The sequence below is a fragment of the Condylura cristata genome, unplaced genomic scaffold, assembly GCF_000260355.1.
Source record: "Condylura cristata isolate star-nosed mole 26May11 unplaced genomic scaffold, ConCri1.0 scaffold00055, whole genome shotgun sequence".
Classification (NCBI taxonomy): Eukaryota; Metazoa; Chordata; class Mammalia; order Eulipotyphla; family Talpidae; genus Condylura; species Condylura cristata.
In genome coordinates this window covers 865743-920900 of record NW_004567156.1, presented here as the reverse complement: position 1 = coordinate 920900, position 55158 = coordinate 865743, and the positions used below count along the sequence as shown (strand labels likewise).

General features: G+C 49.3%; 4 protein-coding genes across 6 annotated transcripts; 2 read left to right on the top strand and 2 right to left on the bottom strand.

Moving 5' to 3' along the window:
- Positions 1–8297: 8297 nt before the first annotated feature.
- NFKBIL1 (nuclear factor of kappa light polypeptide gene enhancer in B-cells inhibitor-like 1) lies at positions 8298–17218 on the bottom strand. Its single transcript, XM_004695115.1, has 4 exons — positions 17041–17218; positions 16347–16623; positions 9235–9456; positions 8298–9099 (listed from the first exon to the last, which is right to left on the bottom strand). The coding sequence occupies exons 1-4, from the start codon at positions 17095–17097 to the stop codon at positions 8510–8512; spliced, it is 1146 nt and encodes a 381-aa protein (XP_004695172.1). The 5' UTR covers positions 17098–17218; the 3' UTR covers positions 8298–8509.
- A 100-nt stretch (positions 17219–17318) lies between these two features.
- ATP6V1G2 (ATPase, H+ transporting, lysosomal 13kDa, V1 subunit G2) lies at positions 17319–20138 on the top strand. 2 transcript variants are annotated; one of them, XM_012734435.1, is made up of 3 exons: positions 17319–17486; positions 18497–18597; positions 19059–20138. In XM_012734435.1, the coding sequence occupies exons 2-3, from the start codon at positions 18538–18540 to the stop codon at positions 19230–19232; spliced, it is 234 nt and encodes a 77-aa protein (XP_012589889.1). In that variant the 5' UTR covers positions 17319–17486; positions 18497–18537; the 3' UTR covers positions 19233–20138. The 2 variants fall into 2 exon arrangements, with proteins under 2 accessions (XP_012589889.1, XP_004695170.1); XM_004695113.2 differs by lacking the exon at positions 17319–17486 and adding an exon at positions 17502–18227.
- Positions 20139–21792: 1654 nt separating this feature from the next.
- DDX39B (DEAD (Asp-Glu-Ala-Asp) box polypeptide 39B) lies at positions 21793–33510 on the top strand. 2 transcript variants are annotated; one of them, XM_004695112.2, is made up of 11 exons: positions 21793–21890; positions 23186–23526; positions 24302–24429; positions 24952–25044; positions 27670–27853; positions 28801–28919; positions 30907–31038; positions 32374–32483; positions 32581–32725; positions 32861–33008; positions 33267–33510. In XM_004695112.2, exons 2-11 carry the CDS (start codon positions 23316–23318, stop codon positions 33281–33283), a joined length of 1287 nt encoding a protein of 428 aa, XP_004695169.1. In that variant the 5' UTR covers positions 21793–21890; positions 23186–23315; the 3' UTR covers positions 33284–33510. The 2 variants fall into 2 exon arrangements, with proteins under 2 accessions (XP_004695169.1, XP_012589881.1); XM_012734427.1 differs by lacking the exon at positions 21793–21890 and adding an exon at positions 22441–22535.
- Positions 33511–33786: 276 nt separating this feature from the next.
- Positions 33787–34578, bottom strand: MCCD1 (mitochondrial coiled-coil domain 1). The gene is made up of 2 exons (XM_004695097.1): positions 34411–34578; positions 33787–33975 (listed from the first exon to the last, which is right to left on the bottom strand). The coding sequence occupies exons 1-2, from the start codon at positions 34576–34578 to the stop codon at positions 33787–33789; spliced, it is 357 nt and encodes a 118-aa protein (XP_004695154.1).
- Positions 34579–55158: the final 20580 nt, after the last annotated feature.

Genomic DNA, 55158 nt, shown 5'->3' with positions numbered 1-55158 from the left:
TTGTCTTTTTTGGTTTCTCTCAGGTTTGGAGCTGGGGAAACTCAGCTATATCAAAATATAAAGTGATTTTGCAATTAATGGTGACAGTGAGAAAGGTAGCAGCTTAGATCAGAGAGGAAGACTGGGGCATTGAGGTGCAAGAAGAGGAGGATGAAAAAGAAAGGCAGGAGAGACCGAGGAAGGAAGGCTTGCTGTCATGAGCCTTACAGCACATTGAAGGACTCCATGAAATGAGCCAGTTGTGGTTTCAATCTCACTTTCAGAGGTTTTGTGAAATTTGGTTTCTTTCTTGGGGAGGTGAGCAGTTGGTTTGGGGCTTTCCCTGGGTGGGAGAAGTGATGACTGGAGTTTTGTGCCCTAAACACAGGGAAACATAGTCTCTATAGTGGTCTTTGTGGAGAAAACAGTGAAATCTCTGACACCTTCAAATGAGGCTGAAATGAGATTAAACTTAACCTGAACGCAACCTCAAAACCGAACTTGAGGCTCAAAGTCAGTTTTGACCCTAACCCAAATTTAACCTCAACCCAAAATCACACAACTTAAACTCAACCCAACCTCAAATCTCAACACATTCTAATATATGTAACCCCCCACCCCCCAAGGCTTATCCCCTAGACTAACCCAAATCTGTTTCTAGATCTTATCTTGACATCAACTCATCCCTATTCTAACCTAATATTCAGTATAGTTGAACTTCACATCAATATAAGTCCAATTTGAGCCATAAACCTAAACCTGAGATTTATGTTGTGTTACCTCTAAATCAGCCTTCCTTATATTTAATAAGTATTTACTGAGTGCCTGTCAGGTGCTAGGCACTATTCTAGGTGGAAGAGATACAGTGGCAAACAACTCAGACAAAGTACGGGCATTCAAGGACCTTGCATTCTAATGAGTCAGGGCAGAAAAGAAGTACACTGAAGAAGGCCTATTGCAGGGCTATGAGGAGATAAGAGGGCATCATGTGGTCAGAAACAGCCTCAGTGGCCAGGAATGGTCTAAGACAGTGGCATTTAAGCTGAGGTTCCAGGACAAATAAGAGTGAGAAGATGAAGCTTTGACAGAGAAGCAATCCAGGCAAAGGGAATAATGACTGCAAAGACCAGGGGTGCCAATGAGCTGGGGTGGTGTGAACAGAAAGGAGGTCAGTGTGGTTGGAGAAGAGGAATGGGACAGAGGTGGCCAGGAGGGCAGTGGCCAGATCACAAGTGCCCCACAGCAGGGGTAAGGCACCTGGATTTATTTAAACATGGGGCATCTTGGAGGGGTCGTGTGTTAGTGTGTGGAGGTGGGGGTGGGTAGAGGGGTGAGGCAGAGATCACGTGCTCCTGCATTTCCATGGCTCCTGGGACACAAGGGCAAGACTAGAGTGGGGGAACCTGTAGGAGGCAACTGCGGTCATCCTGCAGGTAAGATGGTGGCAACCGTGGGGATGGGGAGCAGCAGACATATTTCAGGGGTGGGACGGCCAGGACTAGGTGATGGGTTGAATGGATGGGGGTGATGGAAGATGGGACACTGGGAGAAAAGCAGGATTCTGATGGAGTGGGACAAGCTAATGTTCAATTTTGGATGTTGGTCTAAATCTATTAGATGTATATTCAAGTGAAGATGTCCCTTGGTGGTTGGATATGTGAGTCTGAGTTTTAGAAGTGAGCTTAGAACTTGAGAGACAACATGAAGTTATCAGCATGAAGGTGGTGTTTAAGGCATGGAACTGGAAGAGATACCTTACCTTGCGCATGCCACGAAGAACCCTTGTATTTGTTTCCCCTCGGAAAAAGTGCTGTGTATCTTTCATTGTAAATTCCAGAAGCTGCAACTTCTGCTTCCAAAAGCAAAACCTCTCAGACTGTCATCTTCTCAACTTTCACTGGGGTTCAACCTGCCTGGATGCCATATCCTCCCTCCAGGGACGCTCCCACCCATCCACTCCACAGTATCCTAAAGGACTCTTCATCCACTCAAATCCTCCAATTTACATTTGAAAGCACCTTTCTCTGGCACTCTGAAACTTGGCTTTCCTATAATGATGCTCCTCCTCTTTGGCGAAGTCTGCCCTTTCTTTCAGCCCCATCACGAGGGGCAGAGGACAGAGGACAGGCCACTGCCTGACACGAGCTATGCAACCTCTGTCGTCAGACACGGTCCGGATGGAGGGGAATTGCTCTGAAAAATCAGACTTTCCACGCTAACTTATGTTATGACCTCCCCCTTTTTTGTAAAACCGTAATATCAAAATATTCTGAGCAACTTTCAGCTTACAATTGGACTGCCTCAGCCGCACAAGGCCTGCCTGCCCTGACAAGCAAGTACTGCACCAGGGTGAAAAAATTCCCCTGAAGTCAAGTGACTTGACTACTGACTGATAAAATTAAAAGGGCTGTTTTTGCAAAGTCTCTCTCACTGCCGGATGGAGGATAACCCAAATCTTATCATTCTATTATCTCACCTAGCCTTCTATTCAGCTTTTTAAAGAATTACTCAAACTTCCTATTGTTTGGCCTTTAGATGTGGAAATTGATCCAGGTTGCCTGTTTTTTAAACTAGTCAAGTTTTCCACCTGATACACCTTAAAGGAATACACAAAAGTCTTCTGGCTAGTTTTTCAGGATTCTACTATGTAGTCTTTAGATAAAGAAAATTCACTTATGTCTCCTATTCAGAGATTTGATTAGCAAGGAATTTCCTCTTCTATCTCCCAGGATGATTCAGGCAGAAAAACAAAAACCCATTAAGTAGTAGATAAGGTTTAAGGGACTTCTATCTTAGTTGATCTCCACTATAGTAATATTAGTCATAAACTTTGTGCACCTATGTACCTGTTTTTAACCTTGATTGATTTTGGAATGTTATATCTCAGCTAAAGGGCAATACGACCCTAAACTGTTCTTAGGAAAAACAAAGATGATTGTAATCTCTCAGCCCAGTTCCTGTGCTGATATCATCCCACTACTTACTCCTAATGTATAAAAATAAACCTCTGCTGAAGGCAGAGCAGGAAGACTTGCACCCAACTCTGACTCCCGTGTCTTCCTCACTCCCCTTTCCCCTTTTTCCTCCCTTTCCCCCTTTTTTAGGAATCTCCACTCGCTGACGCCTTCCCACCTTAGGGTCCTGCCTGTCTTGCCTCCAGACACCTCAATAGTTGGAACTGGTCTCCAACAACTGCCCTCCCCTCTCCATCCGGGAGGGCCCGAAACCTCCTGCTCCTTCCCTGAAGTCCGTGCCTTTTGCAATCGCCACGCTCCTCCTGTATTCACAGCAGCCTCCGCCATCTCTGCCATGTAGATAGAGCTCAGTTTTTTTCTGAATCTCATTCCAGATGTGATCTTTGGTGATTTCCAAACCACATAGATCTTATACTATGGCCTCACTTTCTCAAGGTCAGTAGCATTACGGCCTCGCTCCCTGCCACATTAACTGCCAGGAGCAAGGTGTGGCTCCTGCCTTGGCATCACTTGGAAGAGCTACATCTTGCATTCTTGAACTTGGAATTTTCTCTCATCGCAGCCTCCTGTTTTCACTTGTCTCACTCTCGGCTTCCCATCTCATCCGTTCTTTATCCTCACCATGTCTTTCAATGTCTCTTTGATTTAACGTGGGTTATGTGGTAAAACACGCCAACTATTTTCATTAGCACTTGAGAATCACTCACCTATGTGATAGAAGACCTGGAAAAGCTTGATTTGGGGAAGTGCAAAGGCCTCATTTCCCGGGCTTGTAGCGGCCAGCACTGCAGGAGAGCCATGCATGGAAGAGGCCTGCTACCAACCCTGGCCGTCTAGCCTCAGAGAGCCTTTGGTGTTCCTCAACCCATCGTTGTGGAGCTCGCTTTTTAGCACTGGGGTACAGGCCACAAGTGCAGAGGCTTCACCAGAGGCAGAGTGGGGAGCAGAACAGGCAGATCAACTGAAACACAATGCTGAGGGGAGGCGGGTCAGGAGAGGTCTGTTGGCCATGTGGGTCAGCTCCCTGGCCGGGGATCGAACTCTGGCCACAGAGGTGATAGCAGTGATAGCACTGAGACTTAACTCATATGCCACCAGGGAGGACCCGATTCCTCTTATGCTTTTAGTAGTTTCATCATGTGCCTTCCCCTCACTTTACACACATATTCAGTTCTATTTTTTTGAATATGTTAAAAATTCTTCCCTGTGATGGCACATGAGTGATTTGGTGATGGGAAGCCCACAGGGATTAAAACTGAGATGGAAAAAGGCACAAAATGATGTAAAAACAAACTATTACATTAATTAAAAAAAAAAATTCTTCCCTGGGCACTTTCTCCCTCAAATGTGTCCGATTTATCACTTACCTTCTCTTTATGTGTAATCTCTTGAGACTAACTACCTTTTTGTGAACTGGTAACATTTTCCTCATCTATAAGATTAGTGGGTAGAACTAGATAGAGATGATTCTTAGTTATCTTCCATATTCTCCATTCTATGGGCTTGTACCCACCTCCTCCCTCTCCTCACCTCCTACTCATTCCTCAACTTATGTACTTTCTGCCTTCCCGTAAGTGGAAACTGATTTCTCAAAATCTGTAATCGTCTCGTTCCAGAACCCATAGGATCCTTTCAACTCTCACCTACTAGATCTCTTTGAAGTATCAGACATGGCTGCCCAGCCTCCACGTGGCACACCTCTCCTTTGCCCTGCTTCTGATTGCTGCCCCCGTCTCTCTTATATTCACGACAATTGAACCTAATGTCAATGTAAGTCCAATTTGAGCCATAAACCTAAAGTTGAGAGTTATCTTGTGTCACCCGATTCAGCCTTTCCCATATTTAATAAATATTAAATGCCTGTCCATCACTCCTGTCTTTGGTTAACCTCAGGATTCTTCTGGTCACTCTCGCTTGGGTTTCATGTTCACTGAAAGGCTCAGCTGCCACCGGGAGGGAATGATATCCAAAGCCATCTCTCCAGTCCAAACTTCTCTGTGGAGCTTGACATGATTGCTGGAAACCTCCACCTGAGTATGGAGCCAGCCTCTGGGGGCACCTTATAACTCTGTGCCAGCGCACCCCCACTACTATGTCGTGGGTTTCACTGACACAGTTGGTTTCACTAGACTGCATGATTAGGGAAGTTACTTTATTTCATTTATACCCACTGTCTAGCAGCGTGTCTGCTGGATGCTGAAAAAATGACTGGAGGCCTGAAATTGTACCCTTTTTTCCCCCTTCAGCCATGCACCTCCTTGACTTGGGGACATCATCTTTCCAATCCCTTAGGCTCAAAACTTGGAGTCATCTAAGTCTTCTCTTCTCCCACTCCCACTATCCCAGTAGTTGGGTTATCCTAATGATTTATCCTCTACTAATGATTTATAAAATCTTGTTCCTGACCCTCCCTGGTGGCACAGCAGGTTAAAGTGCAGCACTGAAAGCTAGCCAGCCACAGTTGCTTCAAAAGTGCAAGCTTGATCCCCCATCCTGGACCCACATGGCGTGGCAGACCTCTCCTGACCCTCCAGCTGCTCCCCTCAGCAGTGTACTTCGTCGATCTGCCTGTTCTACTCCCCACTCTGTCTCTGGTGAATCCTCTCACCGCCCCTGCACCTCTGGCCCATGCCCCAGTTCTGTATACACAAATAAAATCTTCAAAAAATATCTTGTTCCTCTCTGCAATGCCATTTGGAGTTATTGGGACCTGAGTAGAAAGTACACGAGTTTTGAAGCAAGATGAGTTTAATGCTAATTCCACTGCTTTTTAGCGTTGGGCCTTTGGCAAGTTACAATATGTTCATGAGCCTCCGTTACTTCATCTGATGATGGACATGAACACCCCCCCCCCCAATGGAAAGCTGTTGGCAGATGTTAGGAAAAGGGCTTGATACCATTAACACATTGTAGGTGTTCAGAAAACATGGAACGCTTTCTTTACTCCTTTTGTACACCCCTACAGAATTCTCCTGATCAACGTCTCCTCCACAACTGTCACTGGTGCCACTGGCCACAGGATAAAGTCTGGATCCCTTACCGTGGCATTCTTGAACACGGTATTTTCTTCAAACACACACTCATTCCTACCTGTGCTTCGTGGTCCATGAATCACTCAATACTCATATTTTTCAACTGCCCTCTGCTCCTGACAGTTCATTTATCTGTCCTCCCATTCATCAGTGTCAGCTCAAGTGTCCACTGGATTTCACTTGCCCGTATCTGTATCTACTGTGCCTCACTCCAACATTTACTCCGCAGGTCCTGAATCACAATTCGATAGGAGCCTGCCTCCCTCCCATCAGACCATAAACTCAAAGCAGAGTTTGAGCTTATCCTTGGGCTCAGCTGACCGGCACTGGAGTCTCTCCCAGGCCTTTCCTGACTTAAACACTCCCAGCCCTAGTCCCCCAAGTGACTCTCCCATCTCACTCATTTCTTTCCCAGTCTTGTATCTCTAGTGGACCCCAGCAGATCCCCAACTGAGAACCGATGCCTTCCTCTAGCTTGACAGCACACACGTGCTCACTTGCACCTCCCTGGTGTTCCACAGTAGGCACTGAGTCACCCCTTGGGGATCCCTGGCCCCTTTCCCTGCCCCTACCTTGGTGGACAGGATGCCTGTTGCCTGGCATCAAGGGGTCAGAGGAAGCCAGGGCCTCTAGGGCTCATTATTTTTATCAGCCTAGGAAATAAGAGACACAGAGCGGAAACTGTGTGGTCAGAGAAAGTGAACATCCTTCATCTCAGGGGAACCCCCCAACAGGGATGGGGGCCAGAGAGCAGGGAAAGGTGTTGAAGAGGGGGAGGTCTGGGGGCCAGGTATCAGGACTTATTCTGCTTTGGTTTTATGTAACCCTTGCAGTGGGGAAATCATGTGCTCTGAAACCAGAGAAAATCTCTTGGGTGAAAAAGCAAATGAACACATTTTCTGCTGCTTAACTCAACCCCAATTTAGAGACCCCCAATTCCCCCCAACACCTAACCAGGGCTTTTTGCATGCCACTTCCGAAACCTCTAGCCTGAGAGAGGAACCGGACGCCTGGGTTGCTCATAGCGCTTTTCTGAATCACAGCAGCTTCCTCTCACAGGATCTTTCTCACCAGCTCTTCTGCTCCTGCCCTCAACATCTGCAGGGCCCTCAGAGGCCTTGGGCCTCTTAGGTCTCAAGCTCCTCTGAGGGTGTCATTGCCCCCATGCTTTCAGAAGCTTACTATCCTATCTGTAACCTTCCACTCTGCCATGGGAATCTCCTAGGTAAACCAGGGCTCTAAACCTGAGAAGTAAGTTCCTGGTTCATGAGATTCTCTGGTGTAGACATGTGCCAGGTGGGCACACACCAGGACAGGCCTGAGTTCTATCAGTCCCGCCTTTTCTTGTCACCAAGGGCCCTGCTATGCACTAGGCATGAGGGTGAGGCTTGGCAACAGTTACAGCTTTCCATGCAATTCCAGGGAACTGAAGGGGGAGCTGAGTATGAACAGTGGGAGGTCGCTCTTCCTCCTTTGTGGGACCCTCTCCTGCTACCCCCTAAGACATTTTTTGTCAACCTCAGAAAATAAAGATGTTTACCTGGAAAGTTAGCCCTAGGGTATCCAGAGATAAAGGCCAGGTGTGGGATGGGGGTAGACACTGGATAAGGGGAAAGGGAGACTGGGACCTCCATAGGACTGATGTGTGTGTGTGTGTGTGTGTGTAATGAGACAAGGGAGGGAGGGAGAGAGAGAGAGGGAGACACTGAGACTCTTCGGGTGTGGATCCTTGGTTGCCCAAGAACAGACAACCCAGGTTACATAATTTTGCTCTTTCCACCTCCCTCCTCTGCTCCTAATTTTAGCAACTGAAATTCCACTCCCCCACAGGGCTCTTCCTCCGTCCATTCTTTCTATCTCTTGCTCTTCCACAACCTCCTCTCGGTCCCCCAGTTCCAGGTGCCCCCCACTCAGCTTTCAATGACTCAGCAAAGGGAAAGCCCTGTGTGGGGGGAAAGGGAGTGCTAAGTAGGGAGGAGGATGTGGTTCTGGCTGACATGGGGAGGGAAACTGGCTTGTTCCCTTTTTGCCCCTGTTCACATCTCTTTCTCCAGCTGATGATGGCAGAGTGGACAGGGGCCCAGCATAGAATGGGGTGGGACTGGAGGGCGCAGCAGTTTGAGGGCCAACCTTATGGGTGGGCAAGCAGAGGCTTCTTGTTTCCAGCTGAGGGCACGCACTACTGTGTGTGTGCGTGCGTGCGTGTCACAGGTGTACAGGAGCTGTGGCATTCGGCAGGCGGAGCGGGAAAGGAGGTGTCATGGGTGATGAAAACCACAGCAATGGAAAAAGGCAGAGGAGACACCGGGAGTGAGATGTGGAACCAGGTCTTATTAGGAAGTGGCAGCGCTGAGGAGCAGGGGAGTGCTCCTATCCCCTCCCTGCTCTTACAAGTTCTTTCCCCACCCCTACCCTGTCCCTCAGCATCAGCCTCTATCTCGCCATCTCCTTCCCTGACTTCATCCACCTATGGCCCTGCCCCTACGGCTGTGTCCCCTGCAGTTTCTTGCTCTTTCTTGGGGATCACTTGAGGGCCTCTGCATGGCGATTCAGGGCCTGAGAAAGAGCTGTCACAGCTCCCATCACGCGGCCCAGCTCCCACGTCTCAATCTGGCTTCGGAATCGCTGCAGGAAGCGGTCAGGATGCCAGCGGACCTGCTGGACCCTCAAGTACCTCCTCAGAGCCCCCTGCTCCTCCAAGGGGGGCCCCCTGGCCACCAGGGCTGCAGCCATAGCCTCTGGGTCCCCTCCCCCCGGGCAGGGCCAGGGTACATCGCCAAAGCGCCAGAGGCTGCCCCTCCCTGCAACTCTGGGTTGCTCTGCCCTGGGCCCAGCCCTGGTTGGCTCTGGCCCTCGGTCCCCACGAGCCTCCTGTGCTCTTCTGGCTCGGCTCTCACGCAGTTCTTCTTCCTTGGCTCGGGCTCTTTCTCGGAAGAGTCGCTGCTCCTCCTCCTGCTGCCGCCAGCTGTGGCCAGACCCCTCTGCCCGAGGTGGGCGGCAGGCTTCCTCTGCCTCTCGCTGCTGCTGCTGGCGCTTCTGAGCATGCTCCCGGGCCATGCGATCTGACCATGCTGAGAAGGACTCGGGTTCCTGGGTCTCACGGGAAGTATCATCTGTTTGGGAGGGTGGAAGAGGGATGGGAGAGTCTATGAGAAGGCGACAGGCCAGAACAGAGCAAGGGAGCACAGAAGGAGCACTCAAGTGGTGGGTTTAGGAAAAAAGACAGTGGACGGAAATGGGCCCCTCACCTTCGAACCTCCCAAGGACTTCCTGCCACTCATCTTCCAGCTCTCCCTGTAGCTTCTGCCTCCATTTCTGTTCTTTGGAGCTCTCATCTTCGTCCTCCTCTTCAGCAGAATCCCAGGGGGGCCCCCAGCCCAGAATCTGCCCAGGGGTCTCCCCATCCTTATTCTTTATTCCCATGGCGGAGGGACAGCGACTCAGCAGTGGCAGGAAGAAATCTGTGTAAGCTGTTGGAGGGAGGACACAGAGCAGTCATCGGTTGGGATGCCCGAGTCTTGGCAGAGCTGCCCTCTGGAAGCCCGCGCTCCCTCACTCCCTGGTCTGGGAGCAATGAAAGCACTGCCTCCTGGGTATCAGGAAGCCACTGTCACTGGCAGGACTCAAAGGACAGTTTGCCGCGTGCGTGAGCACAGCGGCTGCCAGTATTCTGACCTGTACCGGACAGGCTCATTTAGTGTCCTGGGAGTCCTCCGACATCAAAAGGCAGATTCTGGTCTGCCTCCTGTCAACGGTCATTTCTGACCTGAAAACACTGTCACTTTACACCTTCGACTGTGCTTCTCACCCACAGCTTTCACACCCACAACTATACTGCAGACTGGTAAAATACCTGCACGCTCTATTTTGTACCGTTACAGATACACAAATGTAGAATACTTATCTTTTTGCATTACTTTTTAATAATCTGAGTAAAATAAGTATTTTCACAGCAATGTCTCTTAGCCAGCCTTATGCAGGAGATGCTGGGAAGGGGGTGGGGTGGGAAGTAGAGGGCCCAGCAACGAGTTTGAGCCACAGAAATGTTCTCAGCATCAGAGCAGCAAAGTGCTGCTCTTTCCAAAGTGATTGATAATCTAGGATGGGGGTAAAGGGGTGAGGGGCTGGTTGATAGGAAGCTGGGTGAAAACAGGACAGGGACTGACAATCCTGAGCTCCCCTCTTCCCTGACCCCACGACATCCACTCCAGTGCCAGCTGATTGCTATGTTGCTTACATCAGTGCCACCCCAGTACCTGGCCAGTCACCTGCCATGGCCATTAAGTCCCTTTTCACTCCCGGGGCAGGAGAAGTGAGGCACCCTCCCTTCCAATGTACCTACTCTTAGCCCCCCACCCCTACACTCTGGGGCAGGAGGCTATGTGCTGGCAATCTTTAAATTTTAATCTTCCAGGCATTCCTGGTGGCCTAGGGGTTAAGTCTTAGCACTACCACTACGAAGCCTGAGTTAAATCCCCAGCCAGGGAGCTGACCCACATGGCCCAGCAGACCTTTCCTGTCTTACCCGCTGCTCCCCTCAGCAGTGTATTTCAGCAGATCCACCTGGCCTGCCCCCTGCTCTGTCTCTGGTGAATCCTCTGACCCCTCCACACCTCTTGGTGTTATATGCATATATAAATCAATCTTTAAAAAAAAATCTTTAGGCCCTCCCTGGTGGCACAGCGGGTTAAAGCACAGCACTATGAAGCCAAAGCCACTTAAGCATGAGTTCAATCCCCACCCCAGGAGGTGACCACATGGCGTGGCAGACCTCTCCTGACCCGCCCGCCCGCTGCTCCCCTCAGCAGCAGACTTCCTCAATCGGCCTGCTCTGCTCCCACTCTGTCTCTGGTGAAGCCTCTCACCGCCCCTGCACCTCTGGCCTGTACCCCACTTCTGTATGCATAAATAAATAAATCTTTAAAAAAAAAAACAACTTTATCCTGTACTGTCAGAAAGTACTGGCTACCTGGCAAAAGAATGGAATAGGGGATTGTCCTGTCATTGATGGGAAAACAGGGAGACAGGATGTGTCTAGCCTCAGCTGGTTAACACCCCTGTCCCCTCTCCAAACCTCCCCCCATCTCCTGGTACACTTGAGTGCCCCCAACAGAAACCACATGAAGAAAGGAAGGAGGCACTTCTCCTTAGCAGACAGGACGCATCACAGCCCTCCCAACTGGCCCCACAACAGCAAGTACCTGGTCTTCTCTTTCAACTGCTTATTCCCCACCAGCTTCACAGCAGGTGGCGCGTAAACTTGTTGGGGGCTTTGAGAAAGAAGGCTTCAAATTATAAAACACAGTAAGTAAAACACAATACAGAATATTAAACAGTGGCTAAAAAACGATATGCCTGTATGTGGAAAAAACTGGACTTGAAAATATTCAAAGAAAAGAGAGGTCAAATCTGATGGCTGAACAAAAGACTGGGAGGAAATATGTGAAAATTCTAGTCTCTGGGTGGAAAGACTGTAGCTTCTTTCAGTCTTATTTAGTTGACACTTTAATGTGAAACACAAAAAAATTAGCTGTGGCCTTTTCCACACTGTGGCCTACTGTACATAAATGTTTAAGTTTCATGCATTTTTTCAGATTACAAGGCTATATACTATATGACTATACTACATAGTTGCGTTGGCAACTTATTTTTCACTTAATATCTCAACGTCATCTGTGTCTTTCCATGGAGGCATGAAGTCTACCTCACTTTTTTAAAGTGTGGTGTTCCACTGGGTGTATGAAACAGACAAATCTCCCCAACAAACTGTTTCTAAAAATGATCGGCTTCACACATACGTCTTTGTGGACTCACTCCAAGACATTTCTGTGGGGTGCAGTCTCAGAGGTGGAATTTCTGAGTCAAAGAACGTGTGAGATTTTGCCAGCCGCTCTGAAAGAGTTTGTTCCAGCGTGTTTCCCAATAAGAAAATGAGAACTTGTGTTGTCCTTGAACAAAACTGAATATCCTGGCTCTCTCTGGTGGTGCATCGGTTTAAATCACAGCACCAAGAAGCTCACCACAGTGCTTCAGTGGGAATTCTATCCCCAGCTGGAATTCTATACCTGGACAGGAAGCTGACCCACAAGGCCTGGCAGACCTCTCCTGAGCCGCCCGCTGCTCCCCTCAGCAGTGTGTTTCAGTAGCTCTGACTGTTCTGCTCCCCACTCTGTCTCTGGTGAATCTTCTCATGGCTCCTGCACCTCTGGCCTGCACCTGTTCTGTATGCATAAATAAATAAATCTTAAAAAAAAAACAAAAACGAGTATCCAACCCCTTTTTATTCACTAGCCCTTTTAACTTAGCGATCTGACAGATGAAAAAACTTTACTGATTTTTTTTTCCATATGCTTTTTGGCTCTTTTGTGAATGAATGGCTTGTTTTTTGTCTGCTTCCCACTTGGAAGTTACACGTGTAGATAAGAGAGCACTTTATATAGTTTAAATCTCAACTCTTAGTGTCTGTTACATGTTATAGTACATATTGTCTTTCACCAGTCTTTTAACTATTTTATGTAGTTAAATCTAATTTGATATTTTCTTTTATAGCTTTTGCCTTAATTTTGTTCTTAGAAAGTTTTCTCCTAATCAAGATTATAAAAACATTCTGTGTTCTTTTGCTACTAGATTTTTCTTGATAGAAATAAAAAAATTCAACAGGAAATACTGATTAATGGTCATTTTTTGCAAATTATTTTAAAGGAATAAACCCATCATCCATAAAGGTAACCTTTGACACTGCCATGCCCCCAAGGGAAAACCCTTGACTTTAGTGAGTGAGTTTTCTGTCATTTTTAAGTGTTTAATCAGCTACAATTTACTTTTGAGTCAGGGCTCTATTTTTCAACAGATGACCCAAAGTTCATTAATCGTTTATTAAACAGTTCACACCCCAGACAGTGATCTGTAATGGCAATTTTATCACCCACTTGACAGGACAGATCAACTTTCCCAGTGTTCTCTCATGAACACATTTTACTTTCACATTGGGAAAGATAAATATGAAAAAAAGTTTTGTGTAGTAACAAAACCTTGCTGTAGTGATAGAAGCATGTACTTCCCTTCTCAAAATGAGGCAATTTCTACCCAAACAGCTGAATGTTCATATTTAACCAGGAAATGCATTAGAAAAAATATCAGACTCAGTAACAACTGACTGAGGCAAGAAGTGTAACAATGGGTGGGGAGGTTGGTGAGGGCTTCAAGGAGGAGACAGGGCTTATGTTGGGGTGGGACAGACGCTAACTTAGCAAAGTGGAAATCCAGCGAGTAGGAAGGCAACAGGCATAAGACAGGTTGGTGAAAAACATGTGTGGGGTCACTGGAGAACTACGTAGCTGGAGCTGCGGCTTTTGTGGGTGTGCCGTGGGAGGCCAGGCTGGAAAGGCAAATGGAACATACACCGGATGGTTCAGCCATTTGTAAAACAGGGCCCTGGCCTACTTCTGCCTTGCAGATCAAAGCGGGTAATGGACGGAAAATGTCGGGTGCTGGCACAGAGCAGAAATGCAGAGAATGTGATGTTAAAAACAACAACAAAAAACAGCAGGCTGCTTTGGATGTTATTCTTTTTGCAAAGGATGAAAAAAGTGACCTATTTCTCAACATTTATAAATTCTTGCTGTATGACTTAAAGTGTGTTTATGCAGGGGTCTCTGAGAGGTAAGACTATCTCTCTAGGTGATGAGTCCCCCAAAGGATTTTACCGAAAGCCACATAGGTAGGGGCCATCACAGGCATCCAGCCAATCCAGTACAAACTGGCTCATCCTTCAGACCTAATATTGGAGGCAAAGAGGAAGTCATTGGAAGATTCTGGTTCATTTCATGTGTTCAAATACATTTGCATTTTAAGGCATAGTGATTTTTAAAGCAGTTTCAAGCTGAAGGAGATGGGATCTTTTTAGCAAAGAAATAGAAGGCCCCCTGGTGGCAGTGTTGGGGTGGGGTGGGGGTGGGGGTGCAAGGAGGAAGGTAAGGGCTGGGAGGACACAAGGCTTGGGAGTAACCTGAGGCAGGACCCCCTCCTTGGAACCTCTTGGGCCCTGTTTTCCAGGTCTGGAAACAGTATAAATCAACTTCACAAGCTTCGTAGAATTCAACACAATGGAGAAAGTCTCCTAACATACTGAGAGGCTTTTTGTTTTTTAAAAAAAACAAACAGGCCCTCCCTGGTGGCACAGCGGGTTAAAGCACTGCACTGAGACGCTAAAGCCACTTCCACATGAGTTCGAATCCCGCCTGCCCCGGAGGTGACCACATGGTGAGGCAGACCTCTCCTGGCCCGCCCGCTGCTCCCCTCAGCAGAGTACTTCGTGGATCTGTCTGTTCTGCTTCCCACTCTATCTCTGGTGAAGCCTCTCACCGCCCCTGAGCCTCTGGCCTGTACCCCAGTTCTGTATGCACAAATAAATAAATCTTTAAAAACAAACAAACAAAAACCCCAAAAAACCTCTAACTATGGGAAAACAAAAGCCAAAAGAAAGCAAAAAGTCTTAACTGAATAAAACACGAGTCAGAATAACAATAGTTAGCATCTGTTGAGTGTTCCAACTGCCCCAGCTCTTTCCTGGTCTAGACTCACAACTTCCATTTTAGAGGCAAATCAAGCTCCCTGTCACATGGCGCCATGGATGAGGTGCGAGGTCACTTCAGGGTACTATGCTCTGGTGCTCCATCAGCTGTTCGGTGAGATGCCTACATTCTGGAAACCTCTTTTCTTTGTTTCTAAGTTAAAAAAAAAAACACCCCAAATATGCCAGCTTATTTCATGATGTTAAGGGGAACCGAAAAAAAAAGGAAAATTTTGACCATATGAGGAAGTTTTGGAGTGAGAGATGGTTCCTCAAATACTTGGGGAGTTGGAGGGATGATGACAGCCATCAAATTGACTTCATTTTGGTTCATTCTAAAACTAGAGGCTTTCTGATAATGACCTCACTCACTTTTTGTTGACTGAGGAGAGCCACACCTCTGCGGAGTGGCCTCCACTGCTGCCACGGGACCAACAGGTCCCCATCTGAAGCCCTCAGCAGCCATGGTTTTTCAGAGCTCAGATATTTTGGGCATTTGCTAGACCTGATCTGAAAGCATGTATGCTGGATTTTATGTACCCAGGACTAGGGACCCCAGGCACCAACATGTGAAATTTTCTGAGGCACAGTGAATATGGACAGCAGTAGGCTAAAAAATTTTTATCCAGGGCCCTCCCTGGTGGCGCAGCGGGTTAAAGCACAGCACTGAGAAGCTAAAGCCACTTCCGCATGAGTTCGATTCCCGCCTGCCCTGGAGGTGACCGCATGGCATGGCAGACGTCTCCTGACCCACCCGCTGCTCCCCTCAGCAATGTACTTCGCCCATCTGCCTGTTCTGCTCCCCACTCTGTCTCTGGTGAATCCTCTGACCGCCCCTGCACCTCTGGCCTGAACCCAGTTCTGTATGCATAAATAAATAAATCTTTAAAAAAAAAATTTTTTTTAATCCATACTTCAAAGCCTTACTCAGCTCAGGCTAGGTTTTGTCAGTAAGTGAGCATGGTGGCAGACTGATGAGAAAAATTTTAGTTTTTAGTGTTTTTGAGCTTCAGAATTAGGGGTAGGGGAGTCAGGGTTTGTTGATAGCAAAGGAGCAACGGTGGCTGGTATTTATCGTGTGCCAGGGGCTCTAATTACATGCTCTCTTGACAGTTGATTCTCAAAACATGTCTCAGCATGGGTGCTCTGAACCCAGGCTCTATTGTGGAACTTTGTAACATCACACAGGACAACGCTGTTGTTAAAGAGCATAGCCGCCCCTGGCTAGGGCTGAGGCTATTCTCCCTGTGTCTGGTAATTACTTCTTGTACTGTATTTGCATCTGGGAAATGGGGGCTAATAATAGTACTCTGAATTTCCCGGGGTTGTTGGGAGGATTAAATGAGTTATTTTGTGAGGAGTACCTGGCACACAGCAAAGGTTGTTACTTAATTTTGCAAATACGAAAACTGAGCCTCAGGGAAGTTGAGTAACTTGCCCAAGAATATACCACTATCATTAAGGGTGAAGTTGGGATCTGAACCCAGGGCAAATGAACTTCTGATGAGTCCATTGCTCTCTAGCAGACTGTGTTAATGACAAACCACAAGCAAAGAGACAAAGTAGCAATCTACAAAGATGTGGAACTTGAAGACCATTTTTCTTGGGAGTTTTAGGCTCTTCAGACCATGAGAGTTCAGCAGTGTAATGCCATAAACCGCAGCCACGTGCCCACGTGGTCCACTACCTCCATAGATCCTATCCCCAAATACTAGCTACTTTTGTAGGTTTTGAGGCCTCACCTCAGACCAGCTGCTCAAGGCTTTGTTCCCCACCGGGTAGACTCACCATCAGGGCCCTGGCGGGCAGCAGCATGCAGCGCAGTGTCCCCATGGCGGTCCTGGTGGGCAGGGTCAGCCCCCAGCCGAAGCAGCAGGCACAGGGCAGGGGCGTCATGGCGGGCGCAGGCCCGGTGCAGCGGTGGGGGCTGCCCGGCATCTACGTCAAGGCCTGGGTGTCGCTGAAGGAGGGCCTGGGCTCGGACCAGCCGTCCTGCAGACAGGTAACGACGGAAGCGACGCTCTCGGCGTTGTCGGCGGGAAGCAGAGGCCATGGAACTCTTGGGCTGAGGAAGGAAAAAAAAGGCAGCAGTCAGGACCCCGCCGCGGCCGGACCCTCACCCCTCCTCTGACAGCCCCTCTCGGGCCTTCCTCCAGCTCCCACATTTCTTCTTACTTCTTCAGCACAGAGGCCTGTCCTAGCCCTCCTCCCTTACAAGATGATAAGTTGGAAGAAAAAAAAAAAAATTGGGGGGGACTAGAGGGGCTGGAGTCACTGATTTAATTTTTGAATGTAAAATTTGCTAAAATGATCAATAATCGCTTTGAGGCTCCTTAGCCCAGGTACATTTTTAATTTTTACTAAAGGACTTTGGAAAAGACCCATAGAGACTGATGGGGGGAATGTTTATCAGCAGAAATTTTGAATTTTAAAAAGTCACAGATAATTTCAAAAAATGAACTAGAAATGGAATATAATGTACCCGGCAGACAGATGTAGAGGCTTCTCCCTCTGGGACCTGGGGGGAGGGGTTACTCATCAGACCAGCCCCCCGCCCCCCTAAGTACCCCCTAAGCTGTAGGCCCGAGGCCTGTGTTTAGGACGCTCAGAGGAAGGGAGGCGGGAAGGGCGGAGACACTCTAGGCTGGCGGAAATGGCGCAAGCGGAGACGCAGGGGAAGGGCGGAAATGCACCGGCGGCGCGTCCCCGGAAGTTGCTCTTCCCCGGGGGCGGGGCGCGCGCTCGCGGGCGCGTGCCTGTGCTTTTCCCGCGGCCGGAGGGGCCTGGGGAGGAAACTACGGGTCAGGCCTGGGGAGGAAACTACGAAGTTAAGGGGGGCGATCCGGAGGCTTTTCCCACCTACCACAACTGGGAGGGAAGACGAGATGGTTTAGTGATGCACTAGTGAAGCTGAGGAAACATTTGCAGGTGAAAACAGGGGAGGTAAAGACGGATAAAAATCAGTGACCATGGGAGACACATACAACAGCACAGGGAAGCAGCAACAGGGACAGATCTGAAACTAGAAGAACACTCAGTCATGAGACATAAGGAAAAAAACCGCAGGACAAGACAAGTGAGGCTGATGCAGAAATTTGGACCTGGGGGAAGATGTAGAGATAGGAAATGGAAACGGGAGAGCGAAAACAGAGAAGGGGAGCTGGAAGAATTCACAGTAGCCCGGTGTATTTGGGGAGGAATGATGACTTCCTTGCTTCTCAGCGCAGGCTCAACCCGGCCAGGCCTCCCTCTTTCCCCCATAAGCCTCCCCTCTGCCCTGCCTCAGAGCTGCTCCTGCAGAGCTTAGCGGTCAGTTTGACTGGTCTCTGCTGCCCCCATGCGGCCCTTCTGGGTATGGCCACAGTGAGAAGCGGGAGAGGAGGACCAGCCATCCATGGGAGGATCGGTTTGGGGGAGACACCCAGTGCGGGAGCTGAGCTAAAAGGGGAGCACTAAGACCCAGGGGTTGTGGAGGACGAAGCAACGGACTGGAAAAGGAGGGGGAGAAGTAGGCGGTGGGGGGTAGGGGTGGGAGCCATCTGGTACCTTGGTTGCATCGCCAAGCATCGGCCATAACAACGACAGAAATGGCCAGTCAGTCCCAGGGTATACAGCAGCTCCTGCAAGCTGAGAAGAGAGCGGCTGAGAAGGTGGCAGATGCTAGAAAGAGTGAGTCTCTTCTTCTCTCCTTTAGGAATCAGGAAAGGAAATTGAGGTGGGGAGACAGCATACATTGAGTCTTTAGGAAAAACCTACTAAGGTGGGTGGGTAGAGAGCTGGGGGCTGGGGTAGCGGATTAGGAAGGAAGGAATGGGTAGTTGTTAGAATATAGCAGTTGGTTGGCGGAGAGGAAGCAGAATACCATTGTGGAAATGACTGATCCCTACTGTTACATTTTTTGGGGATCCAACACCACTGCATTCTTCTTCTGCCTCCAGGGAAGGCCCGGCGCCTGAAGCAGGCAAAGGAGGAGGCACAGATGGAAGTGGAGCAATATCGCAGAGAGCGAGAGCAGGAATTCCAGAGCAAGCAGCAGGCGGTGAGTGGTGGGGAAGTTGGGATGGAACCCCCCGGGGTACAAGTTGGACACTGTATCAGGTGAGGCACAGGCTGATTCTACAAGAAAATAAGGTGGTAGATGGTGAAGGGTAGATGGTGGGGCACTCGTCAAGCTTTGTATTAGCTTGGGGTTTTGAAGGATTTGTAGAGCTTGTAGGGTAGTCGCTGCAGTCTAGGTGGAGTGTGAGGACAATGGCTAGGCAGAGTTTTATGGTCATGGGAGGTAGGTGACTTTGCATGTCTGGCCTCAGGGGGAAGGGGGTTGTGTTGCTCTCTTTGGTGTCTGTTCATTTACGTGGGAGGGGGGTAGTTTTGGAAAAGCCTTTTTTTTTTTTGGAGAGGCCTTTCTTTTTGGCCTTGCTCCTGGATCCTTCCCTCCATGTGTAACTTTCTGTTTCTGCTTTTTTCTTTCTCTCTTCTTCCCCTCCCCCCAACTTCCAGGCCATGGGCTCCCAGGGGAACCTGTCAGCTGAAGTGGAGCAGGCTACAAGGCGCCAGGTGCAGGGCATGCAGAGCTCCCAGCAGAGAAACCGTGAGCGCGTCCTGGCCCAGCTTCTTGGCATGGTCTGTGATGTCAGGCCCCAGGTCCACCCCAACTACCGGATTGCTGCCTAGAACTCATTGTAGGACCTGACTTCTGACAGTTTCCTCCCTCGAAGAAATCTCCAAAACAAAGTTACTTCCTACCATAATCCTCTCCTCCCAGTCCCTACACATTTTAGGAGGCAGGAGGATCCAGTAATTCTGTGAAAAATTTAAGTATCTTGTTCAGACATGAATCTATTTATTGTTCTTTAACCTTCACTGGAATCTTGTAAACTCCCAAGTTACCCCCACCCACGCTCTTTGTGAAATTTGTAGCATGCAGAAGTAGAGATATCAAAAACACCCTGACTTCAGGTGGTGACTTCCTCCCCCTCCTGCGACCTGGTGGCTGCATAACTGGGTCTACGTCATCTGTAGCTTCAGTGTCCTCCTCTGCAAGGCTGCAGTAATAATAATGAAATGATAATAATGATGATAGTGCCTAACTTACAGGTTGCTGCAATGGACTAGGAGTCATTCTGGAAAGAGCTTAGCATGGCTTCTGGCATGTAGGAGCTGTGCAATCCTGTGATTACCTTCCCCATTTGCCTGTCAAAACCTAAACCCAGCTGTTTCTTCACTTCCGTCTGTGGCTCTCTTTCTTCTTATTCTGTGACCCTAGTATTGAAATTGGTTCTTCCCACTTCTCTTTTCCCCAGAGACATTATAATCCCTGACAAGATGAAATGATGACCTCATTTAGGCTCTGTACTATGGTTCCAAGAAGATGATGCATTTTCTTGTGTCTCTTAGTCTCTTTACTGGGTTTCCCTCTTTTCCTATTTCCCCAAAGACCCATCAGATGCTCACTGCTTCCTGAGATTTAAATGAGGCTGTAGCCTTTGTGTGCACAGACTTCCTTTCTACATCTTCTACAGTCTACTTTTTCCTTGTAACAGTAAGATGTGTCAATAAAATAATTATGGGCAAACCAAATGGTGGATTGAGCAACCTCCTTTTGCTTCCTCTTTTCTCATTTTCAGTTGCTGTCTTGTTCCTTGTTAGGTATTCCCCAAACACCCAAAAGGGTCATCATTTGAACTAGTTGGAGAAACAAAAGCAAATGGTGCAGTATTATTTCTTTAAATGGAGAAGCACGTGGTTTCTTGTTTGGGAACCTGAGAAGTATAGATGGCAAGTGTAGAGAAAAACTGGGTGTAGAAACATCACTCTGGCCCTTGCTTTTTTTTTTTTTTCACCATGTTTCTTATCACTACTTGACATTTTTATATATTTATGTGTTGTCTCCCCATTATGTAAATTCTGTAACAAGAGGGCTAAAGGCTATTCACTGCAATTGCCTCAGATCCCACCATGGAGTAAGCAGTTGATACTGAATAAATCAATACTTAGGGCTGGGAAAAACGCCTCTATGACACCATCCTTGGATGACTTACTTCTCTTGGCTACAGAAAAGAAGCCTGCTACACCAGGGAGGTAATCCATAGCTTACTTATTAACTAGATTGTCCGGGAGGCAGGATACAATAGAGAACAAGGTATTTACATTGTAAAGTGACTCTATCACTTTACCAGCTGTTTTACTTTGGATACTTTGTTTTATTTCCCTGAATTTGTTTACTTGTCTATAGAATGGACAAGTATCATTTTATTAGCACATCTTCAATCAGAAAAAGATCCAGACTGAACTGTAGGGCTACTGGGGGTGGGGTAAAGAACAAACAGGGCCCTCCCTGGTGGCGCAACGGGTTTAGGACACAGCTCTGCAAGCTAGCCTCCGTCACTTCAGTGCGAGTTCAATCCCCAGCCCCAGAGGTGACCCACATGGCACAGCAGACCTCTCCTGACCCGCCCACTGCTCCCCTCATCAATGTACTTCGTCTATCTGCCTATTCTGCTCCCCACTCTCTCTGGTGAATCCTCTCACCGCCCCTGCCCCTCTGGCCAGTACCCAGTTCTGTATATATAAATAAATATAAATATAAAAAAAAGAACAAAACAATGCGGAACGTTGTGTAACCCTCAAGCCCTACGGTAATCTTTAGTATCTGGGATAGAATCTACACTGTCTCCCACTCAGTGGATTGGGAAATCTTCCTGATTTCGCTGCCCCAGTCCACTAGCTTCAAGGTCTCTGGGGTATCAGCTACATCGGCCAACTTTATTTTGGGCAAATGCCGCTTGCCATGCCCACGGCTGGAGGAAGATTAGAAGGTTTCGGAGCCCTGCTCACTCTCGCCTCGCAGCTGGGGTCAGACTTTTCCAAGCTACAGCGCCGACGCCCTCAGGTCACCTTGACTACTGGATCAAGGACCCCGTGGGAACTCGCAAGCTCCCGCCATCGATTTCCTCAAGCGCCCACTGAAGAGTGCCCAAAGAGAAGACCTACGTGGCGAGAACCTGAATGAAGAGATGAGGAACTTGGGAAAAGTAAGACGAGTGAAAAAAGATAACGGCAGGAGAGGATCCTTTATGCTTTTTTGTTATTGATAATAGCAGAGCAGTTGGGAGTGGCTTAAAAATATTTACCACAGGCATTCTCTAAGGGCAACCCCGCAGTGCGCGGAACTGAAAGAACAGTGGAAGGCCCCGCTTCCGGCCCTTTGCACCTGCGCACTGGAGGCCGAGAAGGCGGGAAGCCGGGTAGAAGGAAGCTGGGAACCGGAAGTGAAGGCAGATTCCCTCCTTCGTCCCCGTTCCCTCCGCCATACGCGCTCGCCTTGCTCAGGTAAGCTCAGGCCTGCAGTACCATCCGTCTCCATCTCCGTTACCCCGCGGCAATCCTGCCGCATGGGTTCCTAATATCTTTTCCGTAGGCCATGGATTGGCCGCTGGCGCCTAGTTGAGTCGTTCTTTCATTGCTTGCATCCCTTTCGAAAGCAAAGAATTCTTGGGGGGAGGAGGTAGGAAAGCTGGGGGGCCCAATCCAAGATGGTCGCTCCGACGCCATTGTGTTCCCTTTGCTCCCGACTCCCAGGTTGGGCCCCTAGTTTACCGGAGGCTGTAGCGGCCTTGAGAGGGGGCCTTAGGCGTTCTCTGTCCTTCGGCCTTTGCAGAGGGCGGGGCTCTTCTCGTCTTACCCGCTTTGGGTGCTCGCCCGCTGTGGGAATAGGAGCACCGGTTTGTAGGCCTAGTTGGGCTTAACTAATTTTGCGGTCACCCCTTTATGGAGTGTCTTCCAAATGTTCATGAGTGATGGCATTGTGTGTTTCTTGGAAAGGAGGCTCTCCCGAGGAGTAGCGCCAGAGACGTGTGGCCCCTTGGTAAAGGTTCTGTTAAGGCCGGAGCGAGGATACCAAGTCTTGTATCAATGATTAACTTCCTTGGTTGTGTGAAGTTAATACAACAGTGCATCATCTTGTAAGACGGAGAGGTGAATTATTCTCCCCCCCCCCCGACCGAGTTATTTTCTTTAAATTCTTCACTCTCGCCCCCTCCCCCGGTCTTACCGTTAATTACACAGGGCTTTCTTCAGCGCGTGGGAAAAGGGTACCGGGGGTGGGGGGTCTGCAGAGTTTGTGGCAGCCACATGATGTTTTCATTTGGAAAAGTGAGCGCTTTGCGCCATGATGACCTTTATCTATCACCCTGGACTGATGGCTGCTGTGTTACGGTGGGCACCCCGAGGGTACAGGGAAAGCTCAAGGCGCCCCTTGGGGGAATTGTCAGGACTTTGCTTTTTGTCATCTCCATCCTGTACACCTTGAGTCTTTTGTCATATTCTGCTTTTCGTGACTTAGTCTTTATCTTCTCTGTTGTTCTATTTGCAGATCAGCAATTTACAAGCTCCTCTTCCAAATTCCATCTTCTTGGTTTCTGCTACTTTTGTTGGGAACATGTGTTTTAATCACCTCCCCGGGGAAGGACCATTTTTAGGCTCCATTTTCTCTGTTTGCTTTTTCTGTTATATTTTCTCCAGATAAAGGTTTTGTAGTTTAGGGAAAGTGCTAAGGGTGTGGGAATGGAAAAAAGGTGCAGAAAGCTCTGCTAGGACTGATCAGTCTCCCATTTTTTTCCCCCCAGCTCTTCTGCCAGGAACTAGTGTGTCTCTCTGTTCCTCTACTGTTCCTCAAGCCTCTGATCTTCCCTGTTTCCACTTACTCTGAGTGACCCCACCCAGAGACCCTTTCCTTCTTTCCCTGCCGGCTCAGTGATGGCAGAGAACGACGTGGACAATGAGCTCTTGGACTATGAAGATGATGAGGTGGAGACAGCAGCAGGGGGTGATGGGGCTGAGGCCCCTGCCAAGAAGGATGTCAAGGGCTCCTATGTCTCCATTCACAGCTCTGGCTTCCGTGACTTTCTACTCAAGCCAGAGTTGCTCCGAGCCATTGTAGACTGTGGCTTTGAGCATCCGTCAGAAGGTAAATTTTCTGTTGGGCATAGACTACTCATTGGACTCTTTTAGGGTACAAGAAACAGATCTGTTTGTGGTTCCTCAGATTGCCAATACAGATTTATTTTTAGGCTAGACCAGGAAATAGGTACCACATATGAATTTAGCAGCAGGAGAGGTTTTTATAGGCTGGTCTTCAATTCATCATGGCACGGATGTGATCCAAGGGCAATTTAAAAGTCTGCCATTTGTTCTCTGGCTGGCTTTCTCCTCTGCTTACTTTTAATTTTGTTACTTTTAACACCCGGTTTTGAGTTTCCAGTGAGCTGGTTGGACTGTTAAGTCTTTCTGCCAACTCTGGTTTCTAGAAACCTTTATGGGGTGATTGACTTCTGGGTCAGGTACTAAGTCGTTCATTTTGTCCAGGGTTGCAGGGTTATGTGACCCAAAGCATGGCAACCTAAGTAGGAGAAGTGCCTGTGCCAGACATTCAATGTCATGGATTCTTACAGATTAAGGAAAATATAGGACAGCCAGGAGCACCAAAGGTGAGCTTCGTGGTAGGTCCAGGAGGGTATATTAGGACTCGGGAGGGGCTGGAGCAGAAGGTGGCGAAAGCTGACAAGAAATAGATCTGGTTTTGGAATAAATTGGATTGATAGAACAGATAGGTAGAAAAGTAAAAGTGGTTCTTGGAAGTTGGCAAGAACTTGAGAATAGAGTGGTGACAAATTGCTTTGGAATAGTGAAAAACATTGTGGGGTTACCTGGAGACTGAAGTCACATATTTTTTTCCCTTCTAGTTCAGCATGAGTGCATCCCTCAGGCCATTCTGGGAATGGATGTCCTGTGCCAGGCCAAGTCTGGCATGGGAAAGACAGCCGTGTTTGTGCTGGCCACATTGCAACAGCTGGAGCCAGTTACTGGACAGGTACACTTGGGAAGGCACTTTTTAAAAAAAGATTATTTATTTACGTATACAAGAGCTGGGTTGTAGGCCAGAGTATGGGGTGAGAGGATTCACCAGAGACAGCGTGGGGAGCAGAACAGGCAGATCTACTGAATTACTCTGCTGAGGGGAGCAGCAGTGACACAGGAGAGGTCTGCTGGGCCGTGTGGGTCCGTTCCCTGGCCAGGGATCAAACTCTTGGCTGCTGTGGCTGCTGATGGCTTGAAAGTGCTGAGACTTGCCCCCTATGCCACCAGGGAGGCCCCCAGCATTTTGGTTAGGAATGTTTGGGGGAAGAGTGATTGCTTTTTGAGTTACAGGGAACAATTAGAGGAATGGTCAGATGGCCTCTATACCCTTGATTGACAACTGCGGGAAATGTTTCATAGTAATCACAGCGTTAATGATTGCTATTTCAAAATTGAAATTATTTATTATCCGCCAGGTATGTTTTTGTGTTATTTCCCCAGAGTGTAAGTTTATCACATTCTCCATCTCCCACAGGTGTCTGTGCTGGTGATGTGCCACACTCGGGAACTGGCTTTTCAAATCAGCAAGGAGTATGAGCGCTTCTCTAAATACATGCCCAATGTCAAGGTAAGCCACAGTAAAGCACCCTGGGAGAGGGAGGGCCTGGGGAGTGGAGGCATTGTAGACCTGTGTGTAGATTTGCAGCCTTTACTCCCATGGATGTTAACTATCTGTACACATCCTCAGTGTGCACATAGCAGTAAGCTCCTCTAAGCCTTAACTACAAGAGATTTAATAAAATCTTGGGTTCATTTGGATATACTTTATAATTTGAGGTGCATGTTAGATCCTGTCTTTAAAGAAACTCGTTTTGTTTGTTTTCACGTCATGTGACTGGCCTGTGCAGCCTGACTGGGCTGTGGAGGGCGTGCCTCATGCCGCCTTTTTCTTGCAACTTCCACTGACTTTGAATTACTTCACTGCTTTTGGTTGACAGTCTGAGAATTTTGAGTTGTGTGCCGAGCAAAGCCTGGGAGCTGCAAAACATCTCCAGTATATTGTGAATGTTGGCGTGGCAGGACGTTGAAAGCTATCTGGGCACCACAAGAGTGTTGGCTTGAGTTGTTTTCCATTATGTAACCTTGATGTCCACCTAGTGGTTCCAGGCCAGTAGTTTCAGCATCATTTGGGAGCCTATTGGGAACATAAGATTATGTAGGTTCCACCCCACACCAATCAGGTGTAGACGTGCTTTCTAACCAGGCCTTCAAGGGAACGTGAGAACACTGATTTACAACTATTTTTTCAACATTTATTTATTTATGCAAGCAGAGCTGGGGTATAGGCCAGAGGTACAGGGGCAGTGAGAGGATTCACCAGAGACAGTGGGAACAGAGCAGGCAGACTGACAAGTACACTGCTGAGGGGAGCAGCGGGTGAGACAGGAGAGGTCTGCCGCGCCATGTGGGTCAGCTCTGGGGCGGGGATGGAACTTGCACCGAAGCTGGTGCACTGCTGTGCTTAAATAAACCACTGACACCAGGGAGGGCCCTGATGTATAACTTTTTGCCCATCTTTTTGGGTAGCAGTACTTTCTTGCAGATTGTTAGCATTCTCTTTTCTACTCATTGCTTTGTGTTTTAAAGGATCTAGGTGTGTTTAAGTCACACCCTTTAACTGAAAGTAATTTCTCAGAAACCAAAGTAAGCAGTGATGTACTTGTGTATGATAATCTGGAAGGCCTCATAATAATCCTAATCCTGTTTCATATAAAAGAATCATTTGTTAATCCTTTTTTTATGGTTCTGAGAAGCCATAAGTTTAAGAAATTAACTTTTGACTTGCTTTCATGAAGGATTGTTTAGCTTAATTGGTTTTCTTTCTCCCAGTACTAAAAAGTACTATAAACTGAAATTCCTTTAAAATTACTTGAATACATTGAATGTGTGTCTACATTGTGATATATCTGTATTAATTTTTGAGACTGTAGCAATTTTTTTGCCCGGCAGTTTTGTCTATAGGTTGCTTCTTGCTTCTAAAACTTGAAAACTAGGAAACAGTTTCTATTGTTGGATTATGGAAACATTTCTTGCAGAGCTTAGTATTGAGCTCAATATTGTGTACTTCCTCCAGGGTCTTAATTCATCACCCTTGTGCCACTCAGAAGAATGTTCCTGTGTTAAATGCATGTTGTCATGACATACTGTTAGGCTACAGTGATTTGTTCAAGAGGCTGAGCTAGTTCCACAGAATATTTTGTCTCTTCATTTTGTTTGGTTCCCTGTGGTGGTTGGCTTTCTCATTTCTCTCTCTTTTTTTTTTAAAGATGTGTTTATTTACCCATATAGATCTAGGGTACGCCAAAGGCGCAGATGCTGTAGTAGAGGATTCACTGCAGACAATGGGGAGCAGAATAGGCAGTGACAAAGTACATTGCTGAGGGGAGGAGTAGCGGTTGAGGCAGAATCTGTCACGCTATGTGGATCACCCCACATAGATAGAACTCATGTTGAAGGGGTTGTGGTTAGCATTCTAGTGCTTAGCATTATAGTGTTGCACCTCCAGGAAGGGCCCCTCCCTGTATTTCTTATAAACTAAAATTTACGCATGAAAGCTTAACGTTAAAAAACATTTTTTGGCCAAAATTTGTCATAGGTGATAATGTTTACTTTTGTTTTGTTCCAAATATGATTGTTCCACAGTTAGTGATTGTAAGTTTACTCTACATAGAATTAGAGTCATGACAGTGCAATTGATTGATCTTTTCCTACCGAGAAACTAGGAGTTTCTGGTGTTGTTTCTGTGGTAAGGCCCAGAGCCTCAGTGAGTTGAATAACAGGAAGTAGTACAGTTAGCCACAGTAATTCCATAGTGTTTATTTGGAAGCTATTCAAAATCTGGGTTTGCTGGGGAAATGTGAGGTTTTTGTGGTCCTTTACATTGATGATTTCTTGCTGGTGTCACTAAATTTTGCAGTGAGTCCTGGCCTTAGAGTCATGGGGAGAAAGATTGTTGCGTTAAATCAGAAGAAATAAGTGCTAGTTCTGACTGCTCAAATTAGCTGTGTTGCTTTGGGCAAGTGACTTTTCTTATCAGCTTTCAGTGGATACAATTGTAGATTGGGGACTCCAGTGTTCCTCTTACTGTTGCGTTATCCTAAGAATTGTTTTGTCCATATGAAATACTGGGAAGTGGGGAGATTGGGATCTTTCTTCCTTGTGATTATGAGACCCTTTTCTCCCCGGTTGGCAGGTCGCAGTGTTTTTTGGTGGTTTGTCTATCAAGAAGGATGAAGAGGTGCTGAAGAAGAACTGCCCGCATATCGTCGTGGGGACCCCTGGCCGCATCCTAGCCCTGGCTCGAAATAAGAGCCTCAATCTCAAACACATAAAACACTTTATCTTGGATGAGTGTGACAAGATGCTTGAACAGCTCGGTGAGTGGCGGTGCCGGGCCTGGGCTAGTGGTCTGGCTGTTGCCCTTTGGAGCCAAATGATGCTTATTTGCTACGTGAGCACTTCGGTGCTGGGACGACTCTTGATCTATCACCCATGACTGATGGCTCTGGCTTCCCTGCTTGGTTTTTGTTCTTTTTTGAACAGCTTTGGTGATAAGGGAAAGGGGGGTTATGTTCTTTTTACGATACGTTTTTCTTTATTTTTGAGAGTAGAGACTTTGCTGCTCTAGGACGTAGTCACTCCTACCCTTCCAGATTCTACGCTGGGTGTCAGGTGTCACCTAACCTGAAGGAGGAGGCAGTCCTGGCATCTTCAGTTCAGCGTGTATCAGAGCTCACAGTTGACTAGGTCTCTAGACTTCTGGGATTAGTCTAATGAGTGTGGTGTGGGGTTATAAAAATAGTTTTCTGTAAGGAATCTAATTTAGCGCAAGAGAGGAAGTGAACCTAATGCCGGTGACATGGGTTATGGGAGGTCCAGGTAGAGAGTATCACACTTGCCTGATGGGATAAGAAGGCCTGAGCCACAGGAAATGTGAACTCAGACAGCCAGCGTGTGATAGGTGCACGATGGGGGCCGGGGCTGGTGGGGAGGTGTGGGAAGAACGCTGGTCAGCTGCTGCAGCTCGCTGCATTCCCACTTCCTAGTTAACGGGCTTTGGGTTTCAAGCTTTTTCCTCGATAGTTAGCTCCAAGCGCTGTCTTCGTTATGTGTTACTCCTTCCTGGACGTTACTATTAAGGATTGTGGATCTGATTTTTATGGTGATGGGAGAAAACAGGATAGAGCCCTGAGAAGAATATTTGTCTAGAGTAGTTCTCTTGCTTACCCACTTCAGTAGTCCTCGCCTCCTTTGGGAGGCTTCTGGCCTTTTTCAGATATGCTTTTTTCTTACTGTACTTTTTTTCTTTCTCATTTTCCTGTAGACATGCGTCGGGATGTCCAGGAAATTTTTCGCATGACCCCCCATGAGAAGCAGGTCATGATGTTCAGTGCCACCTTGAGCAAAGAGATCCGTCCAGTCTGCCGCAAGTTCATGCAAGACGTAAATACCCTTCTACCTTCTCTCCCTCCACTCCCCGCCCGCTGCCTCCTCCCCTGCCGCGCCCTCTTCCTCCAGACTCCCTTGTCCTTCAAGCTCCAAGAAGGGGGCATGTGCCCATCAGAGAGCAATGACTCCTTGAAGAGACACCCAGAGGCAGAGACAGTTAGCGTCAGGGTCTGCGCGGGCGCCAGGGAAACTCCGGAAGACTTGGTCGGGTTAACGTGAGAGCGGGTAGTGTTCGACTTTTTTTTTTAAATCACGGCATTTTTGAACCTCTTCTCTTTGGGGGAGGGCAGGATTTTCTGCCCTACCACCCACCCATTGTCTCCTACATACCCCCTACAGTCACGCACCCTCAAGGTGGCATCAAGCATACAACTGGAGCCTTTGTGCCCCAAAACTCAGAACCTCCCGGTGGCAGGAGAGCAAGAGAGGGACAGACAGATGGCAGGGCATGTCCAAAAGAAGAGCAAGCAGCGCACGGGAATCCACTCCCTCCCCACCTCCAGGGGTGGGGGCCTCTGGCACCTCAGCCCCATCCCCTACTCCTTCCCATCGTACCTCCTCGCACCCACCTGGAAACCTCGGTTGATGAGAGCCGGCGGCAGAGAAGCACCGTGGCGCGGCGGGGGAATGCGGACGGCACCGGCGGTGGATGGCGGCAGCGGAGGCCGCGGGGAACCTGACCAGGAAGCTGAGGACCCAGCCAGCCTCTTTTTCCGTTCCCGGTTTTTTTCCTGAACCCAAGGCGTGCCGTGCTCCCTGTTTTCCCCTGATATGTGTTGGGGGGAGGGGTGTCCTGATTGGGGTGGTAGATTTTTTTCTTTTTTCAAGCATTTTTTTAATACTTAGAAGAGAGGGATATGGCATCGGTAAAGTGAGGCGCTCCACTTGGGATACCCAGGTGGCTCTTGGGGTTGGAGGCAGACGGGGCCCACAGAGAAACAGTGGGAGTGTGTTCTTTCCCTCCTCGCTCTGTTCTCTGGGGTGATGAGTCTTATCTTTGGCTGTAGTTGGGGCTGAGTTAGATGTGAAGGAGGCCGTGGAACTTCTCTTTGGAAAGCCTTTGCTAGCCCCCTTCTGGGGTTGAGCTGGTTTTCTTCCATCACACACAACACAGGCACAGTCCTGGACCTTGGAGCTCACGTTAACTATGTGCTCAAATTAGTGACGAGTGCTGGAAGTTTGGACTCTGGAGTTGAGTCTTAATGTTGATTTTTTTTTTTTTTTTAATGCTACCTTCCTCCCCTTCAAGGGTTTTGTGGGATTTTTTTTTGTTTGTTTTTAAGAGCTGAATACATGTTTGCTGCTGTGTTATTTGTTTCTTAGCACCACTTAATACTTTCTTTGTAACATTGTAGCTGGCTTGACTTAGGACAGAGACTGATCCAGAAATATTTCCTTGTGGTCTGAGGGCAAGTTATTACTCACTTGAGTAGTCTTTTGCTCTCCTTTAAGGTCCATTGCATTCTGACCTTAATGACATGAACCTTCCTAACATGAATCTGATTCTCCTAGTCCCGAGAACCATTGTGGAGCAGTCCTTGTCCTCTCCCCCATATTATAATCATTTCTGGTGGAGTTCCTCTGATCTCGAGTTACCATTTTTCAAATGTTGGCTCATGTGCTCCCTCTGAGAAAAGTCACCTGTTATTTTGGTCCTGCACCACCTCCATTTGCAGTAAAGACATCTTGCTGTTGGGTGGTTTCACTGCTCCTCATCCTGTCTGCAAACATCCTTTTCCATGACAGTTTTCAGTTGGGCAGTCTTTAAAGCGCAACTGATAGGAAGGATTAGATCTGAGGTGGAAGAGACCACATTAAATTGTGGGTGTTTTTGGGGGATGGGGTGGGGTTTTCAAATTTCTCTTCTCCCCATCCCCCCATGGGGTGTATTGGAGATCAACTTCCTCCACCCCCCCAGGTTTAACCCCCCCACTCTGCCCTCCTCCCGTTCCCCACCCCCTTCCTCCCCCCTCCCCCCCAGCCAATGGAGATCTTCGTGGATGATGAGACGAAGCTGACGCTGCACGGGTTGCAGCAGTACTACGTGAAACTGAAGGACAACGAGAAGAACCGGAAGCTCTTTGACCTTCTGGATGTCCTTGAGTTCAACCAGGTCAGTTCAAGGTCCAAAACAGGAGTGAGTGTGTCTTCAACTGTAGCAGAAACCTACATAGACATTCCCTTTTTTAAGTGAAACCACATAATGTGATGTGAGAGGAGTGAAGAAATCCTTTAAGTGAAATAATTTCAAACCAAGGATGTCAGATCAGTCTCTTGGGGGAGCATGAACAGGCTGGGAACTGCGTTACCTGGCTGACACAGGTAATTAAAAATGAGTTCAAATCCTTGAAGGTTCTTAAATTCAAAACTCATGTATCTTAGATCTGTTAGGTTCTTTTTTCCCCTTGCCCTTTCATTTTTAATGATGATTTCATTAAAGATTAAATTTGCAGACATACAAATCAACCATTTAAAGTGTGAAATTCTGTGGTTCTAGTATACTGTGCAGCTGTCAACAATAATCACTTAGGACACTCACACCTCCCAAAGAGACTGCCCAGTAGCAGTCACCCTTCAGCTTTTCCAGCCCTGGGCAACCACCATAAGATTTGTCTCTGGATTTGCCTGGACATTCCATATAAATGAAATGAAATCCTGGAATATGTGGGCTTTGTGACTGGCTGGTTTCACTTGACATAATGTTTTCAAGGTTTGTTGACCAATTATGTGTATTTAGTAAATCAGTTTTCAAAGCCAATCAATGTTTTGTTGTATGGATAAATGCCAGATTTACTTACTTACTCAGTTCATTAGTTTGTAGATAGTTTCTACTTAACCTGCTGTTGTGAAGTGCTCTGAACATTTGTATACGTTTTTCTGTGGTCACACGTTTTTATTTCTGTTGGGTCTATCTGTTAGAATGGAATTAATCTTTTGAGGAACTGTGAGACTTTTTCAAAGCAGCTACACAATTTTATATTTCCATCAGCTAAGGAATAGGTTCTGGAAATTCTTTTTTCTTTGACACCAAGAAGCAGCATTTGATCACTTTGACTTTTGAATGGTTTATTTGCACTAAAACCTGTTTTCTAGAATATGTTGTTTATATGTGATGTTTTGATGTTTGGGAATACTGTAAAATTGACTACTGTTTGCTATTTTTTCATGAGGTAGATTAATTTTTGTCTCCTAATGTATTTGATAATTCTTTTGGTTACTGTTTTGGTTATACCTGTGCATCATAACTGCTTGGGAAACTGTCAGTGAGAGAGAAAGGTTGTATTAATTTTTAAAGAGGAGAAGAAATACATAATCGAGGTTAAGAGAGATTTCTTTAGAGAGTGTGATTATTGAAAACTCCCTTCTCCTAATTTTTCTCATACACTTTCGTGGACCCACATTCCGGCCACTGTTGCACACATGCACACACACACACACACACACACAGGTGGTGATCTTTGTGAAGTCTGTGCAGCGCTGCATTGCCCTGGCCCAGCTCCTGGTGGAGCAGAACTTCCCAGCCATTGCCATCCACCGCGGGATGCCCCAGGAGGAGAGGTGAGTCAGGGAGGGTAGGTATCTGTGTCCTTGGCGGGGAAACACCATTGAGAGAAGGGGGATCGCTTACATTTGTCTAATTTCCTTTACCATAAAGGCTTTCTCGGTATCAGCAGTTTAAAGATTTTCAGCGACGAATTCTTGTGGCCACCAACTTGTTCGGCCGAGGCATGGACATCGAGCGGGTGAACATTGCTTTCAATTATGACATGCCTGAGGATTCCGACACCTACCTGCATCGGGTGAGTCCCATGCCCAGGCAGACGCTGTAGGCGTCCTCCCACCCTCTCCTGTGTAAATGCTCATGCTTAGTTTTCCTCCCTGTGCCTTTGGGACGCTTCCCTTTGGCGTCTTCATCCCCACCCTGTCTCCTGCAGGTGGCCAGAGCTGGCCGGTTTGGCACCAAAGGCTTGGCCATTACCTTCGTGTCAGATGAAAATGATGCCAAGATCCTCAATGATGTGCAGGATCGCTTTGAGGTCAATATTAGTGAGCTGCCTGATGAGATAGACATCTCCTCCTACAGTAAGTATCGGGGCGTGAGGCTAGGGCCCCCCCCCCAATTCTGCTTGTCCCTTGGCGTGTTCGTCTCCATCTTGTATACATAACAGACACCTGGGCTCGCCAGCCTCCCCCTCTTTGTGGGGTCTCTTACTCTTGCCACATGATTTCTTTCCCCACCCCCAAATCTTGAACATTGCACACACACCTGCAGGTGTGGGCAAGTGTTTCTGCAGCCTCCTTTCCCGTGTCTCACCTAACCCTGCCGTGTTTTCTCTTCAGTTGAACAGACGCGGTAGAGGACTCGCCCACCCATTCTGGAGTGTGACCGTCCGTCCCTCTTCATAGAGGACACCAGGCATGGGGATGAAGGAGACACTACTGCCACCTATCCCTGAAGGCCCCCAACCCCCACTGCCCCACCTTTGGCTTCCCTCTTTTGCATCACCACCACTCCCAAGCCCTCATTTCCTGATTTGTCAAAACTTTTTTTTAACAAAACTAAAAAACACATGTGTCTGTGGTATCTGTAAGCGCCTCGTCCCTTTATTGGCTTTGGGGTGAGGTGATTAAGGGCGTGATCAGGGTATATTCCTGTAGGGGTGGTACGCCCCACTTGGGAGCCGTGGTTGCAGGATCAGGGGCGGGGGGGGTGGTGTGTGGCTGAAAAGACTGGAGGCCATGGCTCCTGACTACCCAGGCCTTTGCCCTCTGGAGGTGTCTTCTGTTGTCCTTAGTGGCTTGGGGGATGCCCAGATGCATAATACTTCATGTTGGAGGGTGAAATGGAAACTTGAGAAGATCAGGCATCATCTCGCAGGCTCTCACGGTGTCTCCTCATCTGTTGCTTCAGCTTCTGGATTTTGAGCACCAGGGCCTGGGCTTCCCAGGCCCCTTCTTGCCCCTCCAGCATGGCCTGGTACAGCTCCAGCTGCTGCTCCAGCAGCTCCTCAGCCTGGGCCAGCTCAGCTGTGGGGTGGGGCTGGGGACCCTGGATGGGCATAGGGAGGGTGCATCAGCCAGGTGGGGCCAGGGCCAGAGGCTCTGAAGGTCGGAATTGCCTCTCCCCAGTTTTCTGCCTGTTTTAAGGTCATCTGTGCTGCTTGGACATAGGAGGCAGTTAAGTATCTGGCCTGGGGGCTGTAAAGCTAGTACAGGAATCTGGGTCATAGGAAGGGGAGGACAGGGTGTACCTCCCCCTGGGAAATAATTAACTGAGGGAAATTCCTTTTCAAGGACTCTCTGGACTTGGGGAAGGGAGGGGGGAGTCCTGGGTCTAAAATGGAGTGGGGGAGGTGCTGAAGAATTGAGTTGGAGCAAGCTCAGGCATGGGGGTGACTTACCTGCAGGCTGTGGTACAGGGAGGAATTAAAAGTGTGCTCCCCATACACCCTCCAGCCCCCCACCCCCATGTCGTGCCACTTACCCCTGGGGGTGACCGTATCTTCCCGCTCCCTGTGGAGTCAGGTGGCTCTCTTGTGGTTGCGTTGGGGCTCTGCGACCAGCACCTCCAGGATCCCTGGAGTGCCAGGGGCCAGGAAGGCTGGAGGAGGTGAGGGCGCCATCGGGACAGCCAGCGCAGAGGAAGGACCATGGCAGGCAAGGCAGGTCTGTCTGAGCTGCCCAGCAGTCAGCAGGAACTGGTTCCCTCCAGGCCTGGGCGTCGCTTCAGTGCCTGGCCCGGCCCCTGCTCTGCTCTGCTGCCCCCACCGCCCTCCCAGCCTGAATGCTGGAACTCCTGTGCCCCAAGTGTCCTGGCTGTTCAGGCAGGGCTCGCTTTAGAGCACTGGCGCTGCCTGCCCACCAGGGGTCTAGCGCTGTATCTGGCTCCCTTTAGTTCTGCAAGGTGGGAATTCCGTTGTGGGGTTGTAGGTGAGGAATTCTGTTCAGCAGTGGTGGTCAGCAAGTGGGGGTGGGGTGCGTGGGGTGTGTGTGGCTTTGCTGGGCCAGTTTATTCAAGGCTGCATGGCTGGTTGGAAAAGCCTGGGGTATGCAAAGGCTGGTGTGCCTGACTGGGAATCTTTACCACTGACGTGGCTCAAGTACCAATTTCTGCCATTTCTCCTTTGCTTGCTGGCCCACAGTGGCCTTGTGGTTGTTGCTTGTTGTGGTGTTTGCCTTCTCTGGTCCCTAGGCGGCATCTTGTCACTTGTATCCTGGCTCCTGACAGCATGTGACGCTGGCACAGGTTTCCAGCTTTGCAGAAGCAGGGTTTGTCCCTTCGGACTCTGGCCTGCAACAAAAACCCTGTCTGCACCCTGCATGTATAAGCCTGTATGTACAGGGTGGGCTGCTGCAGCGTCTGGAGAGCTTAGTCACTGCTGTGGGCAGAAGTGGCGCGGAAGGGAGTTGAGGGTTCCAGTTTGGGTGGTCAGGGAAAAGGGAGTCATCAGAAAAGTGCCTCAGAAGGCCAGACTGCTGGGGAGGGAGCAGCTGGCAATTCGTGTGTGTGCGTGTGTGTGTGTGTGTGTGTGTGTATTCTGGGCATATAGAGGGCACTTCGTTTCTGTATCTGTGAGGCCAGGACCTCTGTGTGTGTGTGTGTGTGTGTGTATTCTGGGCGTATAGAGGGCAATTCGTTTCTGTATCTGTGTAGGTGAGGTCAGGATCTGCGTTCTCCCAATACCAGATCCTACTTTTCAAAGGAAATAGAACTCTATTGTAGAACTGGGGTATAGGCCAGAGGTGGTGGGTGCGGGGAGGGACGCAGAGGGGTGAGAGGATTCACCAGAGACAAAGTGGGGAGCAGAACAGGTGGATCTACGGAGATACAGCTGAGAGCAGCAGGTGAGACAGGAGAGGTCTGCTGGGCCATGTGGAACCCTGTAACATTTTTGAGGAAAGAAGCTTAATCTCATTTCTTAGTGAGAGGGTTATGCATGATTCATATGTGAATTACAGTGCACACATGGGTTAAGGTCTTAATTATTGGACATTATAACAGATAAATGAGACTATCCAGTACAACTAATGTTGAAGCTAAACTAAAAATTTCTAAATAAATGTTATTTTATAAATTAAAGTCAAGACTACTAGCTAAAAAACAAATATAACTTCTGTAAGACAGTTTAAATGATGCACAAATAGCAAAGTATCCTTCCTGAATATGAGACATTTCAACTGAGTTTCTTTAGATGATAAAGAATGGACCAGCTTCCAATACTTTACAGCAGGTAGTCATGAATTAAAATAGTCTGGTTTTCTCTTTGTTCATCTGTGAGAACCGAAGAAAGGGCTGGCATTTGGGTCAAATCAAATCTATTGAATGTGCTATGGACCTCAGTCATGGAAATGAGAAAATAAATATAGGTAAGCTGATCACCTAGCTTTATGTTGCTATGTATATTTACTTAACTTTTTGTTATTTCTGAGTTAGTTCTTTTTCCCTTTGTGGAAGGTTATGTCTAGTGGAGTCTTAATCAAGTGAGAGTCTTGGCCCTGTTTTTTTAAGATTTATTTACGAATAACTCTGGGGTACAGGCCAGAGTTGAGGGGGCTGAGAGGATTCACCAGAGACAGTGGGGAGTAGAACACTCAGATCCACTGAAATACACTGCTGAGGGGAGCAGCGGGCGGGTCAGGAGAGGTCTGCCGCTCCATGTCACCATGTCGATTACCTCCTTGGCTGTGTATGGAACTCATGCTGCAGTGTCTGTGGATAGCTTCACGGTGCTATGCTTTAACCCACCACGCCACCAGGAAGGGCCCTATAGTTATTTTTTGAATCACATTAGATTTACAGAAATGTTGTAAAGCTAGCACAGAGGTCCCTTCCACCTTTCACCCACTTTCTCTTAATATCTAACAAAACTATGCTAAGGCCAAGAAACTAACACTGGCAGAATACCATTAGCTAAACCATTAGCTAAACCATTAGACTGGTTTTGGATTTCACCCCTTTTTTTCATTCCAGGATCCCATCCAGCTACTTTAATATGTGTCCCTGTTGTGTCTGTATGGAAATCGATCTTTTGAGTTTCTAAGTTTTTACCTGTTTTCATGACCTTGAAAGTTGTGACGAGTACTGGGCAGATAATTTTTGCAGTGCCACTTGTTCGAGTTTGAAGTTTTCTCATGATTAGATGGTGGTTATGAGGGTGGGGGGAAAATCAGAGATGAAGTGCCCTCATCACAGGTAGCCTCAGGGGCCTCATGGCGGTCAGCAGCACCCTGGGCACACTGCAGGGAGACAGTGAACTGCCCACTGCAGCTCCCCCCCCTCCGTCCTCTTTCTCCCAGGGGAGGGCCTTCTCCCTCCCCAGTCCAGGAGGCCTTCTGAGGGCCAGAGCAGGAGGGGGACCCCACAGTTCCCTGCAGGGTTCTGTCCGCCTGAGCCCCTCTGTTCCCACTGCAGCTTTGGTGGCTGCCCCGGGCAGCCCGGTACACACAGCGGCAACCCAGGAAGGTGTCCCTGCGAACCCCTGTAGATGCGGTCTCTCCTGCTTCAACTCAGCTCAACCATCACCCAGGGAGGCCCACCCTGACCACTTGTTTACAATGCCCCTCCCATCTGCTTGCTCGGTGGGTTGGCCACTCGGCTACTCTGCAGGAGATTTTCTCTCTCCTATCACTTTCTGACACAACAGAAATGAGCCCCAATAGGTGCTCATTAACACCACATGCTCTTCTGCAGTGTGACCCCAACACCTCCTACCTAGGGGTGTGGCCACCTCCCTCCCCTTGATCTGTGAAGAGCTTAGGGACAGTGACACTTTTTCAAAGCTGAGGTTCTGACACCAGATCCCCATGTGGTCATCCACATGGGACACTCCCTCCTGGAACCCAGTAGCCGAGCTAAACACCACGTAGTTAGCAGCCCCACTGAGCTCCCAGCCTGCAGCCAGGACCACCCACTGTCCTGGGAGGGACCCTCTTGGGGTGTTCTGAAGCACTGCACCCCCAGCCTGGGTATATGAAGCAGAAAAGCTGCCACTGACCCGTCACCCTGCAGAAGGAGGGGAATAAGAGATGCTGGTATTTGGGGCATTGTTACCAAGGGATGGATGAGAACACCTGTCACACTTTCCTAGTCCTGTGATGTTCTCATTTATTGTCTGTCTTCCTGTCAGGGGGGAGCATCAGGAAAGCAGGAGTTTGTTTTTCCTGACTTCATGAAATGATCACAAGGCCAAGAACCATGCCTGGCACAGAACAGTTACTGAACATTCATGAATGAATACGTGAATATATGCTGTTCCCAGTCCTGTAAAGCTGGGTGGGTCTGAGGCTGAAAGGGAGAATTGCCTGGATTTTGGTCTGGAAGTTGCCTTGGTCTGCTCGGGCTGCCGCCACCAAACACCACACCCCAGGTGGTTAAACAGAAATCTGTTTTCTAGGGTCCTCCCTGGTAGCCCATGGGTTAAGCACAGCACTATGAAATTATCACAGCCACTACAGCATGAGTTCAATCCCCAGCCAGGGAGCTGACCCACAGGGCACAGCAGACCTCTCCTGACCCACCTGCAGCTCCCCTCAGCAGTGTATTTTAGTACATCTGCCTGTTCTGCTCCCTTCTCTGTCTCTGGTGAATCCTCTCACGCCCTGCATCTCTGGCCTGTACCCCATTTCTGTATGTATAAATAAATAAATCTTTAAAAAATATGTTCTCTAGCATAGAAAACTTGGAGGCAAGATCAAGGTATTAGGTTGCTGGTTTCTGATGAAGGTTCCCTTCCTGACTTGTAGAGGGGACTTCACATGTCCTCACATGGTGTTTCCTGGGTGTGTGTGTGGGGGGTGTCCAGGCGGCAGGAGGAGGTTTCTGACACTGGTCCTAACCACCAGTTTTGTCAGCTTAGGGCTCCAGTTTTCTGACCTCATTTAACCTTAATTATCTTTACAAAGGCTGCATCTCTCAGTACAATCATATTGAGGGGTAGGACTTCAATCTGTGGATAGCGGGGGGACACAATTCTGTTCAAACAGGGGTCTCCTGTGATTTGTGTGTATTTGGCACTATCATTCCATCTCCATTTCCTTAGCCTCTCACCGCACAGGCGGTGCCGGCCACTACCTGCCTCTGATGTCTCTTGGGCCAGGAGCTGTGTCCACCAGGTTAGGGTCATGGGCACTGTCGCCCAGATGGCAGCTGAGGTGACACTGTACCACATGGACTCAGGGGAACAGTCTCCTGGCTTTTGAACACCTTGTCCATTTGGTCTATGATAACAGAGCATCATAAACTGACATACACAGAAATGTATTTCTCAGTCCTAGAGTCTGAGAAGGTGCCAGCAAATTCCAGGGCTCTCTCCCTGTTCATAGACAGCTGTTCTCCCACTGTGCCCTCCTGTGGTGGCCGTGGTGGGGAGCTCTCTGGAGCGTCTCACAGGGACACTAACCCCACTTGTGAGGCCCTCCCTCATCACCTGATCATCTCCAAAGGCCCCACTTCCAAATACCATCACTTTGGGGAGTAGAATTCAGCATATGGCTTTGGATGGGACACATTTGCTCTCTAGCACCCCCAAGTGCTGGATCATTCCTCAAGGTGGGAAAGGCATTGGGGGTGGGGCCGTGGAGCTCCGAAGTGGGGGTGGCATAGAGTGAGTAAGCCCTGAGAGTGCAGTGTGAGGGTCCTGGTACAGGGTCCCCAGAGAGGGATGTAACCCCTGGGCAGCTGCTGAGGAGGGTGTAGGGGCTTCCCTGAGAGAGCGGTCGTCGGCTGCCCACATGGTCTGAGGCAGAAACCGCAGGGTGGTCAGTGGCTGCTGCAGGTCAGTACCCAGCCCTCGGGGTCCCTTGACCTGGTTGTCATAGGAGAGGAAGGGACAGTTGAGACCGTGACAGCCACGTATCCGGGAGGCCATCCACAGGGGGTGGGAGCCTGGAAACCCCAGAAACTTGGGGCCAGGGCTGGGGCCTATAGGGGTGGTGCAGATTCTGCCCTTTGCTCTCTGGGGCCCGGAACTCCTCCAGACTACGCACCGCTGTCTCCTCAGCAGGCAGTTCTTGGCCCTGGCTCCTTCTTCTCCCCACCTGTAACCTCTGCTCCTTCTATGTCCTTATTGCTCTCCTACCTTTACCTTCTCAGGAGTGCCCCAGGTAGACCCAGTATAGGCCCAGAACCTAACAATGCAGGGGGCTCCTCCCCTCCTCATCCCATGCCTAGAGGCACACTGGCATGAGTCCAGCCCCAAAGGCAGCAGCAGGAGCAAGCAATGGGGACTCAGGCGTCTTATGTTCCATCCCAGGTGACTGAGGGCATCCACTTTGAGGGGTTCTCCGGCTATAATGACCAGGAGATCTTCCTGCCCTGAGGCAGAATTCATGGTGACTCAGTGAGGAGGAAACATTGACGTGTGGTTTTGGGAAACATTTGTACTTCATACCTGACAAGGAGTCGGGGCTCCTCTTGTGTTCAAAGCCTGTTCTGTGCTTCTGGGAACCCAGGGAACCCTGGGGGGCCTGACTGTGCAGTAGAACGGAGTTCCCGTCTCCTGTGCTCCACCCTATGGCCACACGGGGGCGCTGCTGCACTGTTGTCAGATTCTGATTGAGCCGATGGGAAGATCTGGGAAGTGCTTGGTGGAAGGTGGCTGGTTTGGCGGGTGGGCACTCTGGGGAGGATGCTGGGGCATCTTGGACTGCTTGTGTCAAGGTGAGGGGTGGGACAGACACTGAAGGAGAAGGGCCCTCAGAAGTCCTTGTGTCTTCTCTGGTGGTCCCATGTTCTCCCCAGCCCCACCTCATTCTACTATAATGGCAAACCCCAGAAAGTTAAAGACATTTCTTCTACTTCCTATTTCTCAGTGTTTTAAAACTCAGATTTATTTTGTTTACTTATGTATGTAAGAATTGGAGTGTAGGCCAGAGGTGCAGGGGGTGGGGAGAGGATTCCCAGAATGGGGAGCAGAACAGACAAATCTTCCAAAATATACTGCTAGGGGAGCAGCCTGTGAGACAGGAGAGGTCTGCTGGGCCATGTGGGTCACTCCCTGGCTGGGGATCAAACTTATGCTGCAGTGGCTGGTGAGAGCTTGATAGGCTGAGAGGTTAACTCCTACACCACCAGCAAGGCACTGAAACTCAATTTTTGAATAAAAAATTGGAGATGGAAAGAACATCTCACTGTTTATATGACACTCCACAGTGTGGACATGCACATGTAGCATGAGACTGACACAGGTCAGCAAGGGGCACTAAAACTGACCAAGGACACTGCCCAGATAGTTTACTGACCACTGAGTTCTTCATCTGCACCTATAATTGCAAGGCTACTCAGGCTCAGAGAACAACATCAAAGGGAATTATTTAACAAACCAGGGAAAAACAAGAGTTAACTGAGGCCCCAAATGGCCTTTATCTCATCCAAAGCTGTGTCCACTGTTTTTCAGTTCTGCTCAAAAGCAGGTAAAATGGCTTCTTCCTGACACAGAGGACACGGAGCTCCTCTCCTGAACAATAGGCCACATGGCTAAGATGGCATCTTCCTGCCTCTGTGGACACACAGCAGCCAGACCCTAGGCTAGGCTCCGACTCACAAAGACAGCAGAAAGTATAATAGGAGGTGCTCCACGAGTCACCGAGATGCTCCAGCACAGCACCAAGCAGGTAACTCTCAAAACAGCAGCTACAGTAGATGAATGATGACCACACTCAGCCTGGTCAGACGCCTGGTTCCCGGGTCTTCACCTTTTCTGCCAGATGGAAACAGCAGCAAAACCAGAAAATAGTTTCAGTTGCTAGGCTACTTGTAAAGCCTCCAGACTTTTCTTTTCTGAGGTTGGCTGCTGGAGGTCTCCACCTTCAGAGGCCCACAACAGCCTTCTGGAAGACAATCAGGTGTCACATGCTAAATCTCAAGACACTAATTGACAAAGACTCTGTGTGTCCCCTTCTGCAGTCACATCGCGTATCTTTGCTCCACCCACTTTTTAGCATGGGTTTTCTGTTCTCACCAGCAACTCCCTCCAGGGGGCGCCACCTGTAACAGTCTTTTGGCTGCAGCCATCTTTGGAGGACTAAGAGCACAGGTTCCCCCCACCCCCAGGCAGTCGTTCCTTCATTAGGGAGGAAGAGGAGCCCCTCTGCCTGGACTCACTCCTGGTGTCCCAAAATCACACCTCCATCAGCAGGATTGGGGAGACCTGAGAGCAGGTGGGAGTGTCTGCACACGCTCGGGGCTGGAGTGGACTCATGCCCAGGGGTCCACACCCTGAACCTGACAGCCGGTTGCCCCACACTTCCTTATCCCCATTGACAGACCCCAAGGGAGGCTCCCCAGCCCCTCTCCTCTCTCCCACCTTCACCTCTCAGGCTCACCTCCATCAGCAGCCTGACTTAACTTAACCATGTCCTTTTCCCTGTTTGTGTCTGTCACCAAGTATCGGTCATGCTCATCTCCACCAGAGGTAAGGGTCTCCTCTCACATGCTTCCTGAATCCCTGAAGCTTCCCCACCCTGGCCCCTGGCATGCTTAGCCGGGGATCAGTAAAATCACCAAAGTCTTCCCTCAGGAAGTCCCTTCACCTGCAGCTCTGACAGAAACCTGGTCTTCTGAGGAGCGACTCCCTCTGAGGTCTGGTCCCCGGGTGCTTACTCTCCCACCAACCTTGCGCCCTGGGGCTGGGAGGTGGGTGCCGTCCTCTCATGACTGTCTTCAGGGCTTTCTCCCTCACCTCCCCTGATGTGCCAGGAGATCAGTTCCACTGCCCTCCGGGACTCCCAGCCAGTCCCCTCTTTCCTCCACATTTCCAGGTGTGGTGCATCTCACTGTCTCCAGCAGTGGCATTCAGAACCATGGGGGGAGATTTTTTTTTTAATAAATAATATGTTTATTTTCACATCATGTTGTGTATTTTCCATCAGTTGTAGTCCCTGTGGGCTTCCATCACCAAATCACCTGTGTGCCATCACCATAGTCCAGTGCATTTCCCTCCCCCAACTGTTTTTGATCCCACTCCCTGCTCCACCCCTGTAAGATGTCTCTGGTATATAGCTGTTCATTATTATTATTTTCTTGCTTGGTCTCTTCTACTCCTGCTATGAGTGAAAAAAAAATACCATCTGGTATTTTTCCTTTTCCTTTTGGCTTATTTCACTAAGCATGATCCCTTCCAGCTCCATCCATGTTGTTGCAAAAGGCATATGTCTATTCTTTTTGGTTGCTTTTTGAGGAATATTCCATCATGTATACATACCACAGGGAGATGTGGTTTTTTATAGAATGTTAACTGAATAGTCAGTTCTTGAAAAACTTTGTTCCTAGATTGGAATTAACCATTTCTGTCTGGATCACAACAAAATTGTTGTCTTGATGGTAAACTAGGTGTGTAGAGTGAGGTGTGAAACTCACACTTCTCTGACTGAAAGCAATTTCATTAGGCAAATATTTTTGAAGATGATGTAGAGTAAGAATTGGCATTTCAGCATTCTGAGGTTACCTCCTGGCCTGTGTAGTTTGAACTCACAGTGCTTCCTTTTTTCTTGGGACAGTGTTTATAGCTATTCAGATGGGCCAGCAGTTGACCTACTGTCTTTCATGAGCTTTAAATATACCCTCTGGCTGAAGTGGGCTGTCCCAAATCCCTGGAAATTAGCACTGTTGATCTTATACCCACAAAGTTTAGAAAGCACTCAAAAGTGCAATTGCTGTGTGTCCAGGTGGACTGCAGGAATTCCCCTCTGAGGCTCAAGTTCTTCTGAGGCCAAGGCTGAGGCTGAGGCTGTGACAGAACAGGGTCCTCCCTGGTGGTGCAACAGGCTAAAGTGCAGCCCTACAAAGCTGGCTGCAGCCACTGCAGCATGACTTCCATCCCTGGCCAGGGAGGTGACCCTCATTAATATGGGATTAACCTGGGTGGGACTGACCTAATCAGGTGAGCCCTTGCTGCTCCTGAGCAAGGAGATTCAAAGTGTGAGAGGGACTCAGTGTGGGATTTTCTCCACTGGGGACTTTGAGAATGAAGGGTCAACCCGCCAAAGAATGCTGCAGCCACCAGGCCTCGGAAGCAGCCCTCCCCCGACCACACAGGCAGCTGTCAGGGAGTCAGGCCTCAGTCGTGCAGTGACAGGAGAGAATTCTCCACAACCTCTGTGTAAGCCTTGGGGAGGATCCTGAGCTCAGGGTGAGAACACGGCTTGTGGAAACCTGAGCTGAGTCCAGGCCAGTCACGCCTGGATTTCTGACTAAGGAACTGCAAGAAAATAAGTGGATGTTGTTTGAGCCACAACGTTGTGACAACCCATTCAGGATTAGGAGAACATTCACAGGCGCCACTGTACAGCAGACAAGCGGGCAGTGACCGCCATTGGAGTGAATTTATGAGCTGATTAGTACACTAGTTGCATGAGATAAAATCTTTCCTAAACTTTTTGGTGCTTTTCACTTTATGATTTAAAAAAAAGATTTATTTATTGGGGTACAGGCCAGAGGTATGTGGGTGTGGGTGGGGGTGATAGAATTCACCAGAGACAGAGTGAGGAGCAGAACAGGCAGATCCACTGAAATACACTGCTGAGGGGAGCAGCAGGCATTCAGGAGAGTTCTGCTGGGCCGTGTGGGTCACCTCCCTGACTGGGGATCGGGCTCATGCTGCAGTGGCTGCTACAGCTTCACAGTGCTATGCTATAACCCACTGTGCCACCAGGGAGGGTCCCACTTTATGATTTTTATGTAATGCAATAGTTTTTTAAAAAAAAATTTATTTATGCATACAGAAGTGGGATACAAGGCAGAGGTGCAGGGGCAGTGAGAGGCTTCACCAGAGACAGAGTGGGGAGCAGAACAGGCCGACTGATGAAGTACACTGCTGAGGGGAGCAGCGGGTGGGTCAGGAGAGGTCTGCCACGCCATGTGGGTCACTTCCTGGACAGGAATCAACTCCCACTGAAGCGGCTGCGGCTAGCTTGCAGTGCTGCATCCTAAACCATTGCACCACCAGGGAGGGCCCCATTGTTCATTTCTGTACAATGTTTGGTTTCTCCTCTCAGGTGTAGTCCCCATAAAATTCCTACCACCAAGAGACTACGGTCCGTGCCATCGCCATCTTGGTCTCTGGCTCTGGACTACGCGCAGCATCCTCCCTGCAGCCACTGAGTCTGCTCTGCCTGGCCAGGTGACATCATCAATACTATTTTCTTCTTTCTTCCTCCTCCTCCTCATCCTCATCACCAAGACCACCACGGCCATTCTTTTCCTTCAGCAGAGCCCTTCAACTCCTCAAGGGCAGATTGTTCAGGCATGCCTGGTGGCATCACATTTTTGGCATCTCAAAGTCTGGAGCTTGCCCGTGCCAGGGTCGATGTAGGTAATGGGGAATGATGTCACCAACATGGTGATGAATGGACACTAGGAGTGAACGCTCCCATAAAAGCAACTGGTAGGGAGAAGCAGCGATATATTCCTGGCAGCTCCCAGACACACTGGGCAAAGTTAGTGTCCCAATTAAAGCAGAGGGAATGTGAAAAAAGAAAAAAAAAACAGGGCAAGGGAGAAAAAAGAATTAGCTATCCGGAATCCTTCTCCTTGCTCCCGGATCCCACCCAAAAAGCCTCACACTTTCCCCAGGAGGATGAAGAAGGAGAGAAAATTTGGAGGCCACAGAAGAATCCTGGGATATTGGAAGGCTACGGAAAGTGACAGGTGGGAAGGCGGGGAAGCAGGGCTGGGGAATCGCAGATGGGTGGGGCTGGCTGGTAGGGAATAGGGGGGTAGGTAGGGGAGCGGGGGCATAGGGGGTGGATAGAGCTGGCTAGGGAGTCCTTCCTCGTGGCACCCCCTCCTCCCTTTCCCCAGATCCTGGGGAATAAGCATAGTGCTGGTGATTTTGTTCTGATCGCTAGGTGGCGCCAGAGACATCTCTTAATAAGCCTATTATAAACTTATTTAGAGACGTCTCTGGCGCCACCTAGCGATCAAAACAAAATCACCAACGACCTACACCTGAAACCAGAGGCTTTAGCTGAGGTTATTCCAAGAATATACCGTTTAACTACCAGCCGGAGGATCAGGAGACTTGTAGGGCCAATCCTAACATTTGGGGCTTCTAGATACCACAGACTCCCAACTGAAAGGAGACCTCAGGAGCTCCCACATTTACCCAACTACCTCAGGGGACCAGAAAGAATGCTGATCCTCCCAAATCCACAGCCGCGGTGGGGATTTTCAGTCTGTTCGCTTAACACTCCACAGTTTATGCCTTGCCTCCCAGAGCACTTTCTATGTCCTCCCGCAGTACAGTACAAGGGAGACAGGGGAGTCTGGTCCCCAGAGGACCAGATTAAAACAGCAAGGACTAGCTCACTTGGGAGCCGTCAAATTCTCAAATTCTCCCCTACCTGTGTGTGTGTGTGTGTTTATTGGTCAGTTGGTTGTCTTCTTTACTACCTCTTTTTTGTTCCCTCTGTTTTTCTCTTTTATCCCTTTATCATTGTTACTACTACTGTCTCTTTTCTTTCTGTCACTGTGCCTCCCCTTTCTCCTCCTCTTCTCTCTTCCCCTATATAACCCTTCCTTCTTTCTATCACCTTCCTTTCCTTTTCATCTCTGTATCATCCTTCTCTTTCCGCTTATCTCTTCTTTCACGCCTTATTCTCTTCCTTGCATTCTTCCGAGCTACACTTAGAGGAACCTAGCAGTTCAACAGAGGAAAACATCCCAACCAGTCTGCTAGCACCTCCCAAATACTTGGCCTGGAACAAATACATGTTTCTGGAAGCACAGAGCTCCACACGAGACTCTTGACTACCACGGGCTGGGTTACCAGATCCCATCCTTTACAGTGGCGTCTGGAAAATCAGGGGCTCCTGGAATGAAGTACAGTGCCGAAGAACATCTTCCACAATTGAAGAGTGTCTAGATATGTACAAAGCCACAGCAGCTCAGATACCAGGCAAACATATCCACACGTCAGCAGAGAAGCCAGAAGTCATACCCACCAGCACAGTGGTACAGGTGCGCTGTGAACAGAGCAAAGTCGATGTTAACAATGGGTAGAAAAAAAACATACAGCTGATCGAGCAGGCCTTTCTGGAAACAATACATCACAGAAAGAAAGTCAACTTTCCAGACCCTGATAATATGGGCACAGAAGAATATCTCCACCTAACAGACAAAGAATTCAATAAGGCCGTGATGAAAACAAAGAGCTAAGAGAAAATGCAGAAAGAGATAAGAATATAATCAATGAACTGAGGAAGAAAATGAAAGAACTGGAGGGTACCAAAGACTAGTGGAGGAGGTCAAGAACTCTGGGGAAAGACATGAAAATAGAATAGAAAAAATGGAGAATAGTTCAGTAGTCTTGAAGATACAGATATAAAAAGAACCAGAAAAGAAAAGGAAAGAGAAGGAGAAATGAAAAAGAATGAGGAAACATTTTGAGAACTATCTGATTCATGCGGAGAGGAAATATGGTCATAGATATCTCAGAGGGTGAGGAGGGAGAACAAGGAGCCAAAAAACTTTTCAAAAAGATACATGAAGAAACATGAAGCATGAAGAAGGAAATGAAAACAGAAATACAGGAAGCTAGGAAAACACCAAACTACCACAATAAAAAGAAAGCTACAGCAAGACACCTAATAGAACACCAATTCCAAAAGATACTAGTCTCCTTTGTTCCTGGCAGCACTTTGTTCCCTCAGTGCCCAACAGCAGATGGGTGGATTAAGAGCTGGTGGACAGATACAGTGAAATACTACTTAGCTTTGAAAAAGTTGATTTTGCAACAACTTTGATAGATAAGTAGGGGATTATGCTAAGTTAAATAATTTAGAAGGAGAGAGGCAAATACTGAGTGATTTTACTCACTAGTGAATATAAAGACACAAAGCAAGGACAGAGGAAACTAATCCAAAACAAACTAGAAATAACGACTCAAGAATTGAGGCTATGGGTGGGGGAGTCTGAGAAGAGGAAACATGGTGGGAAGAGGCCTAATGGACTGTGGTGAGGACTATGGTGCCCTTAGGTGGGTGTGATGGGGGGACAAACATCTGAAGAGGGGTGACCCTGTGCCTCTGACACATGCAGTGTGTAAACTCAATAGAAATAATATAGTAATGAGGGAAAAAGAAAATGAAAAAAAAAAAAAGTAAATTGTCTCCTCCACCCATCACTGACCTCAGGACTCACCTTGGCCTCCTCACTGTCACGCAGGGTGAGGGGCTGGTTTCCCACAAGGTCAGAGGCGGGAGGGGCAGGGACTCCTGGGGCTGCTCAGACCCCCTGAGTAGAGACACTGCAGAGAGGCGGCTCTGAGGGGAGCCAGGGACAGAGGGTCTGATAACCCCTGTGAGTGAGGGAGGGTCTGGTTCCCTCCCTCCCTGTGAGTGAGGGGGGAGTGTGTTTGTCAGAGGGGGGAGTGTGTGTGTCAGGAGAGAAGATACACACAACATAAAACAATGGGGGCAATTAGACATTAAGCCCCGGCATGAATAAATTCAAATCCCACATAGAGTGGAGAGTGTCAGTATAACACCTCAGTAAGGACAGTTCTATGAAGAAGCTATTTTGGGGCAGGACTTGAAGCTCTGGGTCTCAAGAAGAGGAGGAAGTTTAGAAATATCCCATGGTTGGACTGAGCTGCAGGGAGCTGGGCAAGACCCCTGGGTGGCCCCTGCTGGGATGTGGGGGGCAACTGACAGCTCCCCCCATGGCCTTCAACTTTCACTTCAAGCTCTTCTCCATTGGAGTCTCTCTACAAAACCCACAGGCCTCAGAGTCAGAGGCCACAGGTCAGAGGCGGGAGGGGCAGGGACTCCTGGGGCTGCTCAGACCCCCTGAGTAGAGACACTGCAGAGAGGTGGCTGTCTCCCAGGCGTCACTTCCTTTGTGGGCTGCAGCCATTGTCTCTCCAGAGCAGAGCTGAGGGGGTCCCACAGGCTGGAGGGGGGAGCCTGTGCCCTGCTGGCCTGGTCCAGGGTCAAGAGGAGCCCAGGTCACCTGGTCACTGAGCTGAGCCTTTGTCTAAAGTCAAGGAAGGAGGGAGAGATGGAACAGGGTCCCCCTCAGCTCCTGGGGGAGGGGTAACATGACAGTGGGGGAATTATTGTTTTCTTCTCATTCTGGGGCTCTCTCATCTCCCCAGGGTCACCCTCCAAGTATAGCAGGGAGAGGATCTCAGATAAACTCAGGCTGGGAAGGGAAACTCAGACCCCGCCCAGGCCACACAGCCAGGACCCAGGCTCTGACCCACCCAGGTCCCCTACTAAAGCAGCCGTGATGAGGGGGTCTCGGAGCTGAGGGGCTGAGGTCTCCAAGAGGTCACATCCCCTGGACACACCAGAGTGAGGTGAGTCCTCTCAGGGACAGGGGACATCCCCTGCCCAGGAGGCCATATACTGTTAAGTGAATTAAAAATTCCCCCTGATGTTGTTCTCCTGATGGAGGGAGATGAGGGGGGCGGGAGAGGTGAGGACTGGCTGGGCCCTGTGGCTGCAGACATGGCCAGGTTCTCACCACTGTGTTCAAACAGAGTAAGGACACTTTTTCACAACTTAGTCTCTGAAATCTCTGTGTTCATAATCAGGGTAAATCACAGCAAAACACTGTAGTATGTTGGTTGTAGGAATGTCCATACCTGCCATTACCAAATACAAGTTTCCTTCAGAACTTCTTCTGTGTAACTGTATTAATTTCTTAACTCAAATAAACTATATTTGGGGTTCCCCCGCCAGGCCCTGGGGTGCAGAGTCAACAGTCCCTGCATGTCTGGGACTCGGAGTCCAGCTAGAGAAGGGCCCGTGGGGCACAGTGTGAGGGGCCCTGAGCTGGGAGCCGCTGGGCTCCTCCCTGAGGGGGTGACAGGTGACCTGAGCCCCAGGGGTCAGGAGGGGACAGGATGGTGAGTGACCCTGAGGAGACAGTGGTGAGGGTCCTGGTGCTGGGCATGGGGCGGGTCCAGGGCTGGGCACTGGTAGGAGCTGGAGCTGCTGCAGCGGGTGCTGGGGGCGGGGGCCTCGCCCTGGGCCTGGACCCTAGCCCGTCCCCCAGCACACGGGTGGGACCCGCACAGGGACTCTCCGCAGAGCCTCAATTTCCTCACCTGTGTGTGAGGTTAGGGACGAGGTGAGGACGGTGAGCTGACGCCTGTGAGGTCTCAGCTCAGGGCCGGGCACAGCTGGACGCTCAGCCCCTGGCTGCTCTCCTGGCTGCGGGGAAGGAGGGGAGAGGGGAGGTGACGACAGGTCCTGGGAGCCCCCTGCTTGTGCGGGAGAGAAGGCAGGCGGGGTCCACGTGACACAGGCCTGGGGTGCCGTGGGGAGCAGACACTGGAGAGGGGGGTAGTGGGGGGCAGGGAGGAGACTCCTGGTGCCTGACCAGGGCAGCTGTGGTCACCCCCACCCTGAGAGTCTCCTCTGCCCTCTGCGTGTCCCTTCCTCACCCACCTTGCTGGACAGTCATGACCTTGGGTCATTGTTAGTTTGGGGCAGTATTTGGTTCCTCCCGTCAGGGGGCCCCGTGGTCCCCACCTGGCCCTGTGAGCTGTCTCCACAGCACTGAGCTCCCCCGCCCCCGTGTGGCTCCTGCCCCTTCTCCTGGCTGGTGCATGTGACAGGCTACGCTCAGCCTGCAGCTTCATCTTCCCGGCTTTGTCCTTTCTCTAGAGTCTCTTGGAACTGCAGTCTCTGACGTGTATCTTTCCCTGTGACTACACACTGAGCACGATCCCTCAGCTCCACCCAGGGTGCTGCAAGTGATGAGAGTTCATCTGCTCTGACTTCTGAGTGGTCCCCAGTGTGCCTGTGTCCCCCGTCTCCTTGACATACTCATCTGGACTGACTATGCCAGCGTCCAGTGGAGACAGGGCTTGTGGTGCTGAGCCCCATGTGGCCAGCCAAGGCCTTCAACTTCCAGACCAGTGAACTTGCATTTGCCTTCTTGCACTCTGTGGTCTGTGAGGAAGACATGTTCCATGACCAGAATCTTTAGGCACAGGCGACTCTCCCAGGTAAAGGTCTGGAGACAGGACACAGGGTGGCGCCTTTGAAGAACATCACAGTGGGGACCTCAGTTGGCCTCCCTGCCTGTCGGGATCGGTATTTTCTAGTTCAGCAGGAGAATGACGATCTCAGGCCCTTTGGTGGTGCATCACTGAGTTAGTCAGCTCCGAGGCCTCAGGTCAGCTGTTCTGTTGGTCAGGGAAGTCTCCTTTGAAAGTGGCCTGTCATGGAGCCTCCTGGTCTCCCTTCAGCAGTCTACCCCACAGCCCCTCAGGCAGTCTCCTCCACAATCCTCAGCAGTCTCCCCACCACCCAGCAGTGGTCTCCCCATAGCCCAGCAGCCATCTCTCTCACCCCCTTTGCCTGGTGGGCTATCTCAGATCTTGCCCACAGAGTCATTTTACTGAATAGAGGGGTGCAGGGAGCTTAGGAACAGGAGCGGCATCCCCTGCTTTCTGGGTATCTGGGTCCACAAGTTAAGTGCCGAAACAGAGATGTGTGGCAGTTTCAAACATAATAGCATCTAGAAGATCTTGTAAATCTTTTTCCAAATCAGACAACTTTACAGGGGTCTTTCCTAGGGACCCTTTTACACCCCCTTTGTCACTACGTGGTGATGTTGAGCTTTTTGTTTTGAAATGAGACCATCCAGCCTGTCATGCCAGATGATCAACTCTCGGAAGTTTTGTCTAAGCTTAATGTTGTCTTTCTGTTACAAGGTGGCACCGATAAGAAATGGGGTACCTGACTGTGGGTCCTCACTGTGGGCTTAACGTGACTTACAATAAGATTCTTTACTTACAAAAGAACCGGAAATGAATAAATGAACATTTCGGGGAGAATCCCAGTGGCTGCTGAGAGCCAGGGACAGCCAAGAGCCAAGAGAGTAAGAAGCCCCCAGGCCCATGTGTCTGGTTTAGACCAAACCTGGCTGCTTAGCTCCACCCTCAGGTCCCAGCATCCTCCCTTCAGAGGTGATGGGATTTGTAGTTCTTGTGGCCTGATGGCTCTGGTCTGCTCTGGGGTAGGGTCCAAACACCTGTGTGGAGTTGTTGAGGGCATCCTTCCCCCTGACACTGTCACTGCACCACCTTCTGTGGGTCAGGCCTGCTCAGACATCACCTCATATCCTCCCAACAGTAATCTGTCAGGCACTTTCTGTCCTTGATACAGAAAATGGTCAGGAACGCCCCATGTTCCCATCCCATGGCCTGGAGCCTGCTGAGTCAGAGCCCCCCAGCCCCCGCTGCCCTTTGCTCTCACTTCTGTGGCCCCCACCCCCGGGGCTGCCTCTCCAACCCCACAGCCCAAGCCCTGAAGAGTCGTGGCCAGACAGACCAGCCCTGGCTCCCTCAGGCCTGTGGAGGAGGAACAGGCAGGGAAGGAACCCCATGTTCAGCTCCCCATTATCTCCAGGGGGACCTTCACAGGTCTCAGAGTAGGGGAAAAGGCTACGGCCCCTCCGTGTGAGTGTTCTGGGGCCAGGCAGAGCCTAATACTCACCCCAGGGCCTGGGTCTGATTCCTGGTCATGGGGCTGTGTCCTGCTCTCAGGCCCATGGAAACACCACATGGAGCTGCTCCCTGCACCTGGGATACAGGGAGGGGCCTCAGAGGTCACAGGGACCTTGGGGAGGCTCTGGGGCCCCATCAGCTTCTGGAGGGGTAGGGAGTCAAGGTGGCTTCTCCCTAAGCCTGAGGCAGGACCCTCATCAGCCCCCAGAGGGGGACCCTCACCCTCCTGTACCCCTCTCTGGGCAGGCCTGGCCAGTGGGCATTTCCTGCAGCTGTGACCTGAGCCTGGAGGGGGTTACTGTCCCCACAGGGCCTGGGCTGACCCCTGACACCTCCATTCCTGCTCAGCCCTGAGAAGTGACAGGAAATAAGACAGGGGAACCCCCAGGCAGTCAGGGCTGCAGGAAATGGGAGGCCCTAAGCTGTAAACACCTTCACAGTCATCCTCAGTGATGCAGAACCCGGACATAGCTGGGACCCTGACTTCTGTCCTTGTTCATCCCCTGACCCTGAGGGAGGTCAGAGCCTGAAGGGACCAGAGAGGAACTGGACACTTACCTCTTCCTACTCTTCCCTCATGGAAAATACAGTTGAGAAATAATTTAGGCCACAAGAAGCCATTTATTTATAAAGAGTATATTCCTTATTCTGGGTTGAATGTAAGTTAAGATACTTGACCATAAGTTTTATTTTAAAAAAAGATTTATTTATTTATGTATACAAGAACTGGGGTACAAACCAGAGATGGGGAGGTGAGCAGATTCACCAGAGACAGAGTGGGGCTTGGAACAGGCAGCTCTCCTGAAATACACTTTAGGGAGCAGCAGGTGAGACAGGCGAGGTCTCCTGCATGATGTGGGTCAGCTCCCTGGCCAGGGATGGAACTTGTGCTGCAGGGTATTATCTTCATAGTGGTTAACGACTTAAGCCCTTGTTCCCCAGGGAGGGCCTTTGACTCTAAGTTTTAAACTCTGATGACAGTGTCTACCTAAGAGACAGTAGCAGTCAGTGTCTGTTTTCTCTGCAGACATTTCAAACCTTTTTACTAGAAGGTTATTGTCATGGCAGAATCCATAGGGAACCAGGTGGAGAGGAGGAGGGATCCTTATTTGTGATCTTTATTTACGCCCGCAGGCCCAGAGGAGAGCTTTCTCCTTAGTCTGAGCCATTAGGTAGCAGAGTGATTATTGCCTAGGCAGGGCACATTTACTCTCCAAAGCAGCAGGGAGTACAGAAGCCAGAGATGCCTGAGCGGTTATCTGGGTGCATGAGTCAGGTTGAGAATACTTACAAGTTACTCCCTGGATTTTTCGTTTATACTGAGGCTTGGTCTCAACATAACTTCAGCTAATCAACAGGTCAGCCTGACACTCTCCATGTCATTATTTGCACAGAGGGAAAATGAGGAATCAGGTTTCAATATCACAAGGACACCAACTCGTAGGGTACCTGGGTGGGAAAGTGACATAATACACTGTTATTACAGGAAGTGGGGATGTCATGACAGACCCCCATGTGGACATGGGCCAGGGGCAGGAGGAAGCTCCCCAGGGTGAGGCCTGTGAGCACGAGTGTGAGGGGCCTATTTAGGGTCCACGGTAAGCATGGATGTTCCTAATCTATAGGTGGTTATTAAATATTTGTGAGTGAAACCATGAAAGACACTCAAAGGCCAATGCTGGGGAGCAACTGACTAAAACAGCATCATGGGAAAGTTCACAGTCTTTGGTGAAGGAAATGAGATGATCATGTAAAATAAACTAAGATTTCCTTGTAGCAAACAGCAGCCATGCCGTCAGTCCAGAGAGACCGAAGGACACGCTGGATGTGTGAGCTGCAGGGGGAGCGTCCACGTCAGGCAGAACGGTCTCTGTGGCCATAGTCAGTGAGGGGACAGTAAGGCAGAGATGCCCAGAGTCCCCTTTCCCCACGTGGACAAGGTAGACCCGGGTGAGGTCACCTCCAGGGCCCATTAGAGCTGCTCTTCTACCTGAGGAGCAGGATAGAGGAACCAGACATATGTGCTGTGGCCTCTGTGGCATCAGTGGGGTGCAGACTCCTTCTGAGGCTCATTTCTGTCCAGTGAAGAATAACCCTGTGCCTTGGCCTCTAGAGTCACGTGAGCAGTGAACACCTATTTGTGTGTTGTATTCAAGCAGTTTCTGTAATATTCATAATAATAATGTCTCTCCCAGTTCCAGAGGAGACAACTGAGCCACAGGCCACCCCAAACCTGCCCTGAGTCTGTCCAGGTCAGGATCTGGTCCCCCTCTCCCCCATCACCCTGACTCTCCATCCTGTTCTGCAGCAGGAAGTGGTCCTGTCTGGGGCTCTGCACACCTGGAGCACCTGGTCTTGGGGGACATGCATCACTGCAACTGTCCTGCAGGGCCTGTGCCCCCCCAGAGACAGGACACTGCCCCAGGCTGGGTGTGGGGTCTCCTCTGTAAGGGACCCACTGCTGCTTTGACACTGTCATATGAGGACACACAGTGGGGCTGGCTGGAGGGGCGTTGAGAATAAAGGGGTGACTCTCCCCCTGCAGGAGGAGGGTGTCTGGGCCCTGAGGGTCACTGGGGCAGTCTGGGCTCTCACACTCAGACACCAAACCGACCCTATATGAAAACCCCCAACGGCAGATGCGACCCTGGATTTCAGTAAGGACAGGTGACCACCACTGTGCTGGAAGATCAGGCTGACACAAGCTATGCAACCTCTGTCGTCAGACATGGTCTGGATGGAGGGGAATTGCTCTGAAAAATCAGACTTTC

Coding starts and splice junctions, on each gene's coding strand:
- ATP6V1G2 (XM_004695113.2), top strand. CDS start 18,146: ATGGCCAGTCAGTCCCAGGGTATACAGCAGCTCCTGCAAGCTGAGAAG. Junction 18,228..18,496: donor GGTGGCAGATGCTAGAAAGA/GTGAGTCTCTTC, acceptor TTCTGCCTCCAG/GGAAGGCCCGGCGCCTGAAG. Junction 18,598..19,058: donor TCCAGAGCAAGCAGCAGGCG/GTGAGTGGTGGG, acceptor CCCAACTTCCAG/GCCATGGGCTCCCAGGGGAA.
- DDX39B (XM_004695112.2), top strand. CDS start 23,316: ATGGCAGAGAACGACGTGGACAATGAGCTCTTGGACTATGAAGATGAT. Junction 25,045..27,669: donor AATACATGCCCAATGTCAAG/GTAAGCCACAGT, acceptor CCCGGTTGGCAG/GTCGCAGTGTTTTTTGGTGG. Junction 28,920..30,906: donor GCCGCAAGTTCATGCAAGAC/GTAAATACCCTT, acceptor CCTCCCCCCCAG/CCAATGGAGATCTTCGTGGA.
- MCCD1 (XM_004695097.1), bottom strand. CDS start 34,578: ATGGTCCTTCCTCTGCGCTGGCTGTCCCGATGGCGCCCTCACCTCCTC. Junction 33,976..34,410: donor AGATACGGTCACCCCCAGGG/GTAAGTGGCACG, acceptor ATGCCCATCCAG/GGTCCCCAGCCCCACCCCAC.
- NFKBIL1 (XM_004695115.1), bottom strand. CDS start 17,097: ATGAGTAACCCCTCCCCCCAGGTCCCAGAGGGAGAAGCCTCTACATCT. Junction 9,457..16,346: donor TGCCCGCCAGGGCCCTGATG/GTGAGTCTACCC, acceptor TCCCTCCAACAG/CTTACACAGATTTCTTCCTG. Junction 9,100..9,234: donor AGTCCTTGGGAGGTTCGAAG/GTGAGGGGCCCA, acceptor CCTCCCAAACAG/ATGATACTTCCCGTGAGACC.